Genomic DNA, 72,089 nt, shown 5'->3' with positions numbered 1-72,089 from the left:
TAATGAATTTTGTTTATAGGAATTTCATACTTTACAATAAATACTTATAAATGTTCCGTTCCTTCCGAGAAATACCATTAGCCAAAGCGGAACGGAATAACAGAATGTCCATACAAATTATGTTAATACTTCCCGACAACATAAACAATAGGTGCCTACCACCCAACCGATAGCTACCAATCAACCAATGACCTACCTACCCACATTCATTAAGACAAATACATGAATATTAATCGTCACAAATTCATACAAACCGACAGAATGTCACGCACATGCAGTTACGTAAATGTATCAACACCCACCCTCCACCCACCCCATATATATATATATATATATATATATATATATATATATATATATATATATATATATCTTTGTGCAAACTGCTACAAATCTATTTCGTAAAATACAAATTGGCGAGGCGATAATAGTGTCTTGTGGAATGTATTTATCGAAATTCCATACAAATATTAATAATACTTGCTGATATCATTGACAAACTTATTTCATATATATAGATATCAAAATAAAGGTATATAAACTTATTATGAAACCCACCCACCAAACCACCAAGCAAACAAGTAATTAACATACCACATTCCTTAATTTACACCATTACATGCATATGAAACGTAAAATCAATACAGACATACAATTTGGTAGAAGCAAAACTACATAAATGTTTGATAGCACATACATGTTTTTGTTTATACTGGTTTCGTTCCGCTTGGCGAAATACCAATATCCCCCAAGATAACGGTATTTTGAGAAACGGAACAACCGAAATTCTACACAAATAATTTTGGTGTGTTATTCTTGGAGCACATGTTTCTCTCTCTCTCTCTCTCTCTCTCTCTCTCTCTCTCTCTCTCTCTCTCTCTCTCTCTCTCCTACCGTCATCGTTCTCTCTTACCATCAGTATGAACAGACCTTAAAATGTTTCAAGACCGCGGGCCTTGTATTATATATTTAAGTAATCAATGAGAATGCCATCAAAAATGCCTAAAACCAAACACAATCAACAAAGGATAGGCTTCATTTTTATAATTATTAAAATCTGCAGTGACTCAACTAACATGGCCTGTTGCTATTCGATGTTTTGTCACCCATACAGTATCGTATATATGTTACATTCCATGATAAAAACGGTACACATTTTCAAGAAAATATCTTGATTAAATATAGTAACAAAATTGTTTAAGTAGCTATATTAACTTTCATCACAATTATAATCACGCCTCAAAACGATGGAGAATTCACGCATTGATGAGTGCTGATTGCAAACCAGATGGAGTGTCAATCGAAATTTGGGTGCATCATCTGTCACTGAAAAACCTGCAAGTTTCCAAGACCATACAAAAACTTAGCGCATGAATGCAGAAATAAATAAAATATAAAACAAAAATCCATAAAAGTATATTTACAATCATTAAAATATGTAGCTTAATGATTTCACGCTCTTAAGTCTTCAAGATACAAACGTTTTGTCATGTTTCAACTGTACTCGAGCTCCTACGGGTCGTTACATATACGGTTACAAAACTATATAGTTGACTCCATCTTGGGAGGTTTCATTCTCAACTATATGCAGGCCGTAGTTACTTTTTCTATGGTACAAAGGAAGCCTACTGACCCATGGGTAAAAAAGTCAAGGATCAAAATTAAATATGGTTCACAATTAGTTTGGGCACAATAAATTTGCTTTGAGGCTACATACATACATACATACATACATGCTTACATTCATACATACATACATGCTTACATTCATACATACATACATGCTTACATTCATACATACATATGTTTATCGAGGTTGAGTTGTTGCTGGGAATGGACGGTGTCCAAGTAAATATTCCCAGTTTCGCCCATCGCAGGACTCATAATCACGACAGGGTAAGGCTGACACTCTTCCGACTGAGACACAAACAAGAAGTCACGTAAGCCTCGGATTAGCATAACTGGATGGCATGCGACTAGATTGAAACCAACACAGAAAATCGGGTCTTGATAAATTTATGAATCTTTCCATTATGATCCTAGATTAGATATCTCGTTCTTTCCATTTTTGTCGAGACTACGTTAGTGTAAACGTAAACGAAGAGGTCACTCTGCCGATGGTGTGTGGGTAACAGTTATGAAAGGTTGTATTCAAAGTTTATCGTTTGCTTATATATTTCTTGAACCGTTCAAAGGACACTCATCATGTATGAGATGCTTCGCTATAGAGGTAATATACTTTTCGTTTTCCTTTAACTTCTACTGATTGTGTCAATGAAAAGGACGTCTCATTATTCAACATATAATTCATTCTGAGGCACATCAACTCGTTGTTTTACCTTTCTGGCCACGGTCAAGTTTAAGCTGTTCATCTGCCAATCTTTCCTGAACCATACATTACTAAGCATAATGCATTTCACTCCGCGACAGTCCATCAGCTTTACAGAAGATAGCATAAAAACTAGTAGCTTCGAATAAGCGTATGTTTGCAATGACTGCTTTAAAACTCTTATATCAACAATGAACATGTTCTTCCAATTTTCTCAATCAATTAACTGAGTATGTAAGATGTTTTTCTTAAATCTTCGATTAAAGTTGGGAATGGATCAGTGGAGATCTGAATCCTTCGACAGCGTGAACAAAGGGCCCTGGTAAAGAAAACCTTATTCAATTCACGGGAAGACATCCGCGTTGAACAATTTTCCAGTGTTAATCTGAATAATAATAATAATAATAATAATAATAATAATAACAATAATAATAATAATAATAATTAATAGTATTATGTCAAAATTGTATCAACATCATTTCTTTAGTATAAATATATGATACAAGTTATCAACAGTAACGTTTGTTGAAATCAGTCGAGTGAGTCATCAAAACTTTCTTCTAATTTCTTTTGTCAATTAGACGAATATAATGTAGTCTCAATGGCGCAGTTATTGCTGCGAAGTTTTTGAGGAGGATGTTACTGAAGAAACCAAAGGAAGCTATTAATAATCTGACGTTGGTGAGATCAAAGGGCTTATTTACATGCGATAATCACGCAAAATCTTTAATATCAGTATGCTTCACGTTGAATGCAGTTCAAATACTTACAGATAGAATGGTATTTGAAAAGTTCAAAACTTTGTTTTCTATTACTGAGATAAAACTAGGTAGATAATAATTTAAAAAATTTCTTTGCATTATTTAAATATTCTGCTTGTAGGATGCATATAAAAGCGTCGATAACATGAAACTTTCATGTTACATTCGCTTGATGAAATAATGTTTTTCCTCATTGGTTTACATGTTAACATTTCAAGTTTTACAAGACAGTCAAACATATAACACACAAATAACCGTTATGCTAAAAACGAGCATCGGATGTAAAAAGGCTCTAAGATCATGTGTGATCTCACTGCTGTACTTGTGACAGATACACTTTCTTTTTTGAGCTTTTCATTGTTTTCCTTCTTGCTTTCAAAAGTTGTTTTCTTTTTGGTATAAATTGTTGCATTCGTATATCGCCTGTTCCAAAGACTCCTTTATACACGTGCTGAACATTGATTACGCTCATTATGCGACAAACATTAGTCTCATCTATTTTGTGACCAAATTACAAAGCCAACACGCATACCCAATGGGAAATTAAAAATAGACACTTAAATCTAAAAGATGAAGTTTTACACTATTCACAGTGTGATGCGATACCTTTATTACTTTAAAAATAATTTTTGGCAATATTTATTTTCAACCGTTCAGTCGATTTCTTCTCATTGCACAAAGTAGTTTCTATTTCCGAATTGAGACGCAACATTGCCCTATCTTAAGAAATAAAAAAATATACATTCTCGCTTAATCTGAAAATATTTGGCCAAAGCAGGTGTAGTAGTTTCTGAAGTTTTGTGTGTATTATATTTGATTGTTTCTTTGTTTTTCAAGGACAGATTTATTTCGTAGCCTAATGAAATATGATCTATATTTACAGAAAAGTGTTAAAATGTTACAAGTTTTAATCACAATCAGATAATAGCTGGATCGCCACTCAGAATTAGTTCCATTAAAACCCAGTAGTTTAGTTTTAAAATATAATAATGAAATTCCACTGCCAGGTGTAATCATTTTAGTGTGTTATTTGGTAAAGTTTCCTTCTCAGGCAGTGGAAATGGACACGAATAATTGTTCTCTCTCCAAACTCCACAATATTCTTTTGTAATATAAATGTACTATCAAATAGGGATTTTCGACCGGAAGTCCTAAAATTAGCCTTTATGATTTCATGTATTTTATATACAGAAATCCTTTCTTATACGCTGCAAGGGTATAAATGAAATGTTCTCTAGCGGATGATGGCGGTAAAGAGATGCGAATAAACGACGAGAATTAAGTGAAAATAAATAGACTGACTTTAGCGCACGACATCTGGAAGGGCTCCATAAGGTCTTGTATATTAAGGGCTATTGGTAATGCGAATAAGCTTAACAAGATGGGTGGGTGTAATATAGCCCAATATTACGTATACTACGTAAAAATGGAAACCTTAAACATTAATAACTTAAAAAATTAAATACTCAGGGAATATATATTTTTATCAGCTAAAATAGGCAGCTTGATACCGTATTTTACTCACAATAGTTCACGGCTTTGAGATTGTATTGACTAATTGCTAACGTCATAGAACTTGCTAAGCGGACTATCATCATCGCGAGTACAGTCAAAACGAAAAATTAAATTTGTCCTTCATTGCATATAATATATATTCATAAATATCCTCAGTTCTGATTTCATAACATCGCGAGTCTGTGTCCGTAAGCAGCAGTTTGGCTGTGTCGCCATATTTTGATTTGACAACGTCATAATGGAGCCACTAGAACAGCTCAAGTATAGTAAAGCCAAAATCAGTCGAAATTTTACATTTCATTTGTGTTTTATTTCGGTGGGGAGTAATTAAGTTCTCATTAAATGCTTTCAAAGAAACAAAACGCTGGAGAGGCCACAAGTATGTCATGTCGTCTTACATCATTTTCAAGCTCTATATTTACTCATGTTTTCCATCGTCTTGCCGAGAACAGTTATTCATCAGCTTAAAGAAATCGAGTTGACTTTTATTTGTCGCAACGGATCTCTTTAGTGCTAAGCTCGATGCAAGGTTTAAGCCAAGCTTGCTGCCTAAATTTTACAACTTTGTGTACTCTCTTTAGTTTTGCACCTATATCGAAGGACTAATATAGCGCTGTCTATCTAGACATTTGGACTTTTAACATTTCGCAAGCAAAGATTATATTTAAGCGTTGTTGCAGATAGACTTATGTATGCAATCTGGATACTAGGGCTCAACTTCTAAAATGTAGCGAAAGTCTCCATTTCTATGAATAATTATTCCGTAAAAGTATTTGGCGTTATCAATGTAATCCTATCCTCAGACACTCTTACGAAATAGCCAAGCTAATATACAGGGCATAATTATATTTATGCAATTCATCACATACAGGCAAAGACTTATTGTTGACAAAGGAATGATGATGCATGATTATAGAAAGCCTCACAATGAATCCAGTTATGAATAAAATTGTACACATGAGTCAGTAGTTCCAGCCTGTATTTTTGTCATTTTAAGCTCTTTAGCCAATTCCAATCCAGGTTAAAAGAAATACCAAGCGGGATCCAAGTTGTAGTATGTCATAAACAGTTCGCTAACATTTCCAAATACGTATGCGGGCATCTGGTTATCCGTTTTGAGATACAAGTCATGATGTTCATCCAGACGTATGAAGCCTAACTTGTTTCAGACGCGGCTAGCATGGTCTTAACCTGTATCAGAAAAGGTTCTTTCGTGTATCAGTCTTCATTGCGCGACAGATTAGTTTCATTAAATTACTCTTACAAGGACTCGAAGTCATATGGGTATATTCCATTGAACTTAACAAGACTATGTTTGTCACGACCACCAGAAGCGCCACAAAATTCTTCAGCCACATATTTGAATATTGCTGTACGTTGAAAAGGTTTTCTAACACTTTGCTCAAAAACTGCACAATGTCTATGAAAGGCACCTCACCATACCAGAATGACAAGTATTTTTCCATTTTGTTTTGGTATTCTTGTTATGTTTCTTCGTTTCAGCAAACGTTCAGAAATGGTTAAAACTCGGATGTGAGACAGAGTCGCACAGATTATGGAACTCGACATAATAAACTCTGGCATCTTCAAGCACGGATTACATTTATTGTAAGCAGCACCATCAGTATCAATCATTGTCAATACCATCTTAATTCCAACAACATGATTTATCATGTGATTCAAACGTAGCTCATGATTTTAAGCCTCATTTCGCCTGTAATTTAACACCATATTTACCATCATAGCAACAGATGAAGAAACAGTCCCTACCGTGTTATACTATTGTACAATTTACCAGTCCACAATCATCAATATTGGGAAACCCAAACTAGTTCGGAAGCTGAAGATGTTGATGTGTCTGTTGTAGCTACTTAAATGTTGATGTGTGTGAAAACGAAGATAATACAAAGATGTATGTTCCCGCTGGTTTAGGAAGATACCAAGGACCGATATTTCATTTTCGGAAGCAGGGGGTGAGCTTTAGGGTGGGGACATTTAAAAATAAAACTTGTCGGTGCCCCAACAACTTTTAACAAAAATATTCTTGCTCCTATTTGTAACAAAAATAATTCTGAAAATGCACCCTCCACACACACATCAAAGAGAAACGAAAAGAAAAACAAATAAAATGCTTGCACACAAAAATTTCATGCATGGATAAATTGACGAAATATCACATTACCGTTGGTTACCTCAACACAGTTTTGTGAACTTTGAACCGAATAGCTACAGCGGAGATAGCGTGATTTTGTGTTAAGTCCATAAATGTGAACGTTTCTGATGGGAAGTAACTCTAAATTGTTTGACTGACGCACTGAGCCAGATACCGACACCACAGTGAAAAGGTTCAAAGAAGGCAAGCTAGTCTCTCCGCGAGTTATTATCAAACTTGGGAGTCCGAAGAAATAATCGGTGGTGGATAGCATGTCACGCTTACCGCCCCCCCACCCCCCTTTGCTAAAGCCATTGTTATCAAATTGATGAAATGAGAAACGTAGAATAAAAAAAGGAAACTGCCAAATACATTAACTTGGAAAGAGGTTTTAAAGGCATTTAAAGAGCTTATGCATGAAAATCCGAGGGATAATCCGATTGACTAATAAATGTTGTAAATTAAATCAGTTCATTTTTTATGCTAATTCGTTTGATAGACAGATAGATATTTTCTTATTAAAATTGTTTCAATCAAATTATGTTGAAATTAACTGTCGATGGTACGGTATAGCAAAGAATCAAAACAAACCTTTAATGAATAGTTCTTATGTTCCTTTCTTAGCAAAATCTTTAGAAACCCTTAGGATATGAGTACGGTATCCATTTTATTACTTGACACACACAAAGACACACACACACTCACACAAACACACACACACACACACACACACGTGTGTGAATTATAAACAAGACATTCTAAAATTACTAAATAGATTCATGGATTGTTCTTAATGAAAATGCACGGAATTGGATAGGTTTGAGAAAAGTGTACTATGCATAGTTTGGAAATTCCACTCAGCTTATTGTGTTGAGTGCCGTTGCGGAAACTGCCTATCTTCAGATAAAGTAGCTAATGCCAATATCGGGAGAATTGAAACCATATTAATGTTATCAGTTGCTTTATTAGTAGTTGAACTAGGTTAACATTTACTGTTTTGGTACGACAAACACCCATCAAAAGATAAAACAAAAAATATAGATATGACATTTAGTTTGGATGTTCACATCCTTTGGTTTAAACTCCCCACACCCCAACGTCTCTAAAATGAGGTTAAGGGGGTAAGATAAAGCTCGGACAAATGTAAATAGGGTAGTCGACACAACCCATGGAATGATTTTTCAAATGTCAGAGAACATAATTAAAAAATATCTGTTAGTTTGAAAATTTAATGTAATATAGATTATATATCACTATAATAATAATAATAATAATAATAATAATAATATGAATAATATGAATAATAATAATTATTGTTTTCATTATCATTATTATTATTTTAACATAAACACCGATCCAAATTGCATGCATGGAAAGTATGGTAATGTGTCTACAAATATTTGGATAATTATATTGTTCAACATAACTTGATATCACCAAACCAATCATACTATACACTCTGTGATTCTACCACAAATCAGTTTTTTGATATTTATAATACGATTTGTTTAACTCTACACCATGGAAAGGAAGTTAGAACTGTTTTCTTTGACATTAGTAAAGTGTTTGACCATATTTGACATTCCTGATTACTTTTTAAACTAAAACAGTCTGTTATCGTGGTTGGAACATTATTTGTCATTAGGAAGTCAAGGACTTGTCTTTAATTCCCGATTTTTCGATTCTCAATAAATGCAGAATTCCCTCAAGGATCTATCCTTGGACCATTATAATTGTAGTACATATAAATGATATCATAAATGGTATACAATCATCGGTGAGAATATTCGCATTGATGCACACACACACACACACACACACACACACACACACACACACACATATATATATATATATTTCTGAAATGACATCGTAAAATGATATACAAACATCAGTGAGAATATTCGCATTGATATATATATATATATATATATATATATATATATATATATATATATATATATATATATATATATATATATATATATATATATATATATACATATATATATATATATATATATATATATATATATATATATATATATATATATATATATATATATATATATATATATATATATATATATATATATATATATATATAGATAGATAGATAGATAGATAGATAGATAGATAGATATAATCGTTGAAAATACAAATGATATTTTTTTTAAATTACAGAACTATTCCCGTCTTTGAATAGTGACCTTTAACCCAGACAAAACAGAGTCAATGCTCATCACACGAAAGTAAACTTCAAATAACATCCATAAACTCCAGATGCCCTGCAGAAAGGTTCAAGAAGTATTCCAACATAAGCACTTAGATATTATATTGTCTTGTGATGCCGCATGGCAAGCCCGTGTGTATTATATGTCTGAAAAGGCCTGGGAGAAAGAAAATATTTTACGAAATTTGAAATATATATTGAATCTCTCGTCCATGGACGGAATGTATACGTATTTTATTCTTCCCTTGCTGATTGTATCTTGGATAATTGTAGCTTTCAAGATAAAGAATAACTGGAAAAATAAAAATAGAAACTATGAAAATAGTAACAGATGGATCCGAGAGTGTGGCTCGGGCGATATTATATGAGGAAACCGGGTGGGATAGCCTGAATCATCGAAGCTAGCATCAAATAATTTAGTTGTTGCAATGTACAATTGTTTGGCTCCAAATTAGATATAATCGAACCTGTTGTTAATAATGATACCTATACCAATCGATCATCGACACTCTAACAACAATTCACTTCTGCCTTCCAAAATTCAAGCTTGGAACCGATTGCTGATTAGAATAATTAGTAACATATCCATTCAAAATTGTAAACACTTACCTGGAATTACTTCGTATTATTTTGTTGATGCACGGGTGTATCAAGTTCAGCATATGCGATTGAGAACCAAAAGCATTAGCTAAAATAATTAATTATTTCTAAATCGTTTTCTAGTAATAGGCACTGCACCTGCAGACAAGTAGAAACACTTCTCATTAGATTGTAAAAATTACTGTGTTTTCCTCACACTACTGGTCCGACTTAGAATTAAGACTTTATTATCCGGAAATCCGATTTATTTAGTAGAAAAGAATCGTCAATGTTTAAAAATTTTTTTTTAATAAAATGTAAAATAATCACATCTTTAATCTTTCACTGTAAATTGAAGCTTTAAAATCATAAAAATATATAACAAGTCTAAAATGGATTTTTAATTATCAAAGTAATAAACAGTTTGTATACAAAAATATTACAGTGCATTAATTCACAAGAATGTGTCTATAAACAGCGTTTAAGACGTGTACGAATAGAACGGAATTAATATTGTCAAGATTTGTATTTCTTAAATCATTGCTCTTAGTAGGATTTTTTTTTTACAATGGATGTCCTTCTTGGATAAGATTTTCTCCAAAATCTGAGACCTTCTTTAAGGAAAAATGTAACCCTATGTTTAAAACTGAGACTTCATAACTTGTTATTCCCTACAAAGAGCTCTGATAATCAAAATGTGATCTGACCATTTATTTTGAATTCCTACATCTACGGCTGAATTTTCCTTTAAATTTGTCTCATTTAGTCGAAAATATTTTGCAAACTGCGAGATGATTTACAAAACTACAGTGAAAATGATTAATAACTCCACTTTTTGCGTTACTTCTAAAGATTGCATCAGTGTGATTTCATCCAGACACATACGATATTTATTAACTGTAGATAAATGGATTCTTGAGCAAAATCTGAAAGAGAATAATAGCAATAATGTCCGACTGAACGTGTGTCAACTTAATTGATAAAGATATTATCTTTGTGCTTTAATTCTGAAATATGTACTGCATTCTCATAACAATACATATAATGGTATTGAACTTTTATTTTTTACATTAAAATTATTAGAGGAATTATGTATTTTTGCATTCCAATTGACCAAATATTGATGAGTCAGCGAGTACCAAATGTGGTACTGTTGTCCGGTTCCTGCGATGTGCATGCCTGCTCGTAAAAAGGTATAATTACGAAATATGCCAAAGATTAAAGAATTTTCTGTTTAAAAAATATGCTTTTAGATTCAAGTAAACATTTTGGTTACCTTTAAACATGTTAAAAATATCTGATTAAAGAAATGACCCACCCATACAATGATTTGCAATTTATCGTATTAATTGAAATAAACAATTACAAGAGCTTTCGTCCTGAATTATATGGCATGATAAATTTGCTTGTAATAAAAGGGAAGTAGATTAAAAAGAAAAGTAAAACATTTCCTTCAATTATAAACATTACTGCAGTTTGAAACGATAAATATTAAAAACACAAGGTTATTTGAAGACGTTTCCGGAAATTATAGAACATTCAAGTGATGTGAAAGGATTTATATTTTGAAACCAAAGAATAATAATAATAATAATAATAATAATAATAATGATACTATTTAGTACAAGTGTATGCTCTTACTGAAAATTATAAAACGAAACTTTCACTTTGAAAACTTCCTTTGGTGTTGTTTGAAGCAGAAACGGTCCTAGTTGGAAATGAATACACCAGCAGCTAGTCTATTTGTTCTAATGATATATCCCAATTTAATCACACTTACTGTAAGTTGGTTGCTGTTGAAGCAGGGGTGGATCCATAGACGAAAGCGGACAGCCTCAACAAAGAACTGGAAGACAAATGTACAGGTACATGGATTACGTCGAGATGTGTCCTTTCATCATACCACTGATCAGTGATGTTGGGGACAGAGAGTCTGTACACATTCCGACTAGGGAAGGAAATCCGAATTTTTTTTTTATATTATTTCCTGTGATCCCTCTTGATCCCTGTGTATTTGGAGGCATTCATTTCAGGGACGTTTATTATCTTTTCCCTTTATGTCGCAATGGAAGCCTTGGCTATAGCTTCAGAGCAATACTGATGTTGTGAGTCATGGATTTAAAACACCTGCTTGGAGGATGACTATTCTTCTTTTCTCAGACACACAAGAAGGATGAGAAGCATTCTCATCCAACTGCCAAGTTTGATTCTAGGGATGATCTCGTCCCTTCACTTCAGGAGCTGCAAGATAAAGATACTCATGGGGATTAACTCACACGCAGTCCTTTTACGCCTGTGGTTAGGGAGCTGACGCCAACGGTTTTTTTAAGGGCAAGGAGTGTGCTTGGCAATGCAAGAGGTAGTCCGCCCACCCCCCATTATGAGACTTTTGGTCTATGTGGCTAGGCACAGAGTACACTCCCATGCCTAGCCCCTTGAACCTATACCGTGGATTCTGGGATATTGAAGATGGGAATTTCCAAAGTGAACTGTGCCCGTGAAGACAGAGACCCTTTTCGGAGGTCTCATTCCTCTCATGGCATCTTAGAATCTGAAAGTATAACTATATTCCCTCCCTCCTGCTCATGGCAGATTGAAATTGTCCAAGAAATATTTTGATCATGATCGCTCCTTCGGCCTTCAGCAAAGCTATTTAAAGGGATGCTGCCTCAGCCCAAGCAGCAATAATAATTTAAGCCTTCCACTTGCTCTCTAGCTAGATGATGTCACTGGAAAGACGCAAGGATGAAGTGTGCAGGACCTTATCCATTTCTTAAAGAGAAGTGGTTAGCTTTAGTGACTCGCTTTGTTTCCTGCAATGCAGCTAACGTCCTTGCAGTCAGCAAAGAAGTTTTACAAGTACGTGTTTACAATACAGTTTACCTTAAAACCGAACATGGTTCATCTCATGAAGATGATATTATTCGGCAAATACCATATAATGACAGTGATGACGACAACGAGATTTACAGTTCTGAAGTATGTCGGATTATTAGAGCTGTAAAACTGGAACTACAAATGAGGGATTTTAATCTCGAATATCATGATAAATACGAGTTCTATGTACATGCTGGATAGGCAACGAAAGGCAGCATTCCGGTAAACCTCTAATTTGAAGGTACTTCGAAATTAAATGTAGAAGATGCAGAATAGCAAGCCCAATCGGAATACAGGTAAATATATAGATGTTGTGCTATAAAACCGTATAGCGCCCCAAGGGTTAAGATAAACTGATTAAATACGAATCTGAACATACATTAAAAGGTAAGGATATTTATTTAACCAAAATATCTCTCTCTGAACAATCGGGTTATGGAAGCGATTGACCTAAAACCCTAATATAGCATTATGGAACATATAAGAAATCTTTACATAGTAATCAGCAAAGCACTGATTCAAGAAACTGAAAACTTGCCAGAGCTAATGCTACTGAAAAGTCTTATCTTGGAGCAGAGCTATCCAAGTGACAATATATACGAGATGTGGAAAATTGTACATAATAACTATAAAGAACAATTTTCCAACTTGTTCAAGTTGGATGACCGAGCTATGTATATGCCTCTTCATACAACAGACGGTGAAACGGGGTTATTGGCACAGAGCAATATTTATATATAAATAAGAAACAGATTATGCTCAGAAACAATCAATATATTGTTGCTTATACAACGTGAAGAGACGTCTTTTCAAGATTTTTATTTCAACAACGCTCTAACAGAGTGAAACAGGACGAGAGACGGATATTTGAGTGTTAGATAAATATTGAACTTTCACCGTTTCATTCCTCCCCTTTCTTTCTACTTCCTCCTTATTATCGTGAAAAGGGAGACCATCATTTAGATACAATCCTGCCAGCATCTCGGAAATTTCGATATGCTACAACAATGACAATGTTTTAGATGGTTTGAAAAACTACTTCTTTCAACTGCTGGATTGTGCCAATGCCTCTTGTAATCTTGTCATTTATTTTATTACTCATTAGGCTAGTTATCCGCATCAAATTCTCTTGCTGAAACTTCCGTTCTACCCAAATTTCATCAATTCATATCAACTTCATCAACCCTTGGCACATTAACACACTCCAGCTTCAAACTGTGAGGACTTCTTTTACAAAGAACTGAGTAACCTTAATCTAAAATTACATGCCATGACAATATCCAGCAAAGGTTAAAACAGCTGGTGCTAGTATTTTCATAATTCTATTTATCTACATTGATGTCTGTATCAAGTGGTATGAACTGAAAGTAGCTACTTACACCTACAAGGAAACAATTGCAGGTCTATTACCATATTCAGTAGTGTGTCTATGATTCTAGAAAGTGCAATGTATGTTCAAATTGAAAATTTATTAAATGACTGATTTTGTTAAGTAAAGTCGGGTTTTATCAAATTGTACTGTACTGCTAGGTGCTTGATCCTTTGTTGTGATCATATTATGGTACAAACGTCAAAAGGTTTGTACACTGGAATGATCGTGTTTGTATGACAGCTTTTGACACAGTGAATTATGAAATAGTGTGCAAAAGATTGGTATGATCAGGAATTACATCCGTCGATAGGATAGACTCATATACAAAAATAGACAACAAATTATCAGTGTTATCAATGCAGATTATAGATCTTTAACAATATCATGAGGTGTACCTCAAGGTTGCATTTTAAGATCTATGCTATTTTTATGTTATGTAAATGATATGGTAACAAGCACATGTGCTGACAGTAAGCTATTATTATACGCAGATGACAGTGATGTCGTGTTCCCACATCAGGATACCAACTGCATTTCTAAAAAGCTTGGAAAACAACAAACAATCTTTACCTCACCAACAGTAAACTGTCCTTACATTTGGGTAATACATAATGTATCCTATTTGGCTTGAACGAGAAATAGAAGAAAAAAGAACCCAGTGAATTCAAAATTATATGTAATGGCCACATGGTCAATTCTTAAGAGTGTAATGCATATTTAGGTCTCCTCTTAGACAACTTACTTTCGCGTGATATAACTTATATTTACTTTGATCACTCGACACAACAGCCTATATACTTGTAGCTGACCATATGGAATTTACATATCATGATGTTTATGAACAGTACCATTTCACATTGACCTGTTTACTGAGGAAGCAATTTTCTTACAACTAAGGTACAGACCAAAACTGTATTAATATGACCATACATTCAGAAACCACAAAATTAGTAGCTAAATAGATTATTTGAATTATTTTAACATACAAATCCTCATACTGACGTGTCCGCTCGTCTCACCTGAATTTACAACGAAATGTACATTTAGCAGTGAATTTTGTTTTCTTTGTAAAACAGTTTATTACTTTAAATGCATTGTAGCATGGAATTTTGATATTGCTAAAGCTTTCGCAGTTTGTTGCATAAATGTTATTTATTTTAGTAATTATTAAACATATATTTCTTTATTTTATGCATTTAATAAACTTATTTGGAATTATTTTAGTATGTATTATATATATTTTGAAAAATTTTTGTATTTATTGATATATATTAATACAAATATATCTCTACAATTAATATTGAAATTCGCATGAAGAATACTATGCATTTAGATTTTTATCTAGAATGTCAAATTCAATGAAATTATTATTATTATTATTATTATTATTATTATTAATTTTACTTTCACCCTATGAGCTGTTATTTTGTTCAAAGCCCAGTTACAGAATTGGTCTAAATGAATGTAAACAATAAGCACAGGTTCTTACTGACATTGATGATAGTGGGTAGAAATTGCGGTTTTCTTGGTGAAGTTGCGTTTAACTAGCTTCAAATACTGTCTCATTTCTTGACAAAACGCCCTTATTCAGCTACTTGTCAGTTGTCTTAAATAAATCTAAGTGTATAGTTCGTTGGGTACATATGACACTAAAATACGATTTAATAATATAGTTAAATGACAGATAACGCATTTTATTGATAAGTATCATGCAGAGATTCGTTTCAATCAGATGTACTTTTAAATACCATCATTTATATTTTTATTAGATGTGTGTTACTGCGTGATAGAATGATCTGTCTCCTTCGTCTGCTCATCATCATTCTGTAACCACTAGATATACCTTTTATGGGCATGAGGAGAGGAGTGGCGGTGAAAAGAGACCGTATAGCAGGGTGCTAAGCTAATAGCCGTCATGCTTCTAGCTGTCATTAATCGACTCCAAAAAGCAACATCAAAACACAAGACATTATTTTAAATGACCCACTGTGAGATCTAGTAGGATAACAAAAAACTAGGCATGTTCGAAAGAGATGCTTAATTATCGGTGCTGATGTAGCCCCTCTACAGGAATAGGGGCTACACCACCTACTTTCATTACCTCACTGGCATAAGTCTCTTGAGACGCTATAATATTGGCTTGGTTTTATTTTACAATGTATTTGTCATGGAATAAGGTAAGAAAATAATTTGGTAATGCCTTAATACAGTTTGTTTTCTTAGACACATACAGTGTTATCTAGGGTACTTTATATTCTTTTTCTTTCTTTCTTTCTTTTTTGGTTGTCTGAGCAATATATGCATCTCGCCGTAGGTCGCTCGCGAAGAGATTCCCATACAGCACAATGTGCACGGGTACTTTATCCCTGTTTTTGTACAATTTGTCTCGGTATTTTTGGAGACATTTTGACTTATGCGACACAGTGATCGCTTGGATCAGGGAGTGTCAATACACTTACGTCTTTATTCAGCCATAGGGATGGCTGGAGGTCTGGGAGGATGGATGGATGGATGGATAGATGGGCTGGAAGAGACAGAATGGCAGCGAAACCATTTCAACTGACAGTGCATTTGTTACATGACGGGAATTTTTGAATAGGTATTCGGGATTCTAAAAAAGACCAAGGAATAACGAAGAGAATTCCAAACATTGGATAAAGGCATTGTTTACAATTACATAGTTTTGTGAACCAACCTCCTTTGCATCATATGATTGTGTGAACCATACGTATTTTTTCTCTTATCATATGGTTGTGTGAACCATACGTATTTTTCCTCTTATCATATCGTTGTGTGAACCATACGTATTTTTCTCTGTATCATATAGTTGTGTGAACTATACTTATTTCTCCTTTATCATATGGTTCTGTGAACCATACGTATTGTCTTTGTATCATATGGTTGTGTTAACCATACTTATTTGTTGGGCTTTTTTATCATGTGAATCACACTGGTGTTTATTCATTTGTATAATATGATTATGTGAATCTTAATCGTTTCATTACATATATTGTGGATGTAATAACCATGTTCATATTTTGTTTCATATATAAATCTGTATTTTCATTACGTGTTCAGTATGGTAGTCTTATATGATATGTAGTGGGTGGTTTTGTGAGTCTCTTTGCTTATGCATTGCCGTGAACATTTATTTTTCATCTTATAACCTTCATTCACTAACATTGTGTTGTGCTATCACTCAGTCCAAGAGTCTATTCGGTTTCAATGATGTTACATTATTGTTTGCCCCCACACCCCGCCGTGAGGCAGGACCAAAACTGGTTTTACAAAGCAGTCCTGTCACTCACTTTAAAGTAAAAGTTGAGGACGACCTACACCTAAATATGCTGCTTTAAAAGAAGCAGCATGGTGGCATTGTTATTTATAAATATAGTGAATACAAGGACAAATCTGTTCAGGAAGTAGGTGGTGGGTCGGACCTACCTCGTAATGATTAGTCTTTAACTCATTCTTGAGGATGTTTTGGTCTTTTTTCAGTCACAGGTAGTCATAACAAGATTCTAATGAAATATGCAATGAAATTGAAAAGAATACACAACTTTATAAAGAAAAAATTGCATCAGTTGGATGTTTAGTCACCTATGCTTTATAATAAACCACAATGTAAAACCTGACACTAATGTAGTAGAGCTTTTCGTTTTAGCTATTCATGTACTATGATGTTCACGTTTCCAAGAGTGTACAAAATACATCAAGGAATATTTTACTCATAAGTTTAGATTTTCTGCAGGTGATGCGATGCTTTGGTGAACCAGTTTGTATTAAAGACAGACCTAAATATCTAGCTAGTTATGTCCATTCATCCTTCTGTTTGTCAATCGATCCGTTTAGCCATCTAGCATGTTGCCTGCATGCCTGCTGTCTTATAAGAGAATGAAATGATGATTCATTAATTGCCACACAAGAAAGAAAAGAAACCACGAGCATTTATAGGTGCATGTTTTAAAAAACTCACCATAATATTATTATAAGTTATACTTTTTATGCCCACGCTGCTTGCAGCAGAAGGATCTCAATCTGGTTTTGTTCGCCCATCTGCCGGTCCCAAAGAGCTTGTTACTACGATTGCGCTAAAACCACTCAAAGTACAGAGATAATATTTAAATATAATATTTGTATGAATATGTAGACGATCGGTTGATATTTAAAGACAGTTAAGACATTTTTGTTTCATTTCTGAACTTTTTGATTTACACTTTGCCAGTCTGATTAGATGAAACTACCAGGCTGGGCAATATTTTTACGCATTTTTATATTTATATATATAGATGTTCAGAAAATACCATCGGGTCTTGTCAGCAAGTAATCACATTTTGTGCTCATTTTTCGATGTTTTCCGGACCTATTTGTTTTTTATGGAGAAAAAAACCCAAACTTGTTTGCACAATTCAGCAAAAGCTAAGTGTGCTAGACAAAATATATTTAATAGATACAGTTGTAAAAATATAGAGATAATCGAATTTTATTTTCAGGCCATTGTAATCATTTTGCATGCATTCTAAAACCGTCAGAATTTGCAAGCATGAATTAAACAAAAGGCGAAAGAGGAAGACATGTGAACCTTTGTATCCATGTTTGTATGCAATCATTTTGCACGTGGTCCACTTTGATCTTCATGTCATTAAGTATTTTTCTTCACCATTTTCAACATTTCGAATAAGATGTTTGGCATGCAGTAGGTACATAGATGTTTTACAAAACATAAATCTATTTTGGATCAAAAACAATTTTTAGACTTAATGAGAGACTTTAAGTATGATGTACAATGTAAGCTCGGAAATTGCAGATGTACTTTTCTTTTAAAAGCAGGTAATGATTTTTGTTCCTGGTACTCACATACTCTTTATTTGAATCAGATTCCCACTGTAATTGACTACTTTGAGAGTACATATTTCAGCGCCGCTTTTAAACCAGTTTGCGCTCACATAAATTCGCGTAGACACGCTTTATAACTTGAATATATATATATATATATATATATATATATATATATATATATATATATATATATATATATATATATATATATATATATATATATAATACAATTTTTGCGATGCATATAAATGTGTTCATAAACGATAATGTTAAACGCACGAAAATAAGAATGCTGCAAAAATAAGTAAATAAGTACATTTAATAGTAGTAATTTCAGATCCATCATCATCGTTGAAAACACCGTGCGATCAATGTAAGATTGTCCAGGTTAGTCTGCATAACTCTCCTCAGTTTGAGAATATATTTAGCCCATAATTTATCTATCTTGATGAAATTTTCCACTGAAGCAAATTTACATACAATGTCTTAACACTAGAATTTAACACGACCAGCCAGTTGTAAATCGTGGTGCAATTTTGTATCGTTTTCTGGTATGATTTGAAATTTCTGTCTCTATATCACTCACGTCCCGAGTCCAGTGTATTTTGCGGAGGGATATAAAACTCGGGTAGTTTATTTATGGCTAGTTTATAAATAATTTGAACAAAAATGTTCAAAGTATTAATATTTGCTTGCACAAAGAAGCATTTGTATACTGATAAACTAATATTCACATTCAGAGTAAGTCTTGCTGATATTCTTGTCCTGTGTCAGTAAAATTAACCGACAACTTGCGCAGGAAATGTCCTGAAAGACAAAAAGGAATAGTTCTGAAGCATGTGTGTACATGATAATAATAATAATAATAATAACAATAATAATAATTATTATTATTATTATTATTATTATTATTATTATTATTATTATTTACTCTAAAATTGAAATATAATAGAAAGGTGTGTGAACATACCTAATTTCTCTTTCTCTCTATCTCTTCTACACACACATATCGCGCAAAAGTTGTGCAAATTCACGCATTTAGAGAGCAATAATGTGTTAGAACTCCCGCAAAGTAGTTTGAAGTCGCGCATATGAAATGTAATTTGGGCAGCCAATATTTATTTTACTGTTAACCTTTAAAGATGCATTGCAGGTAAAGGTCTTGTTGCGCAATACAGGACGTTTCCCGTATGCCACTGTTTACACATCTGGGTACTTCGGTTGGACAGGAATGGTTGTCAAACTAAATTTGGCACATTGGGCCCTGGAACAAGCATAATGTCCCAATTCTATCCATGCTTTCAACAGGGAGATTTTACAAGTGCTTGTCTAAAACACAGGCTACCTAAAAACCCAACGTGACTCATCTTGTAATGATGATTTCATTCGGCAAATACTGACTGATGACAATGAGATATATAGTTCTGGAGTATGTCAGATAATTTGAACTGGGAAAGTGTTGCTGGAAATACGAGTAACTTTAAGCTCGGGTATGATGATACAAACAAGCCCGATGTACATGCTGGATAGACAGCAAATGACATCTTGCCGGTCAGTTCCCTTGTTTGGCGGTATTTCGAAATTAAATATGGTAAAGGCAGAATAGTAAGCTCAATTGAAATACAGGCAAACATATAGATGTTGTGCTATAAAACAATATAGCATCCCAAAAGTTAAGATAAACTGAATAAATACGAATCTAAACAAACGTTAGAAAGGAAGGTTGATTATTTAATCAAAATAGAATCCGATTATGGCAGCGATTTACCAAAAATCCTAATACAGAATTATAGAACAGATAAGAACTCTTTGCATAGTAATTAGCAGAGAACTGATTCAAGAAATTGAAACTTCGGCAGAGCTCATGCCAATGGAAAATCTTATGTTGGAACAGAGCTACCAAAAAGACAGTATCTATGATCTCAGGAAAATTGTACATAACAACCATAAAGAATAATTTCCGAACTCATTCAAGCTGACTAAGCTAGCTATGCATGTTTCCCTTTAGACAGCCGATCTGAGATGGTGAAAGAGGGTTCTTGGCACATAACAATATTTATACGCAGATTGATCTCAGAAATAACCAACATATTAATGCTTATACAACTTGAGGAGACATCGTTTGAGGACTTTGAATTAAACAGAGCTCTAATGGAGTGGAGCTGAAAAGAAAAGAGACGAATATTTGAGTGTTAATTAAATATTATCGAAAAATTCTGAATATATTTATTTTATTGGGAAAACAATTTGTTACCACAATTAAGCAAAGCCATGTGTGAATACAAATGCTATTTAATAGACACGTTTGTACGAACCTATAAATAATTGGATTCTATTTTCAAGACATTGGAGCTACTTTTCTCGGTTTTGTACATTTGTGTCCTGTCGGAATTTGTTAACACGAATAAGCAAACAATACACGAAGAAGGTATGTGGGCTTCAGCATCCATGTTTGTATGCACTTTTGTCTATGTGGCTTGTTTTGATTTTCATGTTCTTATAATAATTTTTCTTCGTAATTTTTCCAACAATGTGAGCAAGATGTTTTTGTGTGCAGTGGGTGCTTAGATAATTTACAAATCATAACTCTACTTTAGACCTAAAATAATATATCAGATTAATGATATATCGTAGGTACAAGCTTATAAAATGTAAGATCGGAAATTGCTGAGGTTAGTTCTGTCAAATAAATACTCTCAAACATTTTATCTGAAACAGATTCCCACAGTAATTTATTACTTTGAGAGCACCTATATCTGTGCAATCTTTGAACCATTTTGTGCACACATAAATTTGCGTAGAGACGCTTTCTAACTTGACAATAACTATAGTTACATTTTTCGATGGATGTAAATATGCTAATAAAAGAGAAAGTTCAACGCACGAAGAAAAAAAGAATACCACAAAAATAAGTTCCTTTAATAGTAATAATTTCAGATCCATCATCATCGTTAAAATCTTGTACTGCCAGGTAGTCCAGGCCAGCTTGTATATCTCTATTTGAGACCATACGTAACCCATAATTTATCTCCATTTATTAATTGTTCCACTAAAGAAAATTTGCATAGAGTGTCTTAATATTACAACATAATGCAATCATCCAGTAGTTAAACGTGGTTGCATATTTATTGTGATTTCAACATATCTATGCTAGACAAATGGAGCTAAGTATGAAATATGAAGATGAAAAATATAAATGCGGGTCCCTATCGATGCCTGACATGTAACTTTATTACTATCTCCATAATTTAAATTAAATTGTTTCTTTCCAGCCATGCCTTGGGGAGCGAGGAAGCCGACCCCAAAAATCTAGACTACGCAAGATCTCAAAGTTACAAATAAACATAAACCGTAACATGCAATAATTGCTGCAGAAAGTGCTTGCACAAATAAATCATTAACGTTACACTGGTCCAAAGGTCTTATGATTCGTCAGGTAATGTGGCCCTTTCATAAATAAGTCCTGGAACTAAGGTCAAAGTATAGTGATCCATAATAATTTGTAGAAAGACCGAATATGGGCAATGCGTAATTCAACCAGCACCAAGCCTTACTTTAAGTGAATTTAATTCTCAGAATTGGAATTCTTATTTCAAACTTTAAAAATTAGAAAGGAAAATCTTGATGGAACAGGAATTTGCTTTAGGTGACCGATAGGAAAACGATATGTATAAGCCTTTAATATACTAAACTGTGCATATCGGAAAGTCTCTCTCTCTCTCTCTCTCTCTCTCTCTCTCTCTCTCTCTCGATTGCTCGATCGAGATCTATCCATGAAAATATCATGGTACAAAATGTGTTGAAATGAGAGAAACTCGTCAAGGAAACATTGTCTATACAGTATTACACATTTAAATATTCGAATGCGGAGAAAAAGTCACTGCAAGCAGAAGAACTGAATGCAGTAATTAAATATATTGTTCTTGGAGTAATTAGACAGAGTAGTCCTTATTTACATTGCGGAGCTAGGGTATAGTACATTTAATAATGTTGAATACATCGTTGTGCAACACTATTGATATGATACATTTCTTGAAAGGGTATGATTTTATGTGCAATGATGATGGAGGAAGAGCTGCATTTCTAACAATTGTATTGTCTCTTCACTCTCACACCTTAAAAATTGAGTGCTACCTTGCAATTCGAGTGAGGCCATACAGTGAAAATGAGAGAGGGAGAAAGAAAGAGAGAGAGAGAGAGAAACAGAGGTTTTTGCATACATGAAGATCACGTATGATTTCAAAGTTCTCCCTCAATCACTCAAAATGATTTAAAAATCACACATTAAATTCGAAAGCGAAAAGCTTCTAATTGAGTATATGGAGTTATGTATGTATGTATGTGTGTATGTATGTATATATGTTTGTATGTACCACACGTGTTTATTATGCTTTTGTAACATACAATGTGAATTTTATTTAATTGTGATATGTTGTATTACTACTTGTTGTTTGCTGATTCTGCCTAAATAAATTTCTCCTCATCCTCCTCCTCCGGCTCCTTCTTCTTCTTCTTATTCCCCGTGCCAGCGTAAAGTTTTCAGGAAGCATAAAATTGTGCCAGTAAATTGTTCATTCAGACGTAACATATTTTGGAAAATGCGTGTCCTTTACATAAAAAACTTGGCATATGTATGTGTCTTCGAAACAGTGCACGTGAAACCACAGGAATGAATACTTTAATTTTATTTTAGTATTTATCAAATGTAATTTGAATTATTTTAGCATTCATTACATATATTTTGAAAAATATGTATTTTTACAGTAAATATTGAAATTTTGTAAACAGTGATGTGCAGTTAGATATTTACGTCGCACTTCGGACGTTCTAACTCATTCAATATATTACTATCATTATTTCATATTATTATTATTATTATTATTTTGTGTGTGTGTGCATGTGTGTGTGTGTGTGTGATTTGATCTTAGCCGAGTGAAATAATTGGTGTAGATGAGTAGAAACAAAAAAACCTTGGTTTTCACGGACCTGTGTGGTAACATGGGATATTAGTGGTTTTCTTGTAGACGCAGCGTGTACCTAACTTCAAATACGTTCTCGTTTCTTGAAAAACTGCTATATTCTGTTCATCTTCAGTTGTCATGGATAAATCCAATGGACAATGCATTGGGTATATAACAATAGAAATACATGTTAATCATGGTATTATATCACAACAACGCATTTTATTACAAATTTATTACAGAGAAATGTAGTTTTTAAATCACCTTAATTTGAATAATAAATAGATGCCTAGCACTGGGTCACAGAATGATATGTCTCTTTAGTCTGCTCATCGTCTGCCTGTAACCACTAGATCTACAATAATAGCCACGAATACAATGGTAGATGGAATCAGACTGTATATCTGTGATCTGAGCAGATAGTCACCGTCTCCAACTGCCATTTCCCGACTCCAAACAGTGACTCAAAACATATAAGTGTTCATATTTGAAATGACTCACTGTGGCTACCAGCGAGTAAACAAAATTAGGTATGTTCGATAAAAAGATGCTCATGTCTTGGGATAGATTTCGAGCGGACCATGAGACGGCCCCACTACCTACCTCCATCGCCTCGCTGGCACAGGTCTTTAGAGACGCTATATTTTTATGTTGGTTTTTTAAACAAAATATTATATCCCCCGTGTCCCAATGAGGCTGGCTAAAAACTGGTTTTACAAATGCAGTCATTATACCTGCTTTAAAGTGAAACTGTGGACTGACTACATTTAAATATGCTGCGTTAAATAGCGGCAGGGTAGAACTGTTGTAAAACATTGTGCCTAGTTAATGAATGCAAGGACAAATCTGTGCACAGGGTGGGATTGGTTAGAAATACATCGTGCGGATTAGCATTTAGCTTCTTTCTGATACTGTTTCGATCCCATTGGCCACAAAATGATGCATATGAAACTTGTCACGAAAGTGACGTGAATGAATTTCTATATACACAGGCAGAATATTTTCGTCTATTGACTATATCAGTCGGATGTTTACTCACTTATGTGTGAAAAGAATCTTTCATCTCAAACACCAGCCTCCGGTAATAATAATTGATTTATAATAAAACCAAACTGTACAACACGACACCATTGTGGTAGATTATGTTTTTAAGATATTCCTGTACGTGAAGATTTGCTATGGCGTTCACATTTCCAAGGAAGTAAAAATTACCCCCGTTTAGATTTTGTGAACGTGATGTGATGATCAGGTGAAACAATATTGTATTATACATCTATCTATCTATATATCTATCTATATATCTATCTATCGATCTATCTATCTATCTATCTATCTATCTATCTATGTCAATTCATCCTTCTGCTTGTCAATCCATCCATTTAGTCAGAAGCCTTTTGCGAGCATATCTGATGTCTTACGAGAGAAATAAATGATCATTCATACATTACAACAAACGGAAAAGAAAACAAAGTCTTTATGGGTGCAATTCTTATGTTTACCATAATATCATTATACATTTGAAAATTATGTTTTTGATGTCCACATTGCTTACAGCGGAAGTCTCTCAATTTGGTTTCGTTCGCCCGTATATACGCCGGTCCCACTCATCCTTTTGCGCATTTTTGTAGCTTTTCAGGACAAACCTGCTTTCATGGGGGAAAACTGGTTGCAACGATAACGCAAAGCCTTTATAGTACATAAATGATATTTAATAGATCCATTTGCATAAATGCATAGATAATTGGATTATATTTTCAGGCCATTATAGCCATTTTTCACATTTTTGCACATTTTGGAACTGTCGGAATTTGTTAGCACAATTAAGCAAAAGATGCTTGAGAAAGATATGTGATCTTTGGTATTCAAGTTTGTATGTACTTTTTTTGCGTGTGGTTTCTGTTGATTTCCATGCAATTAAGGAATATTTTTTTCCTAATTGTTTCAACGTTTGGAGTAAGATTTTTTCTTGTACAGTTGGTGCATATATATTTCGCAAAACATATATGTGGATCTTAAACAATCTTCAGACTTCATGATAGATGTTCAGCATAAGTTTAATGTAAGCTTGGAAATTATTCGTTCATTTAACAGAAGTTAATGATCTCAGTATCTGTTACTCACATATACTTTATTTTAAACAGATTCGTACTGTAATTTATTACTTTGAGAGTACATATTTCATTGCAATCTTTGAACCATTTTCTGCACAGATAAATTCGTTTGAAGGCGATTTCTAACTCGACCATTGATATCGTTATCTTCTACGATGGATATAAGTGTGCCCATCAAAGGTAATATTAAACGCACGAAGATAAAAGAATACTTGGACAAATATGGACCTTTAATAGTAACAATTTCAAACCACTGATCATGGTTAAAAACATTTTACGTTCAATGTAAGATTGTTCAGGTTCGTTTTAACAGCACCCTTAATTTGAGAAGATACATAACCCATAATTTTTCTCCCTTTATAAAATGTGTTATCTAAATCAAATGTGTTGTTGTTGTTGTTGTTGTAGGGTTTAACGCCATTCTTCAGCACACGATAGGCTATAATGGCGGCCACTATTAATGGTGGAGGAAGAACCCGGAAAAAAAAACCGGAAAGAACCACCGACCCACGAGAAGCTACTGGCAAGCTTTCTCACATACCCACATTAGCCGAATCCGACAGAGGTGAAATGGCAGCGATCCGTAACTGAGAGCGCTTTGGACCACTCGGACACTCCGGGCCCCAAACCAAAGTTGCATACGGTGTCTAAACATTAACTTAATTCGACCATCCAGTTGTAAATCTTGGCTGCAGTTTTATTTTGTTTTCTCATGTGATTTGAAACTTCCCTCTCTATCACTCAAAATGATTTGAATGTCAGATGCTAAATGAGAAACCCCTACGTTCTACTCTAAGTCTACGAGGAGGTGGAGGCTTAAAACTCGGGTAATTTATTCATGATCAGTTTGAAAATAATTTGACCAACAATTATTAGCGTCAAAGTATTAGCTTTTGCTTGTAAAAATAAACATTTGTAAAATAATAATCTATATTTCACATTTAGGGTCAGTGTTGCTGATATTCTGGTCCTGTGGGAATACAATTAACCGACAACTTCCGCAGGAAACGCCCTGAAAGACAAAGACAAATATTTATGAAGCATATTTGTAAATAATAATAATAATAATAATAATAATAATAATAATAATAATAATAATAAATGATAATAATAATTATATTATTATTATTGTCACGTCATAAGACAAGAAAATAACTTAGCATTGCCCTATAACATTTCTGTGTAACTGATTTCGTTGACACGTACAGCGTTATCTGGGGTAGTTTTCCTTTTTTTCATGTCTTCTAATGGTGACTGAGTACTACATACATCTCGTCGTATGTCGTTCGCGATATGCCTATACGTCATAATGTGCACGGGTACTTTTACCCTGGTTCTTGCACATATTTTATCTATTATTTATAGGAGGTATGTTGTTATTTACAAGTAAAAACTACATAGATCGCCTAGATCTTGTAAATTAGTGTCTATAGTACACATCCTGCCACAGCCATTTGGGTAAGTAGTAGATTACATAAGTCAGTTTTGTATCTGTAAGTTAAATTCCTCATACCGATATACCGTTTTTATCTTGCATTCTTGAGGTTTAAATTTCTGGAAAATCATAGTGTTTGAGTATAGAAAATTACCGGTGTTATGTAATTTACATTTGATGGACTTATACTGACGTAGAATATTCACAGTAGCATGTATTGTATGGATTTAGTTGTTGTTGTCATGTTTAGTGTGTCTATATATTTGTTATCATTTAGGAGAAATGTGTATATCTTATTATTATTAGCATTTATTCCATGTAATACGAATGTCTAGTCTGGTTTATTTGTTACTGTAAGGGCTGGAACAGCTGGCAGCATACCTGATAGGGCTGGGAGTGTGGCAGCATATAGCTGACAAGGCTGGCAAAGTGGCAGCATAAGGTTGATAAGGTTGTGCAGTGTGACAGCATATAGCTGATAATGTGGTAGCATGACCTGCACTGTGGCAGCGTGGCTATGGTTATTTTAGTTAAACCAGCCGCGTGGCAGCTAAGGTGTTATATTTAGTAGTATGACTATCCGTAAGGCATCTATTTTGTAACAGCGGAAATTTATTGAAGGATACGGGTTCCGGACTGTGAAAAATAACAGTGGTTTATAATTATAAGTACATATGGTTGTATGAACCACTCATTTCCTTAAAGCATATGGTTGTATGAATCGTGCACTTTTTCATCATATAGTATGGTTTTATGAACCATACCAGTTTTCTTAAAGCATATTGTTGAATGAATTATATTCAATGTATATCATATAATTACTTGAATCATGTTTATCATTTTTATATCTTACTCGAATGGTGCTGATTTATTATAATTACATATTCAGTGTGGTAGTTTCATATCATATGTGTGTGCGTGTGTGTTGGATTTTGAACGTAGCTTTTAAACAATTTCAGTCACATCATATGACGAATTATTCTACCCCACCCCACCTGTTTATGAATCTCTCTCTATTGAATTGTCAGTGTGCAAAGCAAATCATTATTATGGCCTATGTGTTCATTTGTTCTACATTTTTATTTTCATTGCATAAACACATTAACTCGCATACATTGTGTTCGCTGTTTTCACTCCATCGAAATCCATTCGGTTTCAATCATGTTACAATCACTGACACTGAAACTACAATATACTGGAAAGTTTGCATGAGAAGATACAAATTACACACACACACACACACATACACACAGACACACACACACATATTATATAGCATTATATTCGTTCCTGACAAGTTTGTTGCCTCTACTGATCTAACTTACAAGTACAGCTATTAGTACACAAAGGAACGATCAAAAACTGTTTCTTGGTTACGATTTACAAAAACTGATCCTGACGATTTAGATCGTAAAGAACGAACAGCCAATTTAAGTCTGATATTTCATACCAATCAGATTGCTCTAAATAAAATTAAATTATGAACGTACTTACTGTCATTTAAATCCATCCAGGATTCACTGTGGTTTTTTATTGCTTACCCTAATGCACCAGTTCGTTTTGTCAACAGTCTACAAACATCATCAAATCACCCATTGATCAACACTAGTGATTTCACGTGCAGTGGTTGAGCATATTCCAAATTTCAAAAACCGGATGTCCAGATTCCAAATGATGTGCGATGCCTTTAATCGCAGTGGTCTGTTATGGATAGCTGGACACTTGTCCTTTTTTATACATAAAATGGAAACAAAAAAGTACACAGAGCACCCTCAGATTTAAGGTTGGAGGGGCAGGGAGTTTCGAATAGTTTGCAAGATTTACAGGTACAATGTTTTAAATGTTCGAGTAGGGCGGTATGAGGGAGGGAACTTGCAAGTTACTGCTGCTACATTTAGTAAGGAATCGAAATTGCTTACCCTTCAGATGATTCGCATATGTATCGTAACGTCTCCGAGCATGTACGATCGTTCCATTTACCATTCCGCACTATGAGACCGCAGTTTTCGCCATTGTAATTATCTGGTTGCCCTGAATCCCAGTGGGCTGTTGTTACTGTGGTTTTACTGGTCATCCAGACGAAATTGCCCTCATTCATCACATCTGTAGCTCCGATCCAAAAATCGTCTGCAAGAAAGTCGTAGATTTTAACGTTTTACAAACAATGTTTTGGGGGTTACTCTTGAGACCGCCTTGACGGACGAATATATGTATAAAATATATACATCTATGAGTGTGTAGAAGATCCAGATAATTTTGGTTATCCTATCATTAGAGGAATGTGATAACATGTTGGTGTTATTGGGAGTGTAGGTATCGTGGTTAGTACCATTGGGATTGTAGGTGTTGGCAGTAATGGATCTGCTTTAGCGCCATCAACATTTATGCTAATTCTTTCTTCCAGAAAGAAGAAACTTGAGGCAATGTATGCATGGTACTTGATCTGCACCACATCAACACACTATGACAAAGTCTCCGTGACCCAGGTTTCACGTCGAATTGGCATTTGTTAAATTCTGTGTTCCGGGCACTTTCTTACAAGTTGGCTCTGTTTTTGGTTTCAATTTTGATCAGAAGGAGAAAATAGAAAACCGTGTTCTCAATTTGATATACGCCTCACTTTACAAAGCGTTGGATTTTTAAAATAATAATAATAGCAAACGTTTATTAGCAAAGACAAACTCATAAAAACTGTGAATGAAGTATTAATTCAATATGCTTGCCAATAGGATTGAAAAGCAGGCCTATAAGGCATATAAATACTCTTTGTAGTTGCATGGCCAAAACTGGTATCACATTAATTGCATGTAAGTGCTAACAATTATTAATAAGGGGAAATACAATAGTTTAGAATTGATAGGTTGATAGGTAAATGAGTGATACATCCTAATCTTGTGAAATTATTCATTGCGTAATTTACTTGAACACATGCCCTCGCAAGGCGCTCAGCATTAATATGTTAGTGTTAGGACTGGTCTGCCTGCTGTTAGACATCATTATAAATTTCCACGCTGCAGACATCGTAGTAATATGGCGGAAACATTCTTAAAGCTAAGTTAACAATCCAAATCACACACACGCGTATACACACTTGAACACATGCAAAAGATGAGATATAAGAAAATATATTTGAATGAAAGAAAAAAAATGAAAATATGAGCGAAAGAAGTTCAATGACTGGGTAAACATTATCAAAACAGATAAAAACATACTCCGATTATCTGTAACCTTATATTATGTCAGTTCAAAGAACGAGTAGCCACGTAAATTGGAACAAATTTAAAACAGCCTGGCAGATATCCGTGTTTTAGAAATCAATAATTTTTCTTCCTCAGTCCACATTGCGGATACTTGGTGGTTTATTCAAATTATTTCATACTCACATTTATAAGGAGCTTAATCTAAGTCATCCTATTTTTAAGTATTTCTGAATATTACTATGTGTAATTTTCAGCTTCATTGCAAGGCACAATGTGTACTTTAAGCATTAAATATTTCACGAAATCAATTTGTCCAAACATTCATCAACTGCAGTATGTCCAAAACGATGGCGATCACTGATTGCAATGAAAGTAATTATCAAATATTACGGTGTCATATTATATATCAATATTCTGTGAGATTAAGAATGATTTAAATTTATTCTGAATGTATTATCTATTTTTGCATAAAAAAAACTTAAATATCATTTCACATATCGAATGACACTCATAGTCATATGTTTCAACAGTTAAAAACAGTTAAATAATACAGTGGCACCGATTTAAGTGAATGTAAGTAGCTTTCCAGTGGCCTCGTTCTGTTACCGTGCAAGGCATTGTTTTGTTCACATTATTCAGATTTTAGCTAATGTACGGATGGTGTTAAAGGTTCCATACTCATTATTATGTCATTTTCTTTTATCCAAATAGTAGCTTATTACACTGGTCAACAGTGAAATCATTACTGACTTGAAAAGGCCCTAATCTGTAGTATTTTGGTGTGCCGAACACGAATATAACCGTGAAAAATTTGTATTGGCTCTCGTTTTGAAGATATTTATATACCTCATTTTCTATGTTTCACTGTGTAAATTTCTCCAGTAGGACTGCAGCAACATCCGGAATAATGATGTAACATTGCATAATACCATCATGCTCACATCATCCACAGTTGATTGCATCATTTTCTGATGCAATGCAATACTAATGCCATGCGGCTGCTGAAGTAAGTTGACGTCAGCAGTGTACTATACATGTGTAGGCCTATTATACTAATGCCAGGCGGCTGCTGAAGCTGACGTAAGCAGTGTACTATATAAAGCCCAATCAGATAGGTTCAGCATTTAAAATATTTTAGACGTTGTGCGAGACAGTTCAAGCTACTGTTACATAAAACTTATTATTTTATCCATTTACGTACAATAAAGAACAGTAATGCCTCGAAAGTGTGTTAATACCGCGGACAATTTTTGCTATATTTGTGGGGAAGTGACATTTGCCAACCAGAAGAAAAGTATCAATTCTCAAGTGAAGAAGGCATATCATCTTTACTTCGGATGCAAGGTTGGTGACCAAGACAAGCCTTGGGCTCCGCATATATGCTGTGCTACATGTACAACACAGCTTTCACAGTGGTTGAATTGCAAAAGGTCATCAATGCCGTTTGCAGTCCCAATGGTGTGGAGAGAGCCAAGCAACCACCTAAATGACTGTTACTTCTGCTTGGTTCCTCCTCTTTCCGGCGGAATAACGAAGCGAAAGAAGTCGAGAATAGTCTACCCAAACATTCCGTCTGCATTGAGACCAGTTCCACATGGTGAGGGACTTCCTATTCCAGAACCTCCAGCAGAATATTCTCTTGATTCATCTGACGAAGACAAAGGTGAGTCGACCTGTTCTTCTCCTGGTCCATCAGCATGCAGTGATCCAGATTTTCACTGTGGTGCATCATCAACCCCACACAGAATAACACAGGAAGAACTAAATGACCTGATTCGTGATTTGGACTTATCAAAGAACAAGGCAGAATTGCTAGGATCAAGACTCCAACAATGGAATCTTCTAGAAGAAGATGTCACAATTACTGCATATCGAAAGCGCCACCAGCAATTGGAGCCTTTCTTCAGAAAGGAAAGTAATCTGATATTCTGTTCCGATATTGAGGGCCTCATGAATGCTTTAAAAATCACTCATGACCCACAAGAATGGAGACTATTTGTGGACTCTTCGAAACTGAGTCTCAAGGCTGTGCTTTTGCACAATGGAAACATTCTTCCATCTATTCCAGTAGCGTATGCTGTCCACATGAAAGAGACATACGATAACTTAAGGCAGCTACTGAATTCCATTGAGTATAACAAGTACAGCTGGCACCTCTGTGGTGATTTGAAGGTAGTTGCCCTTTTAATGGGACTGCAGCAAGGATATACAAAATACATGTGTTTCTTATGCGAGTGGGATAGCCGAGCAAGGGAAATGCACTACATGAGGAAGGAATGGACTCACAGGCAGAATGTAGCCATTGGAGAGAAGAATATCCAACACCCAGCTCTGGTTGAGGCTCAGAAAATCTTGCTACCACCCCTTCACATCAAACTAGGTTTGATGAAGAACTTCGTGAAAGCCATTGACCGGACTTTGCCAGCATTCCGATACCTGCATGAAAAATTCCCTCGACTCAGCGAAGCAAAGGTTAAAGAGGGAGTTTTTGTGGGTCCTCAGATTCGAGAGCTTTTCAAAGATGACCGGTTCAACAACTTGCTGGAAGGTGACGCGAAACAAGCATGGAATGCTTTTCGCCTAGTTTCTACAAACTTCCTCGGAAATGTTAGGGCAGAAAACTATAAGGAACTAGTAGAAGACATGTTGATGAAGTATAAGAAACTTGGCTGCAATATGTCTCTAAAGATTCACTTCCTTCATTCCCATTTGGATTTCTTTCCTAGCAACTGTGGTATTGTTAGTGATGAACACGGCGAACGTTTTCATCAAGATATCGCAACAATGGAACAAAGATACCAGGGAAAATGGTCCACTACAATGCTGGCCGACTACTGCTGGACACTCCTCAGAGATGCTCCCGAACAGCTGTACAAGAGACAGGCGAAGAAATCTAAGATGTAGTCAATGACTTGATTTTTTATAGGTAGGCTATTACAGTTGACCTTTTACTATTGGAATGCATTTCGTTATGTAAACATTAATTTCTTGCAGATTACAAAAAAACTAGAGCCAATTTTGCAATTTGACTGTCATATTCGTGTTCAGCACATAAAAATTGATAAGAATTGACTAATTTTATTTCAGTAACATGACTTTTGTAAAAATTTGTTGTCCAGTGTTATCTTCAAATGTTATCTAATTTGTAGCTTAAAAGTTAAGATGCATCCTGGTTACTATATTTTCATAAATCCATACATATTTATGAAACGAGGAATATGATACGACTGAAAACACACACACACACACACACACACACACACACACATATATATATATATATATATATATATATATATATATATATATATATATATATATATATATATATATATATATATATATATATATATATATCTGTGTGTGTGTGTGTGTATATGTATGTATGTATGTATGTATGTATGTCGCTGCATGCTTGTACAGAATAATAAAAACAGATAGTAACACATAGTGTAACAATAACTGAGGCGTGAGACGCAAAATATACCATTTATCAAGTGTACTTGATGCTCGATGAAGTACGCCTCTGCAGAGTCTTCTATCTCCACAAGACGCCCACTCGCACCATCACCTATAATAGTGCAGAGTTTCTGAAATAAGAAAGAATTAGTAGACTTTTTGTCATTATATAAGTTTATGCACATTACTCAGAATAGGCGGATATTAACGTTTCTGACTAACAGAACAAACAGGTAGTGGAGGATCTACCAAGAACACACTCAATGGAAATGCACGTTTCGGATTTTCGTGCAATAAACATGGCTATTGGTACGATTCCTTTAACATTTAGATCAAAATTATTACCTGGAAATGTAAATGCCATCTAAGCACACTTTGTTAGTGTGTGTGTGTGTGTGTGTGTGTGTGTGTGTGTAAACGCGTGCTAGAGGTTTAAATTCAGTACAAAAAATGTTTAGACGTACATATGCATCAGCCCAAGTTACCCTATCCCGACTCATGTGATAACAGGAGTGACCGTGATGTAGCCAGCCATTTAGGCAGTCTCCAGCGATCTTCGGGAAAGCTGTAATAAAAGGTTTAAATAAGAAAATAACAACTATAAGAACAAAGAATAAGGTTAAATAGGTGATAACAAACTCGGAACGATTTGGAATGGTTGATGAAAATAATACTCGTGCTATATATAAAAAAAATCACGGTGGGAGCAGACGTCATTATTATTTTAAGGAGTTTCCCGAGACACATTTCACATTTCCGTTTGTCTAGATAGAAAGATTCACATCCAGACAAAGAAAGAATGCACCCAAGCGTTGATACATACTGATCTACCTCATTCACTGACGTCATTTCTTTAAAACTTATTTAACTATGTATTGTTCGATATTCGTATGTGATTAATATAGTCCAAAAAAAATTTGTATTACACGATGAATGCTAAAATATTGTACGCTAGTCTTTCAGTACACAATTTCGATTTACATAATTGAAAGATGAACGATCTCGTTTCTTATACAAAGGCAGAGTTAGCATGAATATTGCACCGTGTTTATTTATTAATTTAGAACATTCTCCTCTCTCTCTCTCTCTCTCTCTCTCTCTCGTCTGATGGTGGCCTGGTTTATATTTGCATACATATAAAAGGCCTTGATAAAAGGTCATTTTTCATTGTTTTGGTTAAAGCATGATCATTTAAAATTGATGAATCAGATCTAATACCAGTTCATATAAAATAAATTTGGCTAGGAGGAAATTCAATAATACTTACCCACTCCTAAAATTGCTACAAGCAAAAGAAACGACATCTATAAACGTCTTTCACGATGTTAAGTGGAAAATATTTGACACTTTTACAGTCCATGCCTCTCTTTAATCTATATATCGCTCTTATCTCTCACATCGTGTAAACGCATCAATCTAGATACAAACTTTCCCTAGTTTCAGGTGTATTTAAATCTCTGTTAAACGTTGAAGTACAGTCGAATCCCTAGATACTTGCAGATTCTTGCCTAGTATAATAATAATAATAATAATAATAATAATAATAATAATAATAATGACCTTATTTAAAGTTGATCATTTGGTCAACTGAACAAGCTTCCATAAGGTCTTACAAAATGACACACACACACACACAAATAAATATATATATATATATATATATATATATATATATATATATATATATATATATATATATATATATATATATATATATATATGTGTGTGTGTGTGTGTGTGTGTGTGTGTGTGTGTAAACATTATGGATGAGTACATGATATCTGTTGTAAAGGTAGTAGTACTGAATTAAACAAAATCATACAAATGATTCTTATCAGTAGATGTTGACTAAAAAGCTTTTTAAAAGTTTAGGATGAGTCAGCTGACTTTATATAAGGTGGCATGGAATTATATAGTTTGGCCCTAGAAAACAAACCCCTTCTTATAAAACTTTGAATTTGGCTTGGCTAAACATTACTTGTTGTTTGAGATGGATCATAATTAATACATATGTACAGGTTTAACAAATCGAAAGTTACATTTAAGATAATCGGGAGCCAAACCACGTATGGATGTATAGACTAATAACTTCTTTTGAAAATGAGTTCTCTGCTGAAATGAAAGTCACTTTAGGGCATGCTTTCAAACATATACGGGAATAAAGACAGTCATACAATATATATATATATATATATATATATATATATATATATATATATATATATATAGACATTCAGACGAATACGTGACTCAAAGTAACGAGTCATCGCCATATTTCAACTTTCTCATATTTCATGTAGATTAAAGGTTATTTCTTTGACATTTAAAATCGGTCATAACATGATAAAAGTACTGAGCAAATATATATGTTTGGGGGACATCAGACCTTAAAGTAAACATTCAAAATAATGTCGTTTCTGTCACTTTTGGCCCTATTTGGAGCAGGTTTGTATAACGTTTTCATTGTAGTGGAATCTGTAATTTTAGTATATTTATTATATAGATAGATGTATTTATAGATACATAGTAAACATTGTTGTTTATAGCGATCAACTATGACTTTTTAATCTAAAAATTTATACCGTTATGATGTCTGTCAGAATTCATATGTAATAGCAATAAAGTTTACAAGAAATATATACATTTATAAATACATGTGATAATGAAAAAGGAAATGATAAGCCAGTACGCTTTACCATCCGATGAAAGTGTTAACATACGTGGATATGTACCATCCGATGAAAGTGTTAACATACGTGGACATGTACCATCCGATGAAAGTGTTAACATACGTGGACATGTACCATCCGATGAAAGTGTTAACATACGTGGACATGTACCATCCGATGAAAGTTTTAACATACGTGGACATGTACCATCCGATGAAAGTGTTAACATACGTGGACATGTACCATCCGATAAATGTGTTAACATACGAGGACATGTACCATGCGATAAATTTGTTAACATACGAGGACATGTACCAGCCGGTGAATCATGAAAATCACCTTTATAATAAATCGTATTTGTTCAATAGTCCGCATGCTTCCTGTAGAGCACTATGTTCTTCGTATAACAAATGGACATTTCAATTCTTGATATTACAAGTATCATAACGTCACAGTCAGAACAAACATGATCCAAGAAATCAACATCATTATTTCCGGTTAAAAGAATACGTCACGCAACATAAGGAACATAAGCATCACTATCACTGGTAATGACATATGTTTGCTCATTACACCTGTTTTATCAAAAGCAGTGATCAACTTATGCTCAGTCTTTTTTGTAATTTTTGAGGGTGTGTGTCAAGACAGCTATTTTTGTCTGTAGCTTTGTGTCTAAAGAGATTTATTTTTCTTTTCTGATCAATTTTCATAACAACCAGGATAGAAAATGAACACCGGCGAGATCAATCAACTTCAAGCTGTACTCATTTAACCATCATACAGGTATATTAATGGTAGTTTAGGATGTTTCTAAATTATTTAGTCAAAAAGGTACGAACTAAACACATTTCATCGAACCATCAGCGAGTGATTCTACCGATTAAAAATGAGATCTGATTATCAAGCCTTTGTTTTATGTCGTCTATTTTACGCCTTTTTGTTATTACTGAGTATGAATGAAATGTTATTATCACGCTTTTTTAAACCAGGTGCTTTTGTTGTTACTTCTTGGTTATATAAACGTTCAGCATTGTTTGTTAAACTTGGGCCGGCCTTGTGATCAAAATTTATAATTCAGTTAATTTTCTCAGTTTGACCTTATTAATAAAACAGTATAACAAATTGCACTTTGTGACAAATATATGCTATAACCCAGGAAAATTCAAGTCAAATATTCTAACAGAACATGTATGCGAGAACGTAATAAAATTCTTTACTGTGTTTACTCTTGTATCAGTGGAAGAGCATAGATAATACTAACCTAAGTATGTTACAAGTGACAGCAAAGACAGTATGAACAAACTGGATACTGTTTAGTGGTCAATATTAGTCACTTTAGAGTATTTGCCTCTTTATTATGTCTATCTCTAACTAAATTCGTCTTATGTCTAGACTGATATCGATGACATGGTGTAGATGCTCCCATCTCTGCATCCCAAAGGCTTTGTTATAACGTTCCGTTGATTCGTTACAGCCTTTGATTTATGTGGTTAGCATGAACAAAATGGCTTTATCATAGCGATGATATCACCTGACGCACCTAAACCAGATATTCAATGGCAGTCTTTCAAATAAAATAGGCGTGAAAACAAAGGCGCCAAATAACAAAGGCTTGATAATCACAACTCGCTTATAATCAATGCTTTAGAATAACGGGTTGCTGATTCAAAGCAACTAAACTGTGAAAAGAAATGGGGTTTTTCGTACGTTTTAAATATATCCTTTAGCTCTCTTTCAATACATGTATGTCGTTTACCTGAGTACAGTTTGAAGTGATCTATCTCGTGTTCATTTTGAATTCTAACTGCTGTGTAAATAGCTGAAAATTCGCCAGTCAAAATGAAACAATGTCTTCAGAAAGGAAAGCTATATAACCAGGGCGTTCACAGTTTGAGTGAACTAAATACATTGGCCCTATTCATTATGATTTATCAGTCATGGCGTCATGTTTCTACAAACTGTGTTGCAACCTGTTTAGTTAAGGCAGGGTTGAGTAACCACATAGATGGAATTACCTGTTATAGCGATGCAGCTGTTAATATTCCCCTTGCTATGGTGCGAAACGCGTTAAGCCTTACTGGCTCTGGCAACAATAATGTTGATTGTTTGGATTATGTTTAATTCTGTTATTTATACTCACATCTGTGATACTAAAACTTTTGAAGATATTGTTTGAGAAACGCAATTGCCAGGAAGTAGCCGATGTTTCTGCCACCGGAAGTGACGATGATGACAATGATTCTATACCAGCCGTTCTGCCAAAGGCCAAATGAGTTTTGGATAGCATATTTAACATTAGATGCTTTTCATTTTAAAAATGGACATGCATTAGGATGTGTATAAATTCTTAATGTCAATATAGCTGGTTCGAAATGGGCGAATATTCATACCTAACGAAGTTTCGAAGATCAGTAAAGAAAACAGAGAAACAAACAAAGGAATTAGAGACAATTTCAGTAAACGTGTGTATCATTGCAACTAGAGGAGTATTATATTGGTCCTATTCCTCGGGCGTTTATCTTGTGCAAACTTTTACTTACCGAATCATATGGATTACCTAACACACTTCAGATATTTTGATTATACATCAGTTTGTACGCATGTGGATGAAGATGCGCTTCCTTGGCGTAAACTTTGCCTAATATATTACCATAAAGTCTAATATGGAATGTCATGGTTCTTTTAAACTGTGTTGTCAGATCGAGGGAAAACAACGTCTTGGTATCAGGCGTCTGTTTTTGGCGCCTTTTATTTATATTACCCTTGAATGGTTGGTTATCGAAGTCTAAGGAATAATCGACCTCGATGTTATATCTCGGATCGACCTAGTATTAAAAATATGAAATTGTATGGAATTAGTAGAGATCAGAGCAGTGATATAGAATGTAACAATTTAATCAACTAAATAAGCGAAATGAAATTGTAAAAAACAAATTGTAAGTGACAACTCTAATACAAAATAAATTAATACAAAAAAGGAAAACGCAATTAGCAGTTCAGTGTACTTAGATACCGTAGATTTTCACCACGAATCAAGTGGGCATTTCAAACTTAATTGTTTAACAAGTCTGCATAACCTCATTTGGCTGTGGTTGCTGGGCACCCTCCCGAATTAGCATAGCTTTTCGGTATTCGACTTCCACAATGACACTCTGTTCCCACTGATCTTCGTTCTTTATTTAAACCGCCAAGGATCCTTACTATTCAATGTGGAATCTTTCTATCCCACTTCATGGAGTGGAAGCTATTTTCCTGATAAAATAAAATAATTGCAGCCTTACCCAATGCTCCGCGTAACTTCATTGAATGAACTAACATTCCCTCTCTTGTCCCCTTCAGAGTTTAGCCATATCGTATCACAGATCCTAAATGCTAAAACGGTTTCAGGTCACAATCTTGCATAGCACACCCTAATTTATTTACATACCACCTCATCAAAAGAAATTAAATATTATAGGAGCTTAATGTATTCTTCTGATACATCCAGCCACCATTACTAAAAGATGTCTAGATGGGTAAATGAATGTTCAGGCTAACCACATATTTTGTAAATCTCTATAAGTCCTGCCATAAAAACGATGGTCCTTTCTGTAACAAGATAACCGGGTGGGATATCTCGGATTAACAACAGAACACTTTTTGACGACACAGATATATGGTTTAATATGGCGATTTATATGAGTAGTGGATTATGAAGATGTGTGCGTATTTATAATCCAAATATTGGATCTATTTAACAAAAAAACGCACAGTTTCAAAGATGGAAAAAATATACAAATAAATTTAGTTCAGTAACCCTAAAACACAGGATAAATGATTTCACAAATGATTCAATAATGGAAAGATGAATATAGTTCACTCAAATAGTAAACAATGTAAGTCTTTACACATAGTAAAAAAAATGTATTCGCTCAGGTAGCGAAATTATGTCACTAAACAAGAACGGATATACAATCTATCCTTCCAGTCCTGAATAATACACTGGGTCTTACTAACCCAAAATTAGCATACAGCTAAAAATACATGTGTGGAGATGCACTCCGTCACCCGTGCACCTTATCCGCTCCACAGCTCCTCTGAATCAATTTCACAACCAATATAGACTCCGGACCCTCGGAATACTATGATCACTTGAAATATTAGACCCTCCGGACACTTGAAATATTAGACCCTCCGGACCCCCTGGTCCTTTGACGGCTCTACAGCTGGGTCACCTTAGTCACTCTTGACATTCCGGACGCTAGACATTAGACGCTCCGGCACCTTAAACGCTCCTGACACACGGACGTTTCTGCCCTCTGACAACACCGGACACCCCGGATATTCCTATCATCAAAAACTCACTCACTCAGCTGAAAATATACCCGATACAGTGTACTACACTTAATACAGACATAACGTAAGGACGTTATACATGGTAAGTTAAAAAGATTATATTATTATGGCAATTACAAAACAGGTTCAATAGTAAACCTAACCCTGCTTGATAAGACAACAGTAACCAATTCTTTTTTAAAAAAATGTAGCTTTACATTACCAATATAAATCCTGCACTACGTCGCAACAAGAATAAAAAATGCACGCATTATGGTATGTAAAGAAAACTATAACAAACATGCAAAGGCAAATATGGTAATACACTAGTTATCACTTAAAACCCAAAACATTACCTACCCCTACAGCTGGAGTTGTGCGAAATCCTTTTAGCAGGCCGCTTGCTGACAAAACCATTAGTAATGTAAAGGTCCTTTACATGTAGTAACTTATTTATACCTTTAGAATTTTCGTTATTCTTTATCAAAGGCACCTTGCACGTGTGGCACAGGACGAATCGTACTCACGATTTCGAAATACATAGACCATATTATAATCACCCTCGGGTATCGTTGTACAGAGAAAAAGAAACGAAACCCGAGTACATGTATTTAATTAACAACATTTACACCATTCCGTGACACTTTCATGGAAAGGAACACTACTAGCCAAATAATAAAAATCGATTTTCAAGACAGAATCCTTCCGTATTAATATTCAAATTACACAACAAATTCGCTCTTCGGGTGAGATTTCATGGATTTTACGTTGTAAGTGACGATGCTATGGACAACAATATGACAAATCATATTGAGATTTGGAAGACATCTCACCCTAAGCATGTGAAAGTAAAAGTTCACAGTGTAGAAAGGTAACGTTTCCCAGTTCCTAGTACCCCATTTTGTTAGGTCCGGGGCGTTTATATCAAATCGGTAATACAAAAAAAGTAAATGTAAATATAGCGTAATTAATCTATTTTTCTATCATTTAATTTTAATTTTGTATATGTTATGTAAATATCTTCTCGATGCTATATATTGCCAAGCATTTTAATGTAGATGAAGCATTGATGTTAATTAAATCTTTGTTATATTTCAATTACATTCACGCAATAGATGATAAGACAGGTCTCCAAGAATAAAATATCTTCAAAATCAGCCAGTTATCCGTATGCTGTATCTTGCTTTTAATTGTGTGTACAAGCATGTCTATTCATTATATATGAATGAAATTGTATATCGATTTCGTTGCCGTGTATATAATTACCCGGGGATGGTTTATTTTGTCAGTCCATTGCGTCTAATAACTACATATAAACATCGTTAACATACATACATACATATACATATATATATATATATATATATATATATATATATATATATATATATATATATATATATATATATATATATATATATATATATATATATATATATATATATATATATATATATATATATATATATATATATAACTAATTAGCTATTACTGTAGGTCGAGTTGATGGTGTGGCAAAATCTGAATATTTTTGTACTGATGCCAAGGGGTATTAAATATAAAATTATTATGCAAGAATTTGTTGCGAAAAACAACATTCTTTTAAAAAGTCAAAGTTTTTATCTATCAGTACATCTTCAACAAATTGTTATACTAAATTCATGTAATACAACTATTTCGTAGCGTATTATTTACCACAAAATAACGTAATTAGTCACATAGATCACTGATATCTGAACAATTTGAAAAACTATTAACCTTTCAAAAATAATTAAAACGTAAATTCTCTTTTTACAGTGTATAACAAATTATTGTAAAAGCATTATTTAAATTTTTAACACTCTTTGACACAATTTCAGAAAGACTTAATATATTGTCAGGTACTGTCTAAAAATTTCTAGAACTTGTTTACGTTATTCGCAATATCGTCGGAACTAGCGTAAAATATTTTTCAGAAAATCTAATAAATGTTAATATAAGCATTTGCAAAAATAAGCCCCAAAATTATGAATTCAAACATTGATGCATTCACAATATTTAGGAATCTAAACTGTTCCGAAATCACAATTAAAGGATTCCCCTTTTTCCAAAAAAAGTGCTCTTGGGTTTGCTTACATTCAGTGAGCGTTGATACAGTTTACGAATAACATGTTAACAAAATATGTTAATCGCATACAAGTCTCTAGGAAACAATCTTATCAATTATGATTATGAGTTATCGGGGTTGGGAGTTGCGTTTAAGTTTTTTAATATTTTGATGACTGATGTTTTCTGTCGGAAGATGCAACGATGGCCATTTCGAATATCTAGAATATATATACGGACTAAGTTGTGCATAATAATTTCGTTTAACGTGCTAGTTTTAAGTTTTAAAGATAAGCATTCTTGTAATAATAATTATGTATTGTTTTAATAACTTGTTAAAACATCATAAACATTATACTGCTTTGAAAGTCACCGGGTCTTGTAAAATATGCCTGAGAAGCTCTGTAAATTTATGTTTGCAAAGTTCTAAACATTAACACAACATGCAACAAAACAACTATCTGAACGTAAAAGTTATGTTTACATAAATGTGGCATGAAGGTAGGTGTTATTGAAACGAGTAGGCATGAAAACGACTAATGATCGAATCAGTCGATGGGCGAAACAAACTGTTCCCATTTACATGTCAGCAGCAACCCGTTTTTTATGTTCTTGCTTACACTGGGATTGCGATTTTATATTTACGATAATTTATTTACACATATTTAAACCCTTTCAAAATATATTTTCGTGCAAGTATCTCAGCATTATATTTTTGTTTATTTTTGTTGTTTTTTATTTTCATTTGATATAACAGCAGCAGGTCAAACGTTTGTCTACTAAGGTGGGCCCTTTCTAAGAATTTGGAAGTAATATTCCTGAACAACCTTAGTCAGTGACATTATATTATTAGATTACAATAAAGTAACCAAAAACGCATCGGGACAGTTTAGATGTTATAATCAGAATATCATTAAAGAGATAAAACTCTTGTATCTTTTCATATTCCAATGTAGCATACAATGATATTTTCATTGCAGGTATTATGTGTCCTCCTATTGTCGAGGATAATTATAGGCATTTACCAATTTATTGTATTCTAACTAACAGGTGTCTTTGAAGTTTACGGTGACTGCCAGCAAGGTTGGGTTCGTCATGGCAGTTCTTGTTACCACGTTAGTCGGGATCACGTTTCCTGGGAAGATGCTTACGTATGTTATGCAAGAAGTATTACCTGAAATGCTGTGATGAAAAGTCGACCTGATAAAGATACACAAGTTCTTCTCTTAATTATAAAAGAACGAGAAAATGATTAAAAATACTCACTTATCAATGTAAACAATGTACCTTGTTAAACTAATAAAGTAATGATCGAATGATACATAGCACAATTTTGAATGTACAACCATTCAAAACACCAATTACTTTATAAAAAGAAGACTAACAGGAAATAATCCTACATTCGTCTTCATAGTTTTCTCTGTGAAATATTATTGGCACATTAAAACTATCAATGTAAAGTCCTTGCTCGCAAATCTACTTCTCTTCAATTCATAGTCCGTCATCCTTTGCAAGTTGTGGGTCCTGACCCATAATATATTGATGATAATTACTTACCCATAAATTAATTTATTCCCTCTCCAGCATCTTTGGGGTTATCGTCCCATAACGCGTTTGTGAGAGAAATTTATTCCATGCAAAATTGCAAGACATCAGAATTATATATATTTCATGCAACACTGCTAAACCATTTGTAATCATATAGCCTAATATTTAAAAATGTGGCATCTCGTAATGACACACGATCGCAAAGAACATTCGTTACTTAACATCTGCTTTTTTCCAGACATTTTGCAACCTAATTAGTGACATTGGTAATGGATACCTTGTGGAAATAGATGACAACGATGAGGCGGTTTTTGTCGAGAACCAAGTAAAGGTAATTCATGGTAAATACACAATTATGTTAAAGTTGCATTATAAAAACATCTGATTTCTTTGCAGCATTGTCCCTTGTAAGAGCATAAATATTCACCCTACCATTAAAGTGCTTGTTTCCAGACTGTGCACCGTTACTCGGATAATAAGACATCCTTCGTAAACTCAAAGACCTAAGTTGATAATCTCTAGATGTATCACCATAAAGTGCTTTCTTTCTACAATACGAACGGTTTGCTTTACAAAATAGCAGGCATTCATGTATTTGCTTTACTATGTGGAAACAAAATAGTAAATACAAATAGCAGTGTATTTTGTTGGGTGGTTAAGGAACAACACTGATCTTAAACGTTTATTTACTAAATTAGGAGATAACTGTGACACACCAGCAGGTATATATGGTGTTATTTAACAAACGTGGGCCTAGTGTAAGCAAGATTTCACATGCTAGTGAGACAATGACGTCGGTCAGTTATCTTTGAAGATTGAAATCGAAGAAAGTCTGTAGTAGCAGAGTCAAACACTTGATTATAAAGTTATGATAAACATTGAAATATATCAATTGTTGAATAAATTATATCGCCAAACTGGTAATATCGCTTTTGGGACTACTTTATTGTCCTATTGCTGAAATAGATATTCCTTTATAGATATTATTCCGACTAGTGTTCAAGATTTAGGTCTCATTTTTTTCTTCTTCTCCTTCTCACTCTCCTACCTTAATCGTTCTCTCTTCCCATCATAATAAACAGACATTAAAATGTTCAAGGCTGTCGACCATCTAATATACATTTAAGTAATCCATGAGAATGACATCAATAATGCCTAAGAGCAATCCCCAAACAACAAAAGACTAAAGTTTTATAATTATTCAAATTGTCAGTGACTGAATTTATATGGGCTGTTCGATATTTCATGTCACCCATAAAGCATCGTGCAGATGTTACACTACACGGTAAAAATGGTACAAATATTTAGGAAAAACTCTAGATTAAATTATGTAATGAAATTGTTTAATTAGCGAGTTTAACTTTCCATACAATCATACCTGTATCATAAAATGATGGAGACTTCACGCATATACGAGTGTTGATAGTAAACAGAAATTAAGTGACAATCGAACTTTGAGTGCAATGTCTGTCAGCAAAAAAGCCAGTACGTTTCCAAGACCATAAAAAGATTAAGCTTGAATGCACAATAAACATATTGAAAACTAAAATACATTCATGCAAACTCAACATAATTGAAATCTGCGGTATTACCGATCTTACGCTCTTAAATCTGAAAGATACAAACTTGTTTATAATGTTTCTCCTGGAACCAATTTGCAATTATGTTCACAGTATCAATCCAAGCAAGACATTTATTAACAAAAATAACGAATGTAAAATAAATCTAAAATAAAATAAAGCTAAATTTGTAAAAAGTCGCTGTCCAAATATTATTGTAAATTTCAAAACTTCTTTTTATCGATATCGCAATGCATCCGTTAATTTCACCGGCACAGAATGAATAATAAAATCCATGTCGACGGTTTCTGCTCTAAAATATAAATAAAAAATCCACTACGGTTGTTATTAGTATCTATAAGGTAATATTTCACTTATGAAATGGAAACATTTTGCTTTGCTCCCCACGGTTTTCCACATGTGAAAATATAATGTTTTTCCTTGTATCTAATAAAGAAACGTATCTATTCTCTGTTTATGTTGAGGTTCCAACAAATGACATGCCATTCAGAAGAATGCCCTATCTAACTGTATGAATCACATGCAAGGTATCGAGCAAACTTGCGTATATTAATTAAGTTTGTGAATATTGACATCTCTAATTGAAACAATTTTTGTGAAAGCAATGGGACAAATACAAGCACATGCAGTCGAAAAGTGTTATAATGTGAACAAAATGAATGAATGAAAAAAGCGATGCCAACAAAGATAGAGGTAGCATAAAATATTTGCAAATAAGTCGATAAATCTTCATTTTGAGATGTGGCTCAAATCCTTCCATTTACAAACTGTGTTTGATTATCAGTCATTCTTAACCTCTGGAATAAAAACATCTCGCAAATCTCTACTTAGGAAAGCATTGTCTGATGAGAGACTCATACTTATTTCGAACAATGAGCCAGAGGCGTAGCTATGATATTTTGCGCCCGGGGACGAACTATAAAACTGGTGCCCCAGCCCCCTCCCCGTTTAATCACATTTTTGAATATTACCCTTGTTTACTTATTATAATGTAACGTTGTAAGCCTCATTTTGGCGCCCCTGTACCTTGGCGCCCGGGGACATATGTACCCCCCTGCCCCCCCCCCCCCCAGCTACGCCTCTGCAATGAGCACTACTAACTCTCTTTACCTATTTTGGAAGAATTAGTACATACATCTTTCATTTCGCCAACATTAAATAACACAAGCTCTTTATGTGCCTACTTTGAGCAAAAAGAACAATAAAATATGTCAATTCCGGACTTTTCCACACATAAATACAAAGCTGGGACTGTTGAATGCATACACGCTTACATTAGTGATTTATTGTTGCAATGTCGTACGAGTGTTATGGAAATTTAGATTGAGGCGTTTAACTTTTTCTTCAAATTGCGAATAATGACGAATGTTAGACACATGTTCGCGTGACAACAAATAGGGAAGCAAACCCTATGGACACGAGGGATGGGTTGAAATGGCCTGCTGCTGAGGAGTACGCCACTGTCACTTACGCGTAAAGATAGTCTTCCAACGGTATTCGAACATTGGACTGCTTTATTCCCAATACTTCTAAGTAGCTTCTACAATGTAAATCCCAGTAGAGACTAGAATCGTACTCCTGCCAAACTCGAAAAAAATTGAGTTAATGAGGTGGGGGTGAGAGTACTTCTGACGCATTACTGGCTATATTATGCTGACGAAATTGAAGCTAAAAGTAATTTTTAAGGACACACCGAGAGTAGTGAATGGGGTCACCCTAGTGACAATGGGAATTAGCATTACAGACACACACACCCCCCCCCCCGTCACTCTAGCGACAATGGAAATTTAACATGGGGAAAAACCATGGGTCACTCTAGCGACAAGGGAAATTAACATGGGAATAAATCGTGGGTCTGTCTAGCGACAAGGGAAATTAAGATGGGAAAAATTGTTGGGTCACTCTAGCGACAAGTGGAATTTAACTTGGAACTATAGTGTGGGTCTGTCTAGCGACAAGGGAAATTAACATGGGGAATAGAGTTTGGGTCTGTCTAGGGACAAGGGGAATTGAACATGGGGAATAGAGCTTGGGCTTGTCTAGGGACAAGGGGAATTTAACATAGGATTTTGTTTTAAAAAATTTTAAAAAAAAGGGTAGGCAATCGAAAGTCAATCTCTTTTCGAGACCTATGAGTGGCCCTGAAAAGGGTCTTTGGGTTTCTTCTTCTTCTAATTTCTTCTATTTCTCCACCAACTTCTTATTTTCTCTCCTACACTCTTTCTCTTCTTTTCTTTCTTTTCTTCCTTTTTTCTCTTCTTTCTTCTTTTCCTCCTCCTCTTTCTTCCTCTTCTCATTTTCTTCTTCTTTTTCAATTTTTTCATTCCATGTTCTTATCCTTATCCTTTCCTCTTCATTCTCCTTCTCCTCCTTTATTTCTTTCATCACATCACTTATCATGTCCTTTACTTTTCTTAAATTGTTAATCTCCATCTTCACTCGATGGGGACTATAAGAATAGTGATCTTCATTTAGCCTCACTAGCATTTGTTCCATCATGCCCAAATTATCCAGGACGTCTTGCAATGTTTGCATTTTATCGAGGTGGTTTGAAGCCATCTTCTCTGTAGAATGGTTTGAACGACGAATACTGTGGGTTCTTATAGTGAAAGCGCGGACGTGATGGAAAACATCCCCCATGACATAAAATTGATGTTACCTAAATCATAACCAAACAACGCGCGGACGTGAAGGAAAACATCCCCCTACTTTCTCATTTCATATAATCTACTATCCACATTAGTGAAGCAACATTTAACAAACCCCAAATCTACTATTTACACACTCAAATCATTAAAACAAAATCCACAATTTGCTATCCACACAATCGTACGTGAGCCGTTACAAAACCCAAACTATACTCTCCACATACGCTAAGAAACAATAAACAAACCCATAATCTACTATTCACACAAACATACATGAGCACTTACAAACACAAACACAAACACATAAACACATACCCTCACACTAGGATAAAAAGAGTCAGTGTTTATATTCACACTACTCTACATAAACACATTGGCAAATTGATTGTTATTTTTTTTTCTAGAGTATTGGATAGCCCTGAAAACGGCTGTTTGTTTCTGAACTTCAGATGCACCTATCTAATGCTGACACCTTCCTGGCCTGGCGCCACACACACATCTTCTTCCCCAGTCTCTTTTCACTCGTTTTGGGGGAAGAGCAGAGGCGGGATAAGTGGCTTCAGAATCCCAATTTTCTGTCACTGGGATTCTGAAATTTCTTCTCTCCTTTTCCTCTTTTTCTTTTTTTTCTTCTTTCCTCCTCCTCCTCTCTCATCCTTCCCTCTTCGACAATGGCCTCCGCGGCCAGTTCATTTAGTATGCGCCTGGCATATTCCAGGTGCATCTGGAGTTCTAGAAGCTTTGCAATTCTGGTATTCATTCTCTTCATCAATCAACAAGGATAGCTAGACTGCCGAACGAGTTTCAATTTATACTGAAAGCGCGGACGTGATGGAAAACATCTCCCTAAAACAAAATTGATCTTACCTAGATCATGACCAAATAACGCGCGGACCTAAAAGAAACACTCATTCACTTTTTATACTACCCATCACTATTCTAAAAATTTTCATTAATCACTTCAATGTACTATCCACATACGCAAAGCAATCCAATCAAACCCCAAATCTACTCTCCCCACACCTCTAACACCAAAAAGGCCATGATCTTAATCTACTATCCACAACAACGTACGTGAGCACTTACAAACACACAATCCTATACACAAACACATACCTTCACACATTAAAAAAAGAGTTAGTGTTTATGTTCACACTACTCTACCTACACACATTGGCAAATCGATTGTTATTTCTTTTCTAGAGTATTGGGTAGCCCTGAAAAGGGCTGTTTCTTTTTTGTTTGCTATGGCAATCTTTGTAGTTTCTAAGAATGCGACGTCCTCTGAGGATAGACTTTCTGACGATAGGTGTGCTTCTTCGGAAAGAGAAGAAGAACTCTTTGGTGTCGGTACGACAATCGACAAAGCCTCTGTCAGGTTCAGGTTCCTGCTGCTGTTGTTGTTGTTGCTGTTGCTGCTGTCTCTGAAGTCTGTACTTCTCTGTCCATTCTTCTTTCTCCCTGTTCACTTCTTCTCTGAAGAGCTCTTCTATCAGGTCTTCAGTGACTTTTAACATTCTCACATTCTCTATCTCTTCAGGCTGCGGTATCAGACTGTGTCTGACCCTATGCAAATTCACGTAGGCTTCGTTTAGCTGAGCTAGTTTGGAGCACATCTTCGTAGGAGGATGAGTCGACAATGGATGGTTAGACTGGAAACTACCCCGGTTCTTAAAGTCAAAGCGCGGACGTGAAGGAAAACATCCCTCTGCGGTTTTCGAGCCGCAACGTTCAATGAGTGTCATGAGAGGGATAGAGAGAAGTCAAAGAGCATGAATCAACATTCTTATAGCCAAACAAAAGACAAAGGCATTTTTTTTAAAACACAACATTTTTTTCTATTCAAAATCACTTAACACTAACCAACAACTCTAACATGTTTAACAATAATCCAACAATATAACATCAAACATTTGTTCAAATGACAAACATTTTTTTCAATTCACACTCTACTTTAAACAGGGTTGACAACGTTGTGAATGAAATTGTGATTTCCACTGTTGGAAGTCATTAGGCCATTGATGGACACTACGTTTCCTAACTTGAGACAAAAGATAAGCATAATGGTCACAAAACCATTTATCTACTTTCACATCGTTTCTTGAAGAAGAACGAGGATCAAAATGAGTCACTAAATGTTCTAAGGAATAGCCCAGGCTACGATGATGCAGAAAATACACACAGTACTGTCCACACACCAAGGAATCTGTGCCTTGTAATTTCACATTATTGAATCGGGTGGTCTGAGCATTTCTTCTCATAAAGTCAATGATATCGTCTTCCAAAGGGGGCAATCCGTACGAATCGAAATATTCCACACATCCTTCTTGAGGAAAGTAGACGGCTACCCAGTGGGTTCCTGGGAGATGACTGTCGTCCGTGTTGATCACGTAAGCTTGATGGTCTTTAGGTTTGCGATGAGGGAGTTCATCTTTAGCACAGACGACAGGATTCCAAGAAGCCGTATACGAACTGTGGTTCAAAAGGTAATAAAGTTCCCAGGTATCCATGGTTTTTTTTCTTCTTCACAGGTAATGATAAGTCATCAATTCGATCCTGACCTTTTGCTTGAAAATGTCTGACAAGTAAAAGGCGTTTGGCTTCTACTTCTTATTTTGGTCAAAGAGAGATTCGATGCGACGGTGCTCCAGAGACGTTAATGGAGGAGAAGAATGTTTATCCAAGCCTTTATACCACTCGTTCAACACGAATTCTATCTCGATGACACCCCAAGCTTTGTCCAGATATTCGTCCAATTTTTCTTCTTGGCTCAGCATCAGACATTTGTCGTGTTGAATTTGACTGGGATGATCGTTGTGACATCCATAGCACTCTTCCTTGATCAATTCTTTCATTACATCTGTCAGGAATGTAGCAAAACAGGAGACTAGATGGGCTTCTTGTTCTGGCCGTCTTGACTTCATCATGATCACTTCTTCGTCTTGGGAATCTTCTTCTACTTCTTCCATGGTCTCCTCACATTTCATGTCCAAAGTTTCTTCACTAGGTAAAGAGGGATAACAGTCTTCCATAGCTTCTAATAATCTAGAATGACTTCTCTCAAACTGTTGATTTCTATGGTATTATCGAATTCGGCATACAGGATGACGTTCACTGTGTTCCCTGCATCCAGTGGACTCGCAAACTGAATTTCCACACGAATTTGGCCGGATTTTATAGGGTGGAAATGTCCCTCGTCGCTGCCTTGGTCTGGAGTGAAATCGAAAGCCCACAAAGCATAGCCTCCTGTATAATCCTCGTACGTAATACCGTGACTGGTGTTGGTTCCTAACTGTCCGGTGGCTTCGTACAGCAACAAGTACGATCTCAAATAATTCCTGTCACCAAAGTTAGGCTCAAAGGGTCGGGTACACAAGGTCTTGCCATCGCGACTGACCTCAATCTTGGACACATTGTAATGATGAAAGTTGAAAGGATTTTCATGGTAGGCTCCGTTGAAGGCTGAATTCTTGACGATACCAACGATCAAACGCTTGGTTAACTGTCCTTGGAACAGATGATCTTCGATCATGGATCGCTGTCCAGCAGGAATGGTGAAGGTTTTCACTTCCACGCGACGTATCGGATACTTGGCGGTCGTTCTGCTCAACGTCTGACTGACGTCGTTTCCCAGTTTAGGTAACACTTCCACATAACGCACGTAGAGTCTGGCTCTTGGATGATGGTTTTGTAAGTGGAACCATCAGCAGCCATCAAATGGAAGGCGGCACTGCTGCGATTCAGTCTCAGGCGGACATCCACCCCGTTCAGCAAATACTTTTCTTGTAACCACATGTCTAGATGCAAGCGATCCATCAGTTCTAAACTACGACTTAGATGAATTTTCGTTCGTCGTTCTACAAATCCCGTTGTATTTTGAGCATCCCCGGCAAGTGTAAGGCTGTTGAACTTAGTCGCTTTGTCAGGTTTCCATACCACGCAAGCATCCAGATGAGTGTTCTTGGCTTCTTTTCCGTACGTCAAGAGATTTTCCAGGTACGCTCGGAAAGGGTAAGTATCCATGCTGCTGATGACCAGTTTGTTATTCAAGTACAAGTCCACTTCGCTAAACAAGGAATGCATGAAATCGTTGACGGGAGCTACTGCATCATCATTGTCTAGGTTAGCGTTGGGTGGTTCAATCACTTTCACTTTCAAGTGTAGGTAACTGCTATTCAGATCGATGTAATCTTCGGGCTGTCCTTTGATTTCAAACTCGATGGGAGCGGAATCGTTCAATGAGGAGACGGGATGAAATTCCACCCAGTGGGATTCTTGCATCGTCATCATGGTGGGGAGCATGTCAAACAGATCCAGTTCCGACTTGGAACAAGCGCAAGATTCTCGGTGCATCATTTTTTTCAATAATCGAAAACGTCTAAGTCTCGAACGGTTCTTCTTTTCTTTGTCTTTCTAGCTCTAGACGTGTGAAGTCTGGTGAAAGGGTGTTTTCTTCGTCGTCTCTTTCTGCCTTGTCCTTGTTGAATGCCTGACTCGGTACCGTGCAGGGCATTTATAGGTGTGTCTCGGCGGCCCAAAAGGTCTTTGCCCGTTTGCAGCAAGACATTTTTGCCTGCCATGATGAAGGCTTCTTTAGGGTTTTGTTTGTCGATGATGACATTTTGGAGAAATTCTTTGCCTTGCGTCAGTGCCGCATCTTTCAAGGCGTGCAATCCGCGTGTCACCATCGGTTTCAACACTGGGGCCACCGAACGAAAGACCGATTTTAACATATCTCCTACACCACACCATGTCCTCGTTGTCGAGCAACCCCTCGGTACACTGGATACATGACTTACGAGTCGTGAGAGAACCGTTTTCGAAAATGGAGTTTCACCGTGACTTTTCCTTTGGTGAATGGAATATTTTGTCCCAGATCTCCTTTTATAGCAATGTTGACCGTGTCCAAATACGACTTGCTGACAGGCAAATAGTGAGGATGTACAAATTCGCGGTGGACGTGATAAGTGTTTCCACCTTCCTCGTCAGCGTTCGTGGCAGAATCCACTTTGAAAGGAATGACACGCAGTAACGGCACAGAGGTGTGTCCCACCACGTTGTACTCCACCACATCGGAATACACGAACATCAAATTCAGTCCTTGGTTCAGTTCTACCAGGGCACGAAATAACTTGCTATAGGACTCGTTGTCGTAAACGATTGGTAATTCCTTTTCTTGATCATGGCCATTCTCATGTCCATGTCTCCGCCCAACATGTCAAACAATTCAGGACAAAATAAAATGGACAGGATTTTACTCCTGTCAAATTTCATCAAGAAGCGACGAGCTGTTTTGTGGTATTCCATGGTGACACTTTTTTTGACACTTTCCAAAACTTTAAGAAACACGACATTAAACCTGGAGCCTATGGTGCTGACCAAATGTTGACCACTAAAATAATAGCTTGCGTGAATGAACAAGTGATAGGTGGTGTACTTTTGATATTTTGTGCCAGGGGTTTTCTTGTCATATTTGCCATAGGTATCCAAGTACTGTTGCAATGGTTCGTCATGAACTTCCACATCAAAAAAATTCTGATTGGGAAGGACATTGAGGACTTGGGTCGGGTGAATGATTTCTACTAAAGCCACTTCCCAATGGGCATCGTGATCTAATGGGATGGCCTGAGGTAATTTGGCCGTGTAACAGCACAACGTGTTGTGGGGAAACACCTCCATGGAACTGTCACTGGGTAAGGTTAAGTAAAATTGGTTTTGGTGACACATAATTCCAGAGTTCTGTGGCTGTCCGAGGGGTTACTGGACGTCAGAGGCGTGTCTCCGCCCAAAATGGGGTTCTGGTTGTGGTTGCAGTGGTGACTGGCACTGGCACTGGACACAAGGTTTCCGTGGTTCCCGTTCGAGGAGAATTTCAGGGAGGGATTGGGAAGCAGGTAACCGATGCAACTGCTCAATAAAATGGTCCACAATTGTTTGTCTCCTTGTTGCAAACACAAATTGGCAATGGCTGCCTCGATGACGCAATACACCACGAAGATTTGGCAGAAAAAGACGATTTGCGTTTTAGGCACACGTTCTCCACACCACACCCACAAGGGTTGTTTTTGTAAATCTTGCAGAGAAGAACTGAGTGAAGGAGTGGTCGACGTAGCTGCATCTGTGTGAAAGGGCATGATGGTCACTTCTTTTTATAGTCGATGACTTGCGAAGCGTCAATCCAAGAATCAAAACTGGGTGGATATCCATTCCAACGTACTTTGACTTCTTTGACACGTCGTTTGCCCACTTTACGGGTTCGGCGTTCGAGAATGCTTTGGATGTCGTACATGTCGTCTTCTTTTTTGGTGACACGTTGTAACTCGGGCAAATAAAACGTTCCTTTGAGCACTTCTCCGTTCATGTCTTCCAATTTATAGACGGCAGGATGACGACCATGCACTCGTCCAGTGGCACGAAACAATTCGGTCGTCCAGTTAGGTAAGTAACCTTTGTCGAAAGTGCGTTTGGTTTTGCCAATGCGCACCCAATCTCCTACGGTCAACTCTCCACTTTTCTTGGGGACAGCCCTCGTCGGGGACGTACCAAACAGGCGCTCAAACACCAACACTTCGTTCTCGGGAGTCACTTCTTGCGGGGCACGTCCGATGCTTCGATGGTAAGATTGGTTGTACGCTTGCACCAGGTGCGGTAAGATGTCGATGTAGTTCAGAGTGTGGTGATGAGTAAAATATTTCCGCATGCTTTCTTTCAAAGTGCGTTGAAAACGTTCCACGATGCTGACTTTGGTTTCTGGATTCTCGGCGGTAAAAAAATGAATGTCACGTTTCTTTAATTCTTTTTGGAAAGCTTGGTTCAGAAATTCGGTGCCTTTGTCCGTTTGCCATCGAAGAGGGTGACGACCGCTTTGTTTCAAAACCCGTTGCAGGGCTCGCACTAACTGGCTGCTGGATTTGGAAGTCAAGTGCACGACCCAGGCAAATTTGGAAAAGACGTCGATGACACAAAACAAATATTTGTAGCCACGATTGTAGCTGGCCAAATGAGAGACATCGGCTAAATAGGCTTGCCATTGATGATCGATGTATTCCACTCGGGTGCGACTTCTGGCAAACTTTCGACGAATAGGTTTGTGTAAAGTGTAGGTAGCTTGTTCTTGTAACCATCGTTGCACTTGAGGTAAGCGGAGACGTTTCAGTCGAGTTTTGGCAGCACGATACAATTTTTGAACTCCTGCGTAACCTGCAGGATGAGAGGAATCGTAGTAAATGCTGGCTAAGACTTTTTCCATTTTTTTTGTGTTTGTGTGTTAATAAGACACCCACTCTTGAAGGATGCTACTCTTTTTCTCTTGGGGTACTTTCTTGGATTGCAATGCTTTGCGTGTGCACCGGCAATAGGTGTTGAAGAGGAGGATGTCTGAGCGGGGGATATCGGTTCTTGTTTCACTTCTGTCTTCACTTCTGTCTTCACTTTCTTTTTCTCTTGTGATGAAGAAGGGGTGGCCATCATCTTTTTAATCCATCCAATTCTAGAGGTAGGTGGTGTTGTTAATTTGCGTACTTTTTCTGGTGGAGTTTGAAACCCTTCTTCTTCTTCTCCTTTTTCTGTCTTGGTCACTGGTACTGGTGGTACTGGTACTGGTGATGGTGCTGGACTTTTCATCAAGGTCTTAAAATTTTTCAGAGTGGGTAGAGCTGTTTCGTCTAAAGCTTTCTGGTGAAAGAGTTGCAGTCTTTGCAAGAGTTGACCGTACTTTTGTGATTTTTCTGTTTCGGACAAATCTTGGCGATCCATCAAGGACTGCAATTCGTGTTGTAACTGGGACATCTCGCTCATATTGGGATGGGGAGGTAAATGCGGGGTGCTTTGTTCTTGCCAACGATGGTATTCCATCCATCGTTTGTAAGGCACCAAAGCCAGTTTTCGTCCTTCCATGTGGTTGTCAGGGGTCGATTCTGAGATCTTGGGACTTCCGAGGGTCTTTTTATCTTGCTCTCACCAGTCCTCTCAACATGGTTCCCAAGACTCCTTTCAGCAAGGGACCTAACAAGAGGGGTAAAATGCCTCCACGTTGGACCAACATCTTCTTCTTTTGACGAATCGGAAATTTCTTTTGAACCATTTGGCGAAGAACGTGACGATGTTTGCCTAAGCATTGTTTCTGGTGTTTGGACAAAGGGATCGTGCCTTTCAAGACGTTCAAACAACATTCGCACACGGTATCGATGACCTCTTTGGAAGCTGATTTAATGAGTTTTTTTCGTAGGGGTGGAGAAGCTTTGGACAGGACAGATAACATGTCCCCATGTTTGACTAAACGTGGAGGCAGTCCTTTCCTTTTCTTTCCTTGGGGTTGTTTAGAGAGGGATGTTTTCTGGAGGGTGACATCTTCAGGAGCACCAAAACACTGATACCCTAGTTGGTCACACACCTTTTCTTATACTGGAACGCGTCGCCACTGATTGTCTTTACGTCGTATCAGTTTGAGGACAGGCATGACACGTCGTGCAGGGGTACGCAACGGACTAAATCGAGCCAGTTCTTGCTTGGACAAATCCAGTAAACTTTGTAACATGCCCGATCTTTCTTGGACTTTGATTTTGGGAGAAGGTACTTTGTGAGCAGCAGCCACTGCCACTAAATTGGAGGGTCCTGCCACTGGGGAAGTTCTTTTTGGGGTCATCAACGGAGATGTTCTTGGTGTGATCAACGTCTCCAAGTACTCTTCAGTTCTTGGTGTCATCAACGGAGAAGTGGATGAACGTGAGGCTGCCGGAGACGCAGTCACCGCCGTGGCAGGTCGTGGTTTGCTAGTGTAAGGTTGCGTCCTGGCCGAAGTGCTTCTCTTGCGACTAGTTTTCTTCTGTGGGCTTTTCTTTTTCTGGGGTCTTTTTCTCTGTTTCTTTTTCTGAGGGCTTCTTTTCTTTTTCCGGGGTGGTGTCTGGTAAGAGGAGGGTCCCGCCGCTGGAGAAGTTCTCCTTGGGGACCTGGTCTTTTTCTTCTTCTTGGAGCTTCGTTTGACTTTTTTCTTGGGGAGAAGTTTGGGGGCATTAGGATCCCATCTTAAGAGAGAGCGAATGATGACCCCTCCTAGAGTACCGCTCCCTCCAGGTTTCAAAATGATTTGTTTTTTGGTTTGAGTGTCGATACGGGGATCGGCCAGTTGGGTCAAAGCGACTTTGTTTCGATCAAAAAAGCGTTTGGTTCGATGAGGAATCTGAATGATTCCTTGAATTAATTGACGTGCCGTCACCGTGAACCATCGTAAGACTTCTTTGAGACTAGCTTCTAAGACACGAGCTCGTATTTGTGGATTTTTTTCTCGACTGATGCCATACAAGGCACGAATCAATTTGACGGGAAGATGCGATTGAAGGGACGTCATGTTCAAAATGTGTGTGAGACAGACGAAAAGGGTCTGAGGTTTTTATAGATTTTTTTATGTGGAGTGAAATTCCACGGAATCTGTTGGATTACATACGACATAAGCCGTGGCATGGATTCCTGTTTTTATGTTCTCTTTTTTTCGGAAGCAATACACGTACATTCTACCCAGACATCTTCGTTCTCCAGTAGGAAATCTAGAATACTGTAACCTACAGTTCAAACTTCGATTAGAAGTTTTCTCTTCCACTAAGCAGATTCCACGTAACATATGTTGGTAATCCTTTAACTCGTCTTCCTCAATGCGTTGCTCTAGGTGAATCTCGAAGTAACCAAAATGATGAACATTTCGTTCATTCACTAACTCACTAACAAGGTCTGACCACTGAAACAATTTCTGACGAATCAGTTCTCTTATACCATTCAGGTACCCGTGGTTAAAGATCTGGTGACGTAACGGATGCAACTGTTCTTTACGTTTGACTTGTATTTTCACCAGCTCTCGGTAAATGCGTTCTCTCAACTCCACAGGCAAAGCACGAATGTTCTCTTGTAAAGTATCCATGAATAGGTCAGTCCGTACAATTCACAATCTTCTCCTAGAGCAAAAGTAATCCACATAGTAAGTAATTTCTGACCACTGCCATTCGGGGCAACGTCCAAGAATCTCACTGAACTCTTTTGATGTAAACGGTCTAGAGTGATATAATAGGACGAATGCACACTTGACCCAAATAAATCTAACACACTGGTTGACTTTTTTCACTTTCCTCTTGTGAATTTCTCGGCACAAACGTTCTACAGTTACCCATTGAGATTTCCCTCTGGCAAACCCCTGCCAAACTTCCTTGTAAATCTTCTCTTGCAGTTCTTTAGGTAATGATTCAATATCGTTTTTGAAATCAAGTTTAAATACTGGTCTCGTTGATGTCCAACATTTGACTCCTAGCCAAACTGGTTTCTTCTTCGTCAACGACATGGTAAGTTACTTTAATGTCTCGGTCCCACTAAGGGTAAGTAATGACAATTCGGTGACCATCGAGCATGTTCTACGTAGGCCGAATCTTGCTGTTCCCAGTGGTGAAGTGACACGCCCCAACTGAAGCACTTGACTTTATCTCCTTCGCCCAAGTAGAAAAATCCGGCTCTGGCTAATTCTTCGGGGGTCGGGCCTCCCAGATACTTAGGCCATTTTCCTTTGAACGATTGAAGACGATTTTCAAAGTCGCAGTATTCCGACAAACGCACAGGAAACGAATATTCGTCTTTCACAGGTTCGTTTCGATGAGGATTGGGTGACATGAACAGGAGTTTGCTCAGAGCTGGATGACATCCGTAGGGGGGTAGACGTGAAGGTGAACATTCCTCTTTAAAACTAAACCCAGTAAAATGTCCAAGAGGACGAGAGGCATCGCTTTCGCATCCCTCAGGTTTGGCACGCACAGCATCCCTTTCCATGATAGGGGTAGTGAGAACAAAGTTCCCATGATGCTTTACGGCATCCCTAAGGTCACAACGTACAGCATCGTACCCATCGCAAGGCTCACAATCGGATTCCACTTCAGAAGCCCCCCACTTGAAGTGTACCTGTCTAAACTTGTTTTGTGTTTCTCTGAAAGTATTCATCTTGTTCGCTCGGTCTTGGTAGTCCCAATGAACTATCGATCTTGACCATAGCCCCTTTTTAAACTAGTCGCAATGCAGTCTAAAGCTTGTACATCTTTCCTTTTTTTTTGTTTTTTATGTCTTGTTTTGGAAGGTACCGTCTCTAAGGTACCGTCATCATTGTACAGTAATGTCATGGGTGGAAAGGCCATAGAAAGGTAAGGGCAGTGGGGAGACCATCGAGTATGTTCCAGAATAGCTGAATCTTTATAGATACATAGATCCATTCGTAACTTCAAGCCACAAGCGAAACACTGTACTTCGTATAACAATGCTGACTCAGGTCCCAAGTAGACAAACCCTGTTCTAGCTAAAACATGCGAAGAAGGTAATCCTTCCCTATCCGTTGGCCATTTCTGAAACGTGTCCAATCGACGGGCACAGTCACAATAGTCAGGTAAGAAGACTGGAAAATGGTAAGGTTTGAACTTGGAGTTCTCATCGGGTTTCTCACTCGATTCTTGCTGTGGCGAAGTCATCCTTCTAGTGAGTTGTTATCCGCTTACAACCAAAGTTTTATACCAACATGTCCATACGGTAAAGTGAAATGATTGGGCAGTCGCACTCGCTTCTGGTACACCATTTGATAGACTTTTTCCAAGGGTCGACTGACGATGTGGTGAGTGGGTAAACGTACAATCTTGTTCGGTTGATAGGTGGTCACTTTAAAGTGTTCATCCTCTCCGGATTACAAGGCTTCTTTCAATACCTCAAAGCTGACCACACGACTGGTGCGATAATTCAGAGTCAATCCTTTCACTTTGCACGTCCTGTGCACTTCTCCTTGTGGGTCCCGGTATTCGTAGCCGTAATTTTTTGGACCGCCACTGACGAAACTTAGAATCTTGTCGTCGGGATGCTCGTCTGTCCAGGCTCCTAAACGGTCTCCTTCGATGTCAGTGTGCTGTTGACTCGGGTGATGGATGTAAATGCAACTGTCCGTGTCAAAGTACAGGACGCGTTCCCCTAACAGTTCTAAAGCTTCGTACAATTTTAAGCGAGCATGAGCTGTCACGTAAGCCGCAATGATGACATTTCCAAAAGGGTCGTCTTGAAAAAAGTCCAGATCTTCTTCGTAATTGACCAAGATCAAATCCTCACGAACGACGTCCACGTGTTTCATGAATTTGGTTTCGTCGTGAATCATCTGAAAGTAGCGGAAAGGTTCGGTCAAATATTCCGTCTTGGGTAAACACGGACGTTGTGCCAGTTTTCCCCACAAGCAATTTAACATCACTTTGGCAAACGATCGCCTGCCTTCGTTTTTCTCGATGTGATCTAAAGTGATGCCTTCTTGTTCATAGCATTTCTCTTTGAATGTCTTTTCGTCTTCGGGAGTGTGACACCAGGAAGGATAGCCGCTGGCTTCTTGCTTCAGTTTCAAAAAGGCATCCATGTAGTCGGCGAAAATGCCTTTCTGCGTGGGGTCTCCCTTGTGGTATTGTTGTGTCTTGGGAAAGTGACAAATTTCGTACACTTCTAACAGTTGGCATCCCATGTCCAGAGCTTTGAACAATTCCACGCTGACCCACGTCCCCGTCAAGGCCCGTTCTTCCTGGGTGTGATGGCAAGGCTGGTCTTGATTGCACGTTTCGACACAAGTACGGCACAAAGGAAACATCAGTTTGCCAAGGCAATGGTGAGGTAACACGGGATGGTACAAGTCCGTGGGCGGCAAAACTTTACACTTGATCAGACCTTCGTATTGTCGAATGTTTTTCAGGTCGATGTGTTCCGTCAGCAATTGTGGGTGCCCTACAGGAAAGCGAAAATATTTGCACACGTAGGGATACAGCGAACACACGTCCAAGTATTTGATTTCTTCTTCTTTCTCTTCGTCGGCTTGGTACAGCAAACAGGTGGCATTGGTCCTTCCTCCGTACATCAGCTTGTAACTTTCCACGAGGCATTTTCAAACGGTGATCGTACTCGTGTTCCCACATTTCCACCACTTGGTATCCTTCCTGTTCTAACTTTAGGCGTCGCTGACAAGTGGCCTGGTACAAGTCTTCCATGGTTCGCTGTAAAAACTGATTTTTAGTGCTACGATCAGGGTAACAGACGGGACATCCATGAAATAAGCAACCGTTAAACTCGTACACGATCTTGGGGTTTTCTAAGTCCCAGCCATCGACCGAATACGTTCCGATTGTCTTTTCGCCTCCTCCGTTGCGGGCATGCTGAATCCATTTGTCTTCCTTGTCGCACAAGTAATGTAACCAACGTAGGGCTTTGACCGAGTATTGACGTTTGACATAGTTGGTCGATTGAGGGCTGATGACAGCCACGGTGTTTTCAGGCATGAATCTTTGTCTGTACACTAAGGAACACGCTTTGGCAATGGTGCAAGCTTATTTCAAAGGGTCGACCCCTCCGTGTTCCATGAACAGTTCTCGAAATTTTCCACAGCAACGTCGTAAAATGTCCACGTCGGAACGACAATACTTTGACGTTTCTTCCTGAAAGTCGAAAGGGTCCGAGGCGTGAGCCTGGTACCAAGCGTAGAAAGCTTCTCGTTGTTCGGTACGCATGTTGTCGGGGTCGTAATAGTGAGCCTCAGGTAAATGGGGTAGAACGGCGTGTTGATTGGCTTCCGTATTGAAAAAGTGTGGAAAGTACCCTTTAGTCATTTCTGTCATTCCAAACGTTTTAGGCATTCGGCTCAAAGGTATGGCCAAGTAACTCATCGAATCTTTAAACTGTACTTGTCCTACTTGCATGAAAATGATTTTGGCTCCGTTCAAAGTTACTTTAGGACGCTCGGTGCCTTGTTCCGTATAGTATCTCAAAAGAAACTGTCCATCGTATCCGGAGAAATTGTGAGCCATCACCGTGGCATGACGATGACAATCTCCGTAACGTTCGATGTCTTCTTGGCTCCACGTCTTGTCGATGGGGTCTAAAACCCATCGAGCGAAATCGGCTAGCGTGTTCGGTCCTCGAAAGATTTTTTCACGCCCTCCAGGAATTTTGCTGCAGTGAGGACAATGACTGAAGATATGTTCTTGAATACACTTCTCGCAAGCTCGATGAGCCACGCAGAAATTAGGAATGTGAATGCCAGTCTCTTGCATGCATTCGAAATCGAAAAAGATGAAATTGCCTTTCTTCTTGTGACCGTCCTCTTTCTCTGGTGGGGGTTGGTATTTTTGCATGTAACATTGATGTTCCAAGTCTACGATGTGGTGACAAATGTGACATTTTTTCTTTCCTGAACATACGTGTGCCTTGGCATTATTGGTACGTATGCCTTGTCCACACGTAGGGCACAATCTCAGCAGTTGACAAGCACATTTTTGCTGTGAACCTTGCGTCTTCAAATGTTGTTGGTAACAGGTAGGGCTGACAAACGTGCGCAGACATGTTGAACAAGGCACTGGTCCTTCGCTCAGACAGGGTGGAGAGGCCAAACATCCTGGGCATTTCGATCCACAATGTTTGTGTTGCTCTCGATTATTATAACCATGGTCACATTTCTCACAATAATAAACATATCCCAGGAATCCGGTGATACTGGTAATGGTATCGAAATTGTCATCGTGATAATAGACATGAATGTATTTTCCATCCTTAAAGTCTTTCCCTCGAAACAACAGAGGCCCGCGCACTTCTTGAGGGTACACTTTCAAGGTGTAGCGTGGAGCTAGGACATCTTGCAATTTTTGCATCTCAGGAATGCCACAGGGTGTTTCTTTGGACAGTCCGGCTTGTTGCAACAGGAGTTCTGCTTCATTTCGTTGTTTGGCTCGATTGGATCGTTGAATAGTTTTCCAGGCTCTTTTCCATTCTACCGTGTCGTTCTTGTTGGCATAGGTTCGTCCCACCACGATAGCCCTGGCTAAACACATCTGGTCTTGAGGGTTGTTAATTCGAACGAGACTTGTTTTGGTGTTGCGAAGGTCGTTCACCAATAACATCTTTTTGCGTCCAGTCCCTTGAGGAGGAGAGACGTGGGTCATGTCCAGTGTGGCTTTTCCATCGGTGATGTCAAACTGATCATTAGATTGTTGTACGTGTTGAATCTTGTCCATGACTTTGGAAGTGGTCAATTCTGCAGGGTGCTAAACTCGATCCAAACAGGGGATTTCAAACCGTCTTGTTGTATGGAAAGTCTCAAGCGATCGCCTTCTTTGGGTTGACATTGTCGCTTGAGTGTGGTGAGCAAAGAATCCCACACTCCGGTGATGAACCCTTCTGCTTTCTCTAACCGTACTTCAGCCTTGAAATCTTTAAACTTCACCGTGTATTTGTAAGCCGTGGTTCTAAATTTTCTAGAGGAGCGCTTTTCCGTCTCTCGAATGGAATAGTATTTTTCAGGGTTGACTAAGGGTGGCGAACTTTGTTTAGAGGGTTTGGATTCTGGTTCACTCATGTCCTCTTCAAAATCACTGGCATGAATTTGTGCCAAGACTTCAGCTCTGGTACGAGGAGATAGATCACGTTTCTGCATCTTACTTTCTTCTTCTTTCTTCTCAAATGAATTGGATCGTTTCATCTTGAGTGCAAAACGTCAAATGACTCAAGTTTAAACACCATAGACTAATTTATAGTCATGGCAGACCAGCGTATATAAAAAGGTTGTGTGTCTTGTCCTTTCGCTATTCATTTCACTCTCAAACCGAGCACAACGATGGAAGAGACTACCCAGATCGAACGTTTCATCAGAGCTTTGCGAGGGGTCATTAGAAAATTCTCTTCAGACCAGCCGACGGACTACTCTCCTTCCTTTCGAGATAAAAGTCAAGATACTTGCTATATCTGTCAGAAGAAAGGGCATTGGTCTTCAGAGTGTCCAGACCATCAAAAAGAAAAAAAGGGGCTAGAAAAGACAAAAGTCAAGATACCTGTTATTATTGTCAAGAAAAAGGACATTGGTCTCCAGATTGCCCAAAAAAGAAACAAGAGGAGTCAGAAGAAAAGAGGGATTTTTCAGAAGAAGAGAGGGATTCTTCAGAGGAAGAAAGCAGCCAGGTAAAGAAAAAGAAACAGGAGAAGAAAAGAAGAAGGAAAGAAAGTGAGGAGGAAGCGGAGGAAAAAACTGTGAAGGTGAAGAAATTTAAAAAACAGAGAGACTAAACAATGAGACAGAAGGAGTGTAAGAACTTTTTAAAGTGCTCTGTTGTGAATTGTGAATTGGATTGTAACTATTGATAAAAGAATACATTAATTATATAAGGTAAGTGTCTTTGGGTTCTGATTTTAAAATAAGAACGTACACTCACGCACTCATATGAAAGTACTATAGGGGTAAAACGTTTTTTTTTTTTTGAGTTACTGGCAATTGAAATTGTATTTCTTTTCGAGAGACGTGGGTGGCCCTGTAAAGGGCCTTTTGGGTTTTTTTTTTTTGGTGTAGGGGTGAGTTTAAGCAATCAACTTTAACTGTCTTAAGCCTTTGCCACGGCCGAGGCCTACTTCTGGACTGCGTAATGTTGATGATGATGATGATTTGGTTGAAATCACTAAGGGTGGTACGGTAGGCTTAGTCACAGGGTTGACCTGTTTAGCTCGGGAAGGTCGTATTCTCTTTGGTCGTAATAAAGAAGTCTGATACATTTGTTTCAGACTTCTTAACTCCGCTAAAATGTCCAACAGTACCGTGACCGTTTGATTTTCACCCTCTTGTTTCTTTGCTGCTACTTCTTCTTGTTGTTGTTTTTTTCTTACCTCTTCTTCTTGATGCTGCTGTTGCTGTAGGAGAAAAGCTTGTTCCGCTTCCTTTTGTCGTTGTATAAATTTCTCCAATTCTTCTTTCTGTCTCTGTCTAAAATTCTCCACTTGCGGTAATGAAGAAGGTAACGAAGGTTCCGGAACAAATTCTTGCGAGGTAAGAAAATCCACAAAATCCCAATTTACCTCTTCTGAAAGTAAGTCCGGGTTCCTTTGGGTGGTCTCCACTGCTGGTGCACCCCAATGAATCGTTTTCTGAGTTTCCGTCATCTTGAATCACTGTCTCGCATCGATTGACTACACACAGGCGCAAGCGAATCTATATAGGCCACGTGACGTCACAGACTGTTCTCTTCGGATTGGATGCGGGCTGACTGAATTTTGTAACGCGTGTTTGGATTGGTGAATGAACTCAATCCGTTTCAATCCTTCCTCTACCTATAAATAAGCGCAGTTCACTGCATTGATTCACCTGTTCTCGTCGCCTCAAGATGTGGACCACAGTTGAATCATCCACCCTTGTGTCTTCAATGATGTTTAGGACGGACATGCTAATGTATGTCCGATCCAAGTGGACCGTTGTCCACAGGACAGACACCAGTGAGGCGCAGCCTAAGGACAAGAAGAAGACCAATGCGGTGCCCTTTATGTTAATGGATACATTAACATAAACCCAAAGGCCCTTTTCAGGGCCACTCATAGGTCTCGAAAAGAGATTGACTTTCGATTGACAACCCTTTTTTAAAATTTTTTTAAAAAAAATCCCATGTTAAATTCCCCTTGTCCCTAGACAAGCCCAAACTCTATTCCCCATGTTCAATTCCCCTTGTCCCTAGACAGACCCAAACTCTATTCCCCATGTTAATTTCCCTTGTCGCGAGACAGACCCACACTATAGTTCCATGTTAAATTCCCCTTGTCGCTAGAGTGACCCAACAATTTTCCCCATCTTAATTTCCCTTGTCGCTAGACAGACCCACGATTTATTCCCATGTTAATTTCCCTTGTCGCTAGAGTGACCCATGGTTTTTCCCATGTTAAATTTCCATTGTCGCTAGAGTGACCCATGGGGGTCTGTAATGCTAATTCCCATTGTCGCTAGGGTGACCCCCTTCACTACTACCGAGGCAGCAAACCAAATCTGGCATGGGCGAGTATCTAGCCTGCTAAACCTGGAATACGAACCTAACGCCCTACCAACTGAGGAACTGGGGCACAATTTTAAAATATGTAACTGCACCTAAGACTTGATAAGATATGTAAACAGAGTCATAACCATCCATGCTGAAAAGTACCGGCATTAAATATGTTTCTTCTGCTTATAATGGGAATTAATACACACATATATAAAGGTTATCCAATTAGCGTTATATTCCGTACACAAAAGACCTGAAAATAATTTACTTACAAAAGTCCGTTGAAGAGACAAAATAAAAACACAAGCAAAAACACGATGTCATTTAACAATGAAATTTGGATATTAAAATAATAGTATTTTATGATGTCAAAGGAGCCTGTTGTAATAAAGATATTTAATAGCAAATATCTTCAAAAATAGTCAAGATAGATTGGGACATTAAACTGAATATTAGCCTCGTCTGTATCCGTCAGCACAGTCGAGCCACTAATATGAATGGTCATACCTGGCAGTCTACCCTCCTTGGTTGTGATCAGTGACATGATGTAGTAGGTTATTATTAAAAAACATATTGATGATGTGAACACGATTTTGAGAATTTTATGCAGTGATTGAAGGAAATAGGTGCTAAGGGAGTTTATTTAGCTGTGAAAAGAGGGATGAATCATATTTAATTAATTCAATACAAGCTACTAAATAGATTGAACTTTCGTGACTTTAAAACTATCAAAACAGCCCTCTGATTTGTTCTTCAATTTCATACCTTTCAGACGAAACATGGATTGGAGCAACTGATTTGGTATATGATGGTGAATATATTTGGATGAAGAGTAAAACTCCAGTAAGAATTGCGCATTGGTCTCCTGGGCAACCGGATAACGCAGGGACAAATGAGGACTGTATTGAGATCTTGGCAGATGGGACATGGAATGATCGACCGTGCTCTGAGCTTAAACGATACATTTGTGAGGCATCTGTCGATTTATAGAATAAACCTTATAAATACATAAAGGTTTTGTACATAAGACAAAACAGTGAAAACGTGTTTTTGCTATTTAAGCATGCTCATGGCAATATGTAAAAAAATAACATTTATCATTTATCTATCTTTCTCCCTCTCTCTATCTGACGCTGAAAAAAAATTACGTTTGAAAACTGTTCTTCTGCACCTCGGGAAAAATTTCATGTGCAGTTTGTTTCAACAATATTCTAAATTGATAAATATATAAGGTGATAACGAATTAACAATTCTATGGCACCGGTCGACTATCTCGATGAATGCACGCGGCTATTAAAATGAAGAAAGAACAAAAGTAAGGAGTTTGTAACATAATAGAAACCGATATATATATATATATATATATATATATATATATATATATATATATATATATATATATATATATATATATATATATTTATTTATTTATACAATTGATTCTCTCACGCTCTCAACATACGATTGATCCTATCACTCTACACAAACATTCACAAATTGAAAAACGAAAATATGATTCATGTAATCTTACGTATGGAAGGTGAGATTCAAATAACCACATGGACTGTAAATACGTTTCAAATAATATTAAGCAATGTAAGAGAGATTCACATAATCTGACGTATGGAATACGATTAAGATTCAAATAATCTCAAGGAATTCAAATATGTTTCAAATAATATTATGCGCTGTAAGTGAGATTCACATAATACCCTATATTATGCAATGTAAGTGAGATTTCACATAATCTTTAATAATACAAATACAATTCAAAAAAATCTCATGTAATTGAAAATGTACTCAATTGAAACATCAATTGGAACAAGCATATGACTCTCGACACTTGTACAGTCGTATGATTCATAAACTGATGAACCACAGTTTCATCTAATCCTTTGGTTGGCCCACACTTTTATCGGCCGCTCACCCCCTTCACATATCCACTACATGTACAGACATACGTATACAAGTACGTACCGACATTATACAGCACCCTTGTATTGGCTACGTCTACATTTTTGGCTCCACCACGTGTTCAGACACTCGTATACACATACGTAAAGACAGCGCACAGCACTAAGCAGCTACAGTCAGACCTACACAGCTACAGTCAGCCCATGACAGTTACCGTCAGCCCTAAACATCTTCACTCAGCTCTAAACAGCCTTGAACAGCTACAATAAAACCAAACTGGTCATAATAATGGGTTCTAAAAAATCTTTAGATATATGATAATAAATTAAACTCTAATAGCAGCTGTTAATTCAAAGTTCACAACTTTTCAAATCTGCGTAGTAGTAAATGCATCATTACACGATATGACATTAAAACCTGAATAAGCATCACATATCAAATAAAATATGAATTTAACATCTACCCCTATGGATGGAGAATACAATAGAGAACGCTCACTCCTTGACAAGATCCGAAACGACCAGTGTCGGCTAGAAATGGAATCTACTGTAAATGCATAGGAGAGTGAGTAATAGTCAGGGTAAAATACCCGGGTATACCATGCAATTAGTGTCTCTCGCCGCAAGTAATTTTCGACAAGATACATGCTAGTACAGTCGCTTATCTGGAAAAACAATTAGTCTCCCTAGATAACGTTGTACGCATGTAAATCGAAAAATGGTGAAATCGTTCTAAAGCAAAACTAAGTTATTTATGCCTCATTCTGTGACAAAGTTAATAGCCAAAATTAACAATCTTAATTTGATCCCCTAAAATTTAATTGAGCAGACATGTGATTGCAAAAACGTGTGATAGATCACATTTCTCATGATGTGGTCTTCCTCTTTGCCTTGTCTTCAGAGAAAGAGCCGAGCATGGGTTTGTGCTTTAATGTCTGTTTCTGGGGTACCATAGCATGCAGATTCAGGGCTCGACACGATCGCATTCTCTTTAAAGCTTTAATTTAGCTCAGTCTAGTCACACTATTGCATTAAAAGTCAAAAGCCATACCAGCTTATTTCCCGTGAACATTTTTTTGTTTGCTTTCAGACTGAGGCCACAGTAACCTACTTTTGACTCAACAGTTGTTAAGTTCTGTATTCTCGATTTTCTCCTTTTGTTGGAACTGTTACTCGTGCAGGATAATTAGGGCTAAGTGGATTACCTTATCATATATGTTATCAATTCAAAATTTTGCGACTTACTAGCTTTCAAATATCTTGATATACTATCTAGACTTAGTAGATTAAAATCTCGAGATAGTAACACGAAAATAATTTCGATACACTAAGAACAATTTTGACACTTGAAACTGTGAAGAACTGAGTCGAAAGTACGATATACTACATCTACATTTTAAGATGCTAACTCCAAATTGTAAGTTCCCAATACACATTTTGGTCTCTAAAATTTATTTATTTATTTGCTTTTTGTTCCTTTCTTGTTTATGTATCTTTTTATTTTTTTATTTGCAGGAAAACAAAATACTTGACACTGATTCTCATGGGTCGTTACATATACGGTTACAAAACTGTATAGGTGGTTCCATCTTGTAAAGTTTAATTCTTAACTGAATGACGGCTGCAGTAACTCTACTTAAGTGACCATACACTTGCAGTATGATATCCTCTAAGATACAAAAGGAATCATATCGACCCACGTGTACAATGGTCAAGAATCAATGTTGCTATTGCTCAAATCTGACTGGGCAAAATAACCTGACTTTGAGATTACATACATACATGCATACATACATAAACACATACATATATACATACATATATACATACATACATACTTCCATGCATAAACACACACACATATATATATACATATATGCATACACATACATACAGACACACACATACATACATACACATATATACATACATGCATGCATGCATACATACATATATATATGCATACATACATACTTTCATGCATACACACACATACATATATGCATGCACACATACATACACACACATATACATACATACATACATACACATACATACATACATACATACATACATACATACATACATACATGTGATGTGATGTGAAGTGATTTTGATTTTTAACGTAGCCTTAACAATTTTGCAGTCATATCGCTACGATGTCTGCATTGTGGCAGCTTATAGTGATGTCTAGCACTGGGGCATCATGCCGCAGACATGTAGCATGATGTCCCACCCAGTCACATTATCCACATACATACATACATACATACATACATACATACATACATGCATGCATGCATGCATATTTACATAAATGTATACATACATGCATACTTACTTCCATGCATACACACAGATTCACACACATACATACATATATACATACACACATGCATACACATATACAGACATACATATCTACATACATACATACATACATACACACACAGTTATACATACATACATACATACATACATACATACATACATACATACATACATACATACATACATACATACATACATGCATACATACATACATGCACACATTTCCATCCATGTTATGGCCTCTCTCTCTGAAGTAATGAAACTATATATCATGCCTGTTGGTAAAGTTATGGTATGCAAACTCTGTGGAAAAGAGACTGACGACAGAGTGAAACATTTTATTTTATGTTGCGAAATGCTGCTTGAGGAACGAAACGTTTTTTTTTTTTGAGAGAGAGTGATTGACTCTTTAGAAGTGAGAAACGGGGTTAACTTATTCAATCAAGAAGAAGATATAGTGTTCGAGACACTTCCTGGAAGCAGGGTTGACTGCATGTCGTCTATTGACGATGATGTATCAGATAGGCTCATGTTGGTGACCGCAAACAGCATAGCTTCATTCTACAATAAAATATGTGCCCTACTATCAAGTAACATGTTCAGACATGATATAAAAATTAAGTAGTAAATTAACATTAAAATAAAAACAATTAAAGGCCAAAGTCTTCTTGTTAAATCCGCAAATTATGTTGTATGACAGCTGTATACAGTGTATATGTTTATGTATATATATGTATGTGTATATGTATGTAAGTATGGGTGTATGTATGTGTATGTATATGTGTATATATGTATATGAATGTGTGTGTATGTATGTGTATATGGATATATGTGTGTATGTATATATATGTATGTATATGTGTATGTGTGTGTATGTATATATATGTGTATGTATATATATGTTTATACATATATATATATATACATATATATATATATATATATATATATATATATATATATATATATATATATATATATATATATATATATATATATATATATATATATATATATATGTGTGTGTGTGTGTGTGTGTGTTGTTGTTGTTGTTGTGGGGTTTAACGCCATTTTTCAGCACACGATAGGCTATACATGGCGGCCAGTATTAATGGTGGAGGAAGAACCCGGGAAAACCCCGGAAAGAACCACCGGCCCTCGAGAAGCTACTGGCAAGCTTTCTCACATACCCACATTGGCTGAATCTTAGACTCGAACCGCCGCAGACAGAGGTGAGATGGCAGTGATCCGTAACGAAGAGCGCTTTAGACCACTCGGCCACTCGGGGCCCCTTATATATGTGTGTGTGTGTGTATGTGTGTATATATGTATATATAAGCATATGTATGTATGTGTATGTGT

At 36.7% G+C, this 72,089-nt stretch overlaps 2 protein-coding genes across 2 annotated transcripts; one reads left to right on the top strand and one right to left on the bottom strand.

Annotated features, from left to right (window-relative positions):
• Positions 1-26,609: 26,609 nt before the first annotated feature.
• LOC149782155 (perlucin-like protein) lies at positions 26,610-35,182 on the bottom strand. Its single transcript, XM_089934830.1, has 5 exons — positions 35,091-35,182; positions 34,288-34,388; positions 33,852-33,954; positions 29,084-29,291; positions 26,610-26,741 (listed from the first exon to the last, which is right to left on the bottom strand). Exons 1-5 carry the CDS (start codon positions 35,125-35,127, stop codon positions 26,714-26,716), a joined length of 477 nt encoding a protein of 158 aa, XP_089790956.1. The 5' UTR covers positions 35,128-35,182; the 3' UTR covers positions 26,610-26,713.
• Positions 35,183-36,165: 983 nt separating this feature from the next.
• Positions 36,166-67,473, top strand: LOC149782154 (asialoglycoprotein receptor 2-like). Its single transcript, XM_089935071.1, has 4 exons — positions 36,166-36,268; positions 43,942-44,042; positions 44,678-44,780; positions 67,256-67,473. Exons 1-4 carry the CDS (start codon positions 36,232-36,234, stop codon positions 67,471-67,473), a joined length of 459 nt encoding a protein of 152 aa, XP_089791197.1. The 5' UTR covers positions 36,166-36,231.
• The last annotated feature ends 4,616 nt before the right edge of the window (positions 67,474-72,089 follow it).

The sequence above is a fragment of the Sinohyriopsis cumingii genome, chromosome 15 (assembly GCF_028554795.1).
Source record: "Sinohyriopsis cumingii isolate HCF-2022 chromosome 15, ASM2855479v2, whole genome shotgun sequence".
Classification (NCBI taxonomy): Eukaryota; Metazoa; Mollusca; class Bivalvia; order Unionida; family Unionidae; genus Sinohyriopsis; species Sinohyriopsis cumingii.
Note: the sequence above shows the minus strand (reverse complement) of the source record. Positions and strands in the feature narration are given on the sequence as shown.

Excerpts from the sequence above, each read along its gene's own strand:
- LOC149782155 (XM_089934830.1), bottom strand. The coding sequence starts at position 35,127 with ATGTCGTTTCTTTTGCTTGTAGCAATTTTAGGAGTGG. Across the intron at positions 33,955-34,287 it reads TAACTTGGGCTGATGCATAT|AAACTCTGCACTATTATAGG; the intron begins GTACGTCTAAAC and ends TTCTTATTTCAG. Across the intron at positions 26,742-29,083 it reads ATATGCGAATCATCTGAAGG|GGCGTTTCCTGCGGAAGTTG; the intron begins GTAAGCAATTTC and ends TTTGTCTTTCAG.
- LOC149782154 (XM_089935071.1), top strand. The coding sequence starts at position 36,232 with ATGTCGTTTCTGTCACTTTTGGCCCTATTTGGAGCAG. Across the intron at positions 36,269-43,941 it reads TTTGGCCCTATTTGGAGCAG|GTGTCTTTGAAGTTTACGGT; the intron begins GTTTGTATAACG and ends TCTAACTAACAG. Across the intron at positions 44,043-44,677 it reads TTTCCTGGGAAGATGCTTAC|ACATTTTGCAACCTAATTAG; the intron begins GTATGTTATGCA and ends GCTTTTTTCCAG.